The following is a 72,089-nucleotide window of genomic DNA, read 5'->3' on the forward strand; positions in this document are numbered from 1 at the left end:
TATATATCCCTGTTCCAGTTAAGAATGCCTTTTCCTGATAGATGCCTTCAAAGCCATCTCATCCAGCAGAAGGGAAATAGAAAAGTAGATTTGGGGAGGGGGTTTGCATTTTTAAATACCTAAATACAGCTTCAAAATTCCATGGCACTGAATATGGTGACCTTGCTTCCAAGATGTCTAGCTATTAATTATACAAAAAAAATATATGCAAGTACAGAAAGTACCAGATTTTGGAACTGGGTTTTAAAGTAAACAAATGGCCAGTGAAAATATAAAGTTGATGTAAGATGCAAAGACTGTTTTTGAGTTATTAGTTTTTGTGAATCTCCTGGGCTCATTGGAAGTTGGGTGGCCTATAGATCTGATGGATGGTGGATGGATGGATGGATGGATAGATGGGTGGATGGATAGGTGGGTGGATGGATAGGTGGAAGGAAGGAAGGAAGAAGGGAAGGAGGGAGGGAGGGAAGGAAGGAAGGAAGGAAAAAAGAAAGAAAGAAAGAAAGAAAGAAAGAAAGAAAGAAAGAAAGAAAGAAAGATATAGCTCATTTTGGTAATATGTACTTATAGACTAATGGTTATTAACAATTTTCAGCAATGGCCATGCAGGCTAGAGAATTCTAGTACACACATCTAGAAGTTGTCAAGGTGGAGAAACACTTTTTAAACAACGTATTAACAAACTTTTGACTTGTTGCAAAGTATTACATCTAATAATACCCATCATGGTATTTTATGGGGCGAAGTCTATTAGGTGTAAGAACCTTGTTTGCAGTTTTGCTATCTATGGTTTCCTGTATCCACAATTCCTTTAAAAAAATCATCAGATTTCAGGATATGCAGTAAAGGCTTTTATGCATTAACAGTTTTGGCCACTCTTTTGTTATGAAAACTGCCTTTTTACTGAATCTGCCAAGGATTATGCTTCATAACCTACCATGTATCTATATTAGGGATAGAGAATTTTGTAAAACAACGTTATATGCTCTCTGTTTTTTCCTGACTGCTTCAAAGCTAAGTCGACTTAACAGTTGTGTGATGCCTCTCCCTCCCTCCCTCCCTCCCTCCCCCCCTCTCTCTGAACAGAGGAGAAGGATAAACATAATGGACTAATGGTTAAAGCACCAGGCTAGAAACTGGGAGACTGTGAGTTCTAGTCCTGCTTTAGGCATGATATCTGGGTGACTTTGAGCCAGTCCCTCTCTTTCAGCCATGATGTCAGGTTTGAGTGACAAGCAGTGGTGGGATTCAAGTAATTTAACAACCGGTTCTCTGCCCTAATGATTTCTTCCAACAACAACCAGTTTGCCAAAATGCTCAGAAAGTTAACATCCGGTTCTCCCGAAGTGGTGTGAACCGGCTGAATCCCACCACTGATGACAAGCCATTCCATCAGCCCTGCTGCAACCAATGGGCTGATAACACAGTTGATCTGAAAAAAGAAGATCCTGCATTTGTGTGTAAAAATTTTAGGAAGAAAAAAAAATAGAACTATGTGGCCCAACAGATATGTGTTGCTTTGGAACTTCCCCAGGGCTGAAGGCGTGTACTTGTGGGCAGCAGTTGCAGAGAAGAACTCAGTCCAGATAGTCACGAATGAGTCAGCTAAGATGTAGTGGAAGAAAGGTGAAACTGAGCCTCAGCAATGACCTAGCCCAGGGGTGTCAAATTCAAGGCCCGCGGGCCAAATCCGGCCCGTGGGGTGCTTAGCTCTGGCCCACAGGGCTGCCCTGGAAACAGCAAAGGACCAGCCTGTGATGCCTCTGCCAGTGAAAATGGAGTTCCATGTTTGCTGGAAGAGGGTTGCAGGAGGCCGTCATGGTCAAAAATGGAGCTCGCGAGGGCCACAGGCAGCCCTCCTGAGCTCTGTTCTCGCTGACAGAGGATTGCAGGGAGTTTTGCAGCCAAAAACGGAGTTCAGAAGCCTGTTTTTGCTGGCAGAGTGCTTGGGCCGCCAGAGGCACCCCGACACAAGTGATGTCAAGCTGGCCACGCCCCCTGCCCTCCACGAGGTCAAACACAACCCTGATACGGCCTTCAATGAAATCGAGTTTGACACCCCTGATCTAGCCCTTTGTCTTCTATCCCTTGAATGACCCTGTTATGGAAAAGCAGGATATAAATCCCAAAAGTAAAATAAATAAACTGAAATATTGGACCTACAATACAAAAGGAAGATGGCCTCTCTTTAAATCGAGGTGTCTCATCTTGGCAACTTTAAGACTTATGGACTTCAACTCCCAGAATTCCCCAACCATCATGGCTGGCTGCGGAATTCTGGGAGTTGAAGTCCACAGTTACCAAGGTTGGACAACCCTGTTTAAAGGTTTCCTCCGAAGAAAGACCAGCCTATTCCAATTTTGAGCAGTTTTTATCCTTAAGTGGTCCATTGTCAATCCACTGAGGGGGTCAGTTGTGATAAACCACAGCAAGAAAAAAAAAACATACTGAAAAAGCATAAGCATATATATCAACCATTACCAGTTTCTCTGGGAATTTTAGAGGAGATAGTCCTGCAGGGTAAGGTTGTTAATCTTCCTTTATTAGTCAATACTTCTAAAGCTTTTTTTTTTCCTGTGCTCCCCTGCAATCCATCCCGTTTGTCAATGCATGAGTAATAACTAGTAGATGCCGAGGACCAGCACGTGACAGGTATATTAACCTCTTTTTTTTTTAGCATTGGCATAGGGCAAATGATTGGACCCAAGAACCGAGTATTTATCCACATGCTTTGATTGAAATACTTTACACAAAACAATAGCTTGTGGAAGTGATGGGTGAATAAGGTGCATAATGAAGTAAACCATTTGGAAATTGCTCAATGGGGAGAGAAGCAGAAATTCATATTCTACTCTTTTTCTCTGCTCCTGTTTTTATTTTTTTTAATTTGGCTTTGACTTGTGGCTTCACTCCTGAAGTAGACCATTCCAGCTGGCATGGCTGTTATTACTGAGGGTAAATAAGGGAGATGATTCCTACAGAAGTACAGGGAATCCTTGACTTCTTTTCAACCCAAAATTCCTGTTGCTGTGCGGGAAAGTTGTCAATAGTACTTAGCAATAGCAATAGCACTTAGATGCATATATTGCTTCACAGTGTTTTACAGCCCTCTCTAAGCAGATTTGCAGACTCAGCCTAGGGCCCCCAACAATCTGGGTTCTCATTTTACCCACCTCGGAAGGATGGAAGCAGTAGTGAAATCTAATTTTTTTTTACTACCAGTTCTGTGAGTGTGGCTTGGTGGGCATGGCAGGGGAAGGATACTGCAAAATCTCCATTCCCACCCCACTCTGCGGCCAGCCAGAGGTGCTATTTGCCAGTTCTCCGAACTATTGAAAATTTCCGCTACCGGTTCTCCAGAACCTGTCAGAAACTGCTGGATTTCACCGCTGGATGGAAGACTGAGTCAACCTTGAGCCGGTCAGAATCAAACTCCTGAAGTGAGCTGTGATTCAACCCTGCAGTACTGCATTCTAACCACTGCACTACCATGGCTCAAGTTTGTTTTGCCCCATTTTACAACCTTTCTTGCCACGGTTGTTAAGTGAATCACTGCAGTTGTTAAGCAACGGTTGTTAAGCGAATCTGGCTTCCCCATTGATTTTTGCATGTCAGAAAGTCACAAAAGGCGATCACGTGACTCTGCAGTCACCATAAATTTGAGTCAGTTGCATTTTTAGCATTCATAGGTTAACCTACTGTCCACAGACTACAAATTTCTTTACTGCTATAACATCAGTTCTGATCCTCCACCAGGGGTGAAATGCTACCAGTTCGTGTGAATCGGTAGTGATAAAAACTACCAGTTCAGGTGAATAGGTAGTAAAAAAATGCTTTAAAAAAGTTTTTTAAAAAGGTTCCAATGATTGCGCGGCACAGCTGTGATTGTTGGAACTTTTTAAAAACTTTTTTAAAGCATTTTTTTTACTACCGGTTCGGGGGAATAGGTACTAAAAATGCTTTAAAAAGTTTTTTAAAAATGGCCACGCCCACCCAATCACATGACCCCCACCAAGCCACGCCCACCAAGCCATGCCCACAGAACCGGGAGCAACAAATTGTACATTTCACCACTGCCCTCTACCCCACCACCAATAGTTATCTTCGTTTATCTCCTGCTTCATCTTGGTAGATAACAACAATTAACTGATACTGGCTGATCACAATATCGCTAAAGAGGGTCAGTTCTGGTTTATTTATTTATTTATTTATTTATTTATTTATTTATTTTGTCATAACAATATATGTAGGTATCATACAAAAAGATTATATAATATATAAACATATATATGGGTAAATATAAGGAGGTATAAGCATATATGTATATAGGAAGAAGAAAAGAAAAACAATAGGACAGGAACGGTAGGCACGTTTTGTGCGCTTATGCACGCCCCTTATGGTCCCCTTAGGAATGGGGTGAGGTCAATAGTAGACAGTTTTTGGTTGAAGATTTTAGGATTATGGGAAGAGACCACAGAGTCAGGTAAAGTATTCCAAGCACTGATGATTCTGTTACAGAAGTCATATTTTCTGCAATCTAGATTAAAGCGGTTGACATTAAGTTTAAATCTATTGGTTGCTCTTGTATTATTGCAATTAAAGCTGAAGTAGTCTTTAACAGGAAGGACATTACAATAGATGATTCTGTGAGTTAAACTTAGGTCTTGTCGTAGGCGACGGAGTTCCAAGTTTTCTAAGCCTAGGATTTCAAGTCTGGTGGGATAAGGTATTTTGTTGTTTTCAGAGGAATGGAGAACTCTTCTTGTAAAATATTTCTGGACATGTTCAATTGTATTGATGTCAGAGATGTGGTGAGGGTTCCAAACAGGTGAGCTGTATTCTAGAATTGGTTTAGCAAATGGTTGGAATGCTAGCAAAAAATCCTAGCTCTGTAGGCTAAACCAGAGATTCCCAACCCACTACTGGGCCATGGTCTATTTGAAACCTGGCTCCGTGAGCTGTGGGCCAGTGCAAATGCACATGTGCACACAGCTCCACTCAAGTGAGAGGTTGGCCAGCGCACACATGCATACGCACTACCCTGTCACTCACACAGCCTGGTTCCCCTCTTCATACCCCCAGCCAGGCCACCAAGCTGCATAGGTTGGGGACCGCTGAGCGAAATGGAAATAAAACAGGCATATCAGGCTTGGATAAAACAGCTGAAATAACTTACAAAGTTTAACAGGCTAACAGAGTTGGAAGGGACCTTATAGGTCATCTAGTCCAACCCCCCGCTCAAGCAGGAGACCCTACCCCATTTCTGACAAGTGGCAGTCCAATCTTTTCTTGAAAGTCTCAAGTAATGAAGCTCCCACAACTTCCAAAGGCAACGTCTGTTCCATAAGTTGATTGTTCTCACTGTCAGAAAGTTCCTCCTTATTTCTAGGCTGAATCTCTCCTTGGTCAATTTCCATCCATTATTCTTTGCCTGGCCTTCAGGTGCTTGACTCCCTCCTCTCCTCTGTGGCAGCCCCCCAAATATTGGAAGACTGCTATCATGTCTCCCCTGGTCCTTCTCTTCACTAGACTAGCCATGTCCAGTTCCTGTAACCGTTCTTCATATGTTTTAGCCTCCAGTCTCCTAATCATCCTGGTTGCTCTCCTCTGCACTTTTTCTAGAGTCTCAACATCTTTTTTATAGTGTGGTGACCAAAACTGGATGCAGTACTCTCGGTGTAGTCTTACTAAGGCTTTATAGAGTGGTATTAATACCTCACTCCATCTTGTTGTATCCCTCTGTTAATGAAATTTAGGATCACATTGACTTTTTTGGCTGCCGCTGCACACTGTTGGCTCATATTTAGCTGGTTGTCCACTAAGACTCCAAGATCCCTCTCACAGTCACTGCTATTAAGCCTGGTTTCACCCAGTTTATATGTGTACTTTTGCTTTTTCTTACCTAAGTGTAAACTTTACTTTTCTCTACATTAAGTTTCATTTTGTTAGATAGGGCCCAGTGTTCAAGTCTATCAGAATCCATCTGGGTCTTGAGCCTATCTTCTAGGGTGTTAGCTATTAAGTCTCTAAACTTAATATGTTTATATAAGCCCCCACCCCACCCCATTTCACTCTCACAGCTTCTGAAAATAAACTGGAAGTTCAAAAGGAAAGGAAGAGAACATCCCAGCGATACATCTGTGAGTGTGTGTTTGAGTGTAACTATTGGTGTTGCGTGGAAATTGCAGAGGGGGTTGATGAGGAGAGATTTTCATTACCTGAGAAATTGAATATCTTTTAATGGAAACATCATATCCACTCAGCGGGAAGATCCCAAATGTTTAAATGAGTCAATACACAGACACATCTGGCTCCATCTCTGCAGATGTCGATGACATTTGTAATCTTGAATTTTCCTTCAAATATTAATGTTGCTTAATTGGAAATTTTCAAGGAAAATGATGAAATTTGCTGAAGCTGTTACAGATCAGTCTTTCGCAGCACTGGCTTTAATCCACGTCCTTATTTTCCAAAAGGACAAGAGCTCTATATTGTCACGAGCATAATGGTTAAGCAGCCCCAACGTATAGTATATAAACTGTATATATATTACCAGTAAAATAGTACATGACCATATATTTTTAAGCAGACTTCATTCTACTCTGTTTTTCTTACAGCAAATAGTAGCCCTTGATTTACAACCACAACTGAGCCCAAAATTTCTGTTGCTAAGTGAGACAGTTGTTAAGTGAGTTTTGCCCATTTTACGACCTTTCTTGCCACAGTGCTCAAGTGAATCATGCAGTTGTTAAGTTAGTAACAGGGTTGTTAAGTGTTATGCCTCGCTCGCTCCCCCAGCCGCAGCCGGGCCCCTCTTATCTCCTGCCGGACGCTGATAGTACAGAAGAATGTCCTGGCATGCCTCCAGCCCCCAGCCCTGGCACCATGCCCGGACAAACCAAACAAACAAACCTCCCTCCGATAGCATGTGCACCTGAAGCCAGCCACGAGCTGGGATTACCAACAGCTGGAGACGAAACGATGCAATGGATAGATCCACGCTTCCAGAGAATGGAGAGGCGACGTCAGCAAAAGGAAGGGAGGGGCAGGCCTGGATAAGTGCTGAGTCATGGAGCCACACCCCATGGCCTATATAAAGGATCTGCTTTCTGGCATTCTGACAAAGTCTAATCTGGATTGCTGAAGTCACACCTTGGATTCCTGCCTGCCCTGAGGACTCTGATAGGACTTTGGCAGAGCTGCAGAGGCATGCTTGTTATGGACTTCCCCGACTCGGCCGTCAGAGGAGGAGTGGGACACGACATTAAGTGAATCTGGTTTCCCCATGGACTTTGCTTGTCAGAAGGTTACAAAAGGTGATCACATGACCCTGGGATATTGCAACCGTCATAAATATGAGTCAGTTGCCAAGTGGCTGAATTTTGATTGCGTGACCATGGAGCTGCTGCAATGGTCGTAAGTGTGAAAAACCTTAATTCCAAGTTGCTTCTCTCCTTGATTAGTTTCCATCCATTGTTTCTTGTCTTGCCTTCTGGTGCTTTGGAAAATAAATTGATCCCCTCCTCTTTATGGCAGCCTCTCAAATAATGGAAAACTGGTATCATGTCTCCCCTAGTCCTTCTTTTCTCTAGACTAGCCAAATCCAAATCCTGCAACCGTTCTTCATATGTTTTTGTCTCCAGGCTATTAATCATCTTAGTTGCACTTCTTTGCACTTTTTCCAAAATCTCAACATCTTTTTTGGTAATGTGGTGACCAAAACTGGATGCAGTATTTTAGGTGTGACCTTACTAAGGCTTTATAAAGCGGTACTAATATTTCACGTGATTTTGATTCTTTGCCTCTGGTTATACAACCAAGGATTGTATTAGCTTTGATCTCTTGCCGGTCACATCTACCTGACTCATTAGAGAGGGGAGGCAGGGAATGCTGCGGGTCCCATCCTCTAGGGAGATACACCTGGTGGGACCCAGAAGAAGGGCCTTCTCCATGGTGGCTCCCTCTCTCTGGAACATCATTCCCCAAAAATTAGAACAGCCCCCCTCTAACACTCTTCTGGAAGGCGCTGACGACCTGGTTCTGCCAGTGGGCCTGGGGAAACCAAAGTGGGATGGAGCCCGTTAAAATGGCTCGTGTGATTGGCTGTTGCTGGGGCGAGAGTTAGAGGTCAGAGGTGATTTTATTACATTATGCACCAAGACAAATTCCTTGTGTGTCCAATCACATTTGGCCAATAAAAAATTCTATTCTATTCTATTCTATTCTATTCTATTCTATTCTATTCTATTCTATTCTATTCTATTCTATTCTATTCTATTCTATTCTATTCTATATGGATTTTAGTTCCCAGAATTTTGGCAGTGGAAGTCCACATACCCTGAAGTTGCCAAGAAACACTATAGTAGTCAAACCTGGAGGCACCTCCTGAAGTGGAATATAAGGTGGAGTCCATCAACTGGGAGAATAATATCTAGTAGTCCAAAGTCATCTCAGGTAGGACGTAAACTCAGGTGCAGGGAAGCCCAATTGGTACAGCAAAATTACCTTGGCCAGAGCATTGTGGAACATGCCATTGGAGCTTCTTGTGTCATCAAGGCACACTTCCGTTCCATTATTCCTGTATTTTAAGGAGCTTTCTGTGCTGTTAAAGGGCCTTTAGCTTCTACTGCCCATGGGAGACAATATGGTAGTGTTTTGGAGTTTAACTGGTCTTGAAAACTCATATTTTGGGGCAGGAATGTCATGGAGCAGGAAGATAATGCCCATTTTGTGCCTTCTGCTACACCTGAAGCTGCAGAATGTGGTAGGAATCATTCAGAGAAAGAAGAGAAGGACTCGGGGCAAAACGATAGCAGTGTTCCAATATTTGAGGGGCTGCCTCAAAGAAGAGGGGGGTCAACCTATTCTCCAAAGCACCTGAAGGCAGGACAAGAAGCAATGGGTGGAAATTAATTCAAGAAAACTAGAACTAAGGAGAAAATTCCTGACAGAACAATTAATCAGTAGGACGGCCAGGCTCCAGAAATTGTGTGTCGTGTCCCACCCCTCCGCTGACGGCCGAGACAGGGAAATCTGAATCAGGCGTGCCTCTGCAGCTCTGCCAAAGTCCTAGCAAAGTTCTCAAGGCAGACAGGAGACCAGAAAGTGATTTCAGCAAGATAAGGTAGACTTTGCCTGACTCAGAGAATGCCAGAAAGCAGATCCTTTATATAGGCCATGGGGTGTGGCTCCATGACTCAGCACTTATCCCGGCCTGCCCCTCCCTTCCTTCTGTTGACGCCGCTTATCAATTCTCCTGAAGCGAGGGTCACTCCAGTCTGCAGCTGTTGGTAATTGACCTTCCTCAGGCTCACATGCTGTGGGGGAGGGGGAGGGGTCTAGTTGCTCCATTTGCCTGGGCATGGAGCCAGAGCTGGGGGCTGGAGGTACTTCTTCCTCCTCAGCCTATCTGGGCATGGAGCCAGGGCTGGGGCCGGGAGGCATACTAGGACATTCCTCAGCGTTTGGAAGCAGATAAGAAGGCCCCGGCTGCGGTGAAAGCGGACGAGGCACAATATTGTGGGTGTTCCATCATGGAAGGTTTTTAAGAAGAGATTGGACAGCCATTTGTTTGAAATAGTGTAAGTTTTCTTCTTGAGCAGTGGATTGGTCTAGAAGACCTCCAAGGTCCCTTCCAACTCTGCCATTCTGTTATAACTAAATATTTTGTGGAACGTATCATGAACAACATATAAAATATGTGGCCTTATGACAGTGCACCATTATGGCCCACTTATATATTGAAATAACAATGATGAGAATTAGTTATTAATTTTTAGAAATACGCAAACCAGCGGTGGTATTCAGCTGGTTTTATTTGGTTTGGGCAAACTGGAAAGCGGCAGCTGCGGGAGGCTCCACCCACCCGCCTGGACATCATCATATCCCATTTTTGACCCTCTGTGTATGTACAGAAGGTGCACGTGGCCGCAGGCTCACATTTGCAAACTGGTAGTGAAGGTTAGTTAATACCACCCCTGATGAAGACCTACTTTACTCCATCATGTATATCAGGGGTCTCCAACCTTGGCAACTTTAAGACTTGTGGACTTCAACTCCCAGAGTTCCTCAGCGAGCAAAACTGGCTGAGGAACTCTGGGAGTTGAAGTCCACAAGTCTTAAAGTTGCCAAGGTTGGAGACCCCTGATATATATCATCTGTGAACCTGCAATTTGCCTCTTCATGTCTAAGATTTTAAGATGGCTTTAGTAAGCAAAGACAAATACTCAAACTGATCATATTTCCTCAATTTCAGGTTTTCTGTAAAACTGTGTAAGCTCCCAACTGAGCATTATACTTTGCTTAGCTATAGTGAATCAATTCCATGGTGATATTAGGGATTTTTTTTTAAAAAAATCAAATATACTTTTTAATGATGCTTGGATCATTATCCAAAGAGAACGAATTGGGTCAAGTGTTAACAGCATGTGCATTAAAGAAAGACGGGGGGAGAAAAAAAAATCAAAAAGCAACCATCTGTTCCAGAAACTGTCTTGGGGGAACAACACAGCCTCAACAATGAAGAAATTCAACAAAGTTCCCAGCCTGTTTTTCATTAATTTTGATAAGGATTGCCTTTTCTCCCAATTGTATGTGAGTAGCTACAATAATTAAGTCTTAGATCGTATACATTGCAAAACTGGGGTGGGTGTTTGAAGAACTACTAGGCTATCTTTGATGGTGTGGTAGATGTAGGCATCCATTATATTTACTTTTATTTGACTGGAGTTGCAAACGTCTTCCACATTTTCACCTCCTTCTGAAAGCTGGATGTCAGATTTGATCTGAAAAGAACGGAGAGAGGAAAGTTGGTAGTAGCTTTATTTTATTTATTTATTTTGTCAATCATATATAAGATAACAGCTAAAAGTATTAACATAATTTGGATACATGAAATGAGTAAGTGAAAAGGAGTATTAGGACAGGGACAGTAGGCATGCAGGTGCGCTTATGCCCTTACAGACCTCTTAGGAATGGGGTGAGGTCAACAATAGTCAGTTTAAGCTTAAAGTTTTGGGCGTTTGGGGAAGAAACTACAAAGTCAAGTAGTGCATTCCAGGCACTGACCACTCTGTTACTGAAGTCCTATTTTCTGCAGTCGAGTTTGGAGCGGTTTAGCTTGACTTTGTATCTATTGTTTGCTCATGTATTGTTGTGGTTGAAGCTGAAGTAGTTATTGACAGGTAGGACATTGTGGTAAATAATTTTATGTACTATGCTTAGGTCAGACCGAAGTTGGCGTAGTTCTAAGTTGTCTAAGCCCAAAATTTGGAGTCTGGTAGCCTAAGGTATTTTATTGCGGGTAGAGGAGTGGAGGACTCTTTTCTTAAAATATCTTTGGAGCTTGACTCTAGTAGCCTTCTTGAGTTTCTTCACAGTTAGGATAGTTTTTTCCCCAGCAGACCCTAAAAATCAGAGTAACACTAATCAGCTTCAGCATAATTTTGCAAGATGTCACCATTATGTAGTGTCTTCTGAACAGACCAATCACAGCGAGAGCACAGCTTCTAATGGTGTGATCAACGGGACTTCAAAATAGAAGAGGGCATTTGCTTTGCTTGCCAAACATAATAATATCCTCATTCCATCAACTTCAAGGTGCATGCAGTGGTTGATGCATATTTAGGATAAGATGGTCTAAATGGAAGAAGAAACCGTCAAAGAAACAATTAGTTGGGCAAGAAACTTTGGATATCATATTTATTTGGATCAATGGGATAGATTGTAGGAGAGAAACTACAAGCTAACGATGTCAGCTGCTTATAAAGAAAATCTTTACAAACTGTTTTACAGATGGCATTTGCCATCAGTGAGATTGGCCAGGATGTTTTCAAATAGGTCCCCAAATTGTTGAAGATGTGGTCACAAACAAGGGACGTTCTACCAGATGTGGTGGACCTGCCCTAAGATTATGAAATTTTGAAAGAAGATAAAAAAAAATGGCTGGATGAAATAACAGGGCAGAAGATAGAAAGAAAACCGAAACTATTTCTATTGGGCATTCTGGAAGGGAAAATGGGGAAAAAAATATACAATATATCATATTACACATATTGACGACAAATAGAATTGTGATAACACAGAATTGGAAACATCCGGATATCCCACCTGACCAAATTATAATAATATATATATATATATATATATATTTTCTGAGGTTTTCGTGGGTGTTTGTATGTAGGTCTTTGGTTATTTGGGTTTTCTCCCGCATAAAATTGGAAGTGTCTTGGCGACGTTTCGACGAAGTCTCATTCATCATCTTCATGCTTCAGCTTCGTGCTTCATGCTTCAGCTTCGTGCTTCGTGCTTCAGCTTCAGCTGAAGCCTGAAGATGATGAATGAGACTTCGTCGAAATGTTGCCAAGACACTTCCAATTTTATGCGGGAGAAAACCCGAATAACCAAAGACCTACATATGTGTGTGTGTGTGTGTGTGTGTGTGTGTGTGTATGAATGTGCAGAAATGGACAGATTATCTATGGAATGAAGGAGAGGGAAGATACCGAGTACTATCAAATATGGAATAGATGGTATTCCTGGTTGGAGAGTAAACATAAAACATAAGGGAGATTTCTGTTATGAGATTGAATTCTGAATAGAGGTTAAGATAATTTAAACAAGGATGTTAATTTAAGATAGAGATACTTAGAAATAGAATCTGTATATAGAGGTTAAATAGGATAGAGATACCAATGTAGAAAAAGCTGTTATGAGTATTGTAATTTCGATGCATTTGTCTTTGTGTGTTTTATATTTTTTTGCTTTTGTGTATTGTGTATTTTTTTTGTATTGTGTATTTTAACTTTTGGAAATTTAATAAATATTATTTTTTTTAAAAAAGGATAAGATGGTCTACTTATTTGAAATCTTCATTTATTTATTTATTTATTTAAAAAACCTCCCCATATAATTTTGCGAGTCAAAAATACGCTTGCAAAGTTGCTAGACCCGATGCCCTATTGTGAATGTTGGTTCTTTGCCAGCTGTCATGATATGTCACTTGGATCAAGCGACAAGATGTCTTAGTTATAATCTCCTATCGGGTAGTCCACAAACCGAGAAAACAAATTCTCTAGTTACGAGACAGGTACAGTCTGAAAATTCTGGTGAAAGCTCGAGTTCAATTTGCAGTTGGTAAATATGCTAATGATTTCTTTTAACTGCAATAGGTCTTTGTGAAAGTACCATGAGACTTTTTAAATCCGCTGCTTGCTTTTGATCAATTGCTTAATTATTTTAGCTTGACAATAAAATTAAACAGTTAAGGGCTAGTCTTGTGGCAACAGGAAATTCAATTTCCCATGTTGCTTTTTCAGAAGCAAATCACAAATGCAGCTTCCTGAATAATGTTTTTTCCTCCTCTTCTAACTTTTGGAATATCTCCTAAGCAGATAATCAATTGAGCAATTCTGGCGTGTGGTGGTACCAATCAGATCATGGAGCTTCAAGTAAAAGCAGGGAACCTTGCGCTGGTATCATAAGGATGACTTAAAAACAGTATATGTAAAATATTTTTGTATGCTAAAAGAACTCTACGACTCCTAACGTAATGCTGATTATTATTATTTTTCAGCTATAGAGAGATGATCCATGTGTGAATGCTATCACAACTGTGTAGCAAGACTCATTGATACAGTCAGATCTGAGATGTTCCAATATGTGCGTGAACATATTAGAAAATACTTAATAATAATAATAACAACAGAGTTGGAAGGGACCTTGCAGGCCTTCTAGTCCAACCCCCTGCCCAGGCAGGAAACCCTACACCATCTCAGACAGATGGTTATCCAACATTTTCTTAAAAATTTCCAGTGTTGGAGCATTCACAACTTCTGCAGGCAAGTCGTTCCACTTATTAATTGTTCTGTCAGGAAATTTCTCCTTAGTTCTAAGTTGCTTCTTTCCTTGATCAGTTTCCACCCATTGCTTCTTGTCCTACCCTCAGGTGTTTGGAGAACAGCCCAACTCCCTCTTCTTTGTCGCAACCCCTGAGATATTGGAACACTGCTATCATGTCTACCCTAGTCCTTCTTTTCATTAAACTAGACATACCCAGTTCCTGCAACCGTTCTTCATATGTTTTAGTCTCCAGTCCCCTAATCATTTTTGTTGCTGTTCTCTGCACTCTTTGTAGAGTCTCAGTATCTTTTTTACATCGTGGTGACCAAAACTGAATGCAGTATTCCAAGTGTGGCCTTACCAAGGCATTATAAACACTTCAAGTGATCTTGATTATATCCCTCTGTTTATGCAGCCCAGAATTGTGTTGACTTTTTTGGCAGCTGCTGCACACTGCTGGCTCATATCTAAATGGTTGCCCACTAGGACTCCAAGATCCCTCTCACAGGTACTACTATTGAGCAAGGCACCACATATACGGTACCTGTGCATTCATGGTAACTTCCTCTGGAGTGCACTTTAAAAGATAGTGGATGGATGGATAGATGGATGGATGGATGGATAGCAAAAGCAGGAAGAAATGCCAATTCAGCCTGGCTGCTCCAGGTAGAAGAATAGCAATAACATTAGCAATAGCACCTAGACTTAAAGAGATTCTCAGTCATCCAGGTCATGGTTGTCCCAAAGATGCTCTTTCAGGAGGCAACTGGACTTTCTTGTGTTTTTTTTTCCTTTTGAAGTCATTTCGCTTCTCATCTAAGAAGCTTCTTCAGCTCTGACAGGATAGTTGGGAATGGAAGGGTTTATATTCTTTGCAGACAGCTGCTCATCTGCATCCTTTTAGTGGGTCATTGAAGCACTTGGAGGTTTTTCTGTGTCCTCAGAACACCTTTTGAATGGTGTGGGAGTAGGAATGGATTTCCAGAGGAAAAATTGCAGCCTACAGGAACCAAGAGCACTACTCAGGCGACCCTGAAGACACAAATAAATCACCAAGTGCTTCAACGACCTTTTTTTTTTGGCTAAGTGAGCCATTTGCTAAGTGAATTTTGCCCCATTTTATGACTTTTCTTGCCACTGTTGTTAAATGAATCACTGATGTTATGAAATTAGTAACCCAGTTGTTAAATGCATCTGGTTTTCCCTTCGACATTGTTTTCTCAGAAGGTTGCCAAAGGGGATCACACGACGCCGGCACGCTGAAATAGTCATTAATGTGAGTCATTTGCCAAGCATCTGAATTTTGATCACGTGATCATGGGGATGCTGCAGCGGTCGTAAGTGTGAAAAAATCATCATAGGTCACTTTTTTCAGTGCTTTTGTGACCGTAACCCTAAATGAACTGCTATAAGTCGGCAACTATTTGTAGTGGTAACTTACTATCACATCAATGTGGGCTGAGATAGTCTTCTAACACAGGGGTCTCCAACCTTGGCAACTTAAAGACATGTGGACTTCAACTCCCAGAATTCTGGGAATTGAAGTCCACAAGTCTTCAAGTTGCCAAGGTTGGAGACCCCTATTCTAACACCTCAAAGAATAAGCCTGGAGATAGGGAAAAAAAAGAAGAAGTACAGCTTTGTCCATTACTTGGAATCAGTGGTGAAATCCATTTTTTTTTACTACCGATTCTGTGGGCGTGGCTTGGTGGGCATGGCAGGGGAAAGATACTGAAAAATCCCCATTCCCACCCCAGTCCTGAGGGAAGGATATTGCAAAATCCCCATTCCCACCCGACTCCTGAAGAATGGATATTACAAAATCCCCATTCCTACCCCACTCCAGGGGAAGGATAGTGCAAAATCCCCATTCCCACCCCATTCTGGGACCAGCCAGAGGTGGTATTTGCCAGTTGTCTGAACTACTCAAAATTTCCGCTACCGGTTCTCCAGAACCTGTCAGAACCTGCTGGATTTCACCCCTGCTTGGAATGTACTGGAAGAAGAGCTTTACTAAGGAAGAAGATCTAATCATCTAGCTCACGTTTTATGTTTAAGGAGAAAGGTTGCTTTATTGGATTTTACAGGTTTATTAAAAATATGATGAGGGCTCCCTTATGTCCCGAGAGTACATAAAAGAATGGATGAATCTCTCAGGGTCAATTTCATTCAGCACCTCATTCTTCCAATGTTAAATTTGTTCCATCTAATTTTTTTATTAGGTTGGTATATATATATATGTGTGTGTGTGTGTGTGTGTGTGTGTGCGTGTGTGTTTGTGTGTATGTATATGTATGTGTATGTGTATGTATGTATGTATGTATGTGTGTGTGTGTGTGTATATATATATATATATATATATATATATATATATATATATATATATATATATATATATGTAGGTCTTTGGTTATTCGGGTTTTCTCCCGCGTAAAATTAGAAGTGTCTTGGCGATGTTTTGCCGAAGTCTCATTCGTCATCTTCAGGCTTCAGCTTCGTGCTTCTGGGAGCAATGTGGGATTGCAGCTGTTTCTTCCTTTTTAACTGCTAGTGGGGGTTTGAACTGATTGGGTGGGAGCTTGGCTGTGCTCTGATTGGCTGGGGGTGTGTCCTGTGTTGGTGGGGGCTTGGTTGTGCTCAGATTAGTCTGATTTGCAGGGGGATTTGAGCTGGTGAGCTGCATTGCTGTTGTTTGGCTTCATGTTTGTGGTCGTGCTACATCTTCATAGTGGGTGTCTGTCTGCTGTATGTATGGATTGGAGGGGTTTGAAATGGCTAATGTTGCAGCTGCGGTCTGGCTTCTGGTCCTTGGTCATGCTTCCTGATCAGTGTGGGTTTGGGTCTGCTTTCTGGGTGGATGTGTGGTGGTGACATCCTGTGTGGACCTCGTGAGTGTGGGTCTGGTGTCATTCCTCGTGTTAGGGACTCATTTGTCAATAAGGGCGGGTTTCCAAATGGCTGGTATCTATTTCTATATCATTTCTATCTCAATGGCTTCTCTGATTATTCTGTTGTTAAAGTGTTCGGTTTTGGCGATAGTTCTGGTCTTTTTAAAGTCAATATCGTGTCCTGTGGCTTTAATCTGAGGCAACCAAAACTGAATGCAATATTCCAAGTGTGGCCTTACCAAGGCATTATAAAGTGGTATTAACACTTCATGTGATCTTGATTCTATCCCTCTGTTTGTACAGAGTTGGCTTTTTTGGCAGCTGCTGCACACTGCTGGCTCATATCTAAATGGTTGTCCACTAGGACTCCAAGATCCCTCTCACAGGTACTACTACTGAGCAAGCTACCACATATTACCACATATACCACATATACCACATATTACCACATATACCCCATACCACATATTACGCAGCTTCTTTTCTAAAAACTCTACACTACTAACTAGAGCATACAAAACATTTGCCAGACCTATTCTTGAATACAGCTCATCTGTATGGAACCCATACCACATCTCTGACATAAATACAATAGAACGAGTCCAGAAATATTTTACTAGAAGAGTTCTTCACTCCTCCGAAAACAACAAAATACCTTATACCAACAGACTTGAAATCCTGGGATTAGAAAACTTACAACTCCGTCGACTTCGACATGACCTGTGTTTAACACACAAAATCATCTATTGCAATATCCTTCCTATAAAAGACTACTTCAGCTTCAATCGCAATATTACAAGAGCAAAAAATAGATTCAAGCTAAATGTCAACCACTTCAAACTTGATTGCAGAAAATATGACTTCTGTAACAGAGTTGTTAATTCTTGGAACTCATTACCTGACTCCATAGTCTCTACTCAAAATCCCAAAATCTTCAACCAAAAACTGTCTACCATTGACCTCACCCCATTCCTAAGAGGACTATAAGGGGCGTGCATAAGAGCACAAAACTGCCTACCGTTCCTGTCCTATTGTTCCCTTCATTATATCAAATTAATATAGTTGATGCATATTTTTTTACTTATATATATATATATTTTCTTCAAGATATGTTGTTTTATCTATGACAATTGTTTGTGTATACTGTTGTGACAAAAAGAAATAAAAATAAATAAATAAATAAAAATATACGGTACCTGTGCATTTTGGGTTTTTTGCCTGAATGTAGAACCTTACTTTTTTCACTGTTGAATTTCATTTTGTTAGTTAGTGCCCAATGTTCAAGTCTGTCAAGATCCTTCTGTATTTTGAGCCTATCTTCTGGAGTGTTGGCTATTCCTGCCAGCTTGGTGTCATCTGCAAATTTGATGAGTTCCCCTTCTATCCCCTCGTCCAAGTCATTGATGAAGATGTTGAAGAGTACTGGGCCTAAAACAGAGTCTTGGGGTACTCCACTGCATACTTCACTTCATGTGGATGTAGTTCCATTGTGGACTACACGTTGAGTGTAGTTGGTCAGCCAGTTACGAATCCATCTGGTGGTGGTGCTGTCTAACCCACATTTTTCTACTTTATCTAGTAGTAGGTTATGGTTTACTTTATCAAATGCTTTACTGAAGTCCAAGTAAATTATATCGACAGCATTCCTCTGGTCCACTAATTTTGTCATTTTGTCAAAGAATGCAATGAGATTAGTGTGGCATGATCTGTTTTTGACAAACCCATGTTGGCGTTATTACTTTGTTTGCTTCTAGGTGTTCAATGATTCGTTGCTTGATTATCTTTTCCATTTTTATTTTATTTATTTATTTTGTCAATCATATATAAGATAACAGGTAAAAGTATAAACATAATTTGGATACATGAAAAGAGTAAGTAAAAAAGGATTAGGACAGGGATGGTAGGGTGCACTTATGCATGCATAATATCATGACTTGAAGTTGAAGAGGTTTCCTGATTTTAGATAGGTAGGTAGAATAGAATAGAATAGAATAGAATAGAATAGAATAGAATAGAATAGAATAGAATAGAATAGAATAGAATAGAATATATTTTTTTATTGGCCAAGTGTGATTGGACACACAAGGAATTTGTCTTGGTGCATATGGTGTAAAAGAAAAGATACGTTCATCAAGAATCATAAGGTACAACACTTAATGATAGTCATAGGGTACAAATAAGCAATCAGGAAACAATATCAATAAAAATCGTAAGGTTACAAGCAACAAAGTAACAGTCATACAGTCATAAGTGGAAGGAGATGGGTGGTGGGAACGATGAGAAGATTAATAGTAGCGCAGCCTTAGTGAATAGTTTGACAGTGTTGAAGGAATTATTTGTTTAGCAGAGTGACGGCGTTTGGGAAGAAAACTATTCTTGTGTCTAGTTGTTCTGGTGTGCAGTGCTACTGTATATAGCGTCATTTTGAGGGTAGGAGTTGAAGCAGTTTATGTCCAGGATGTGAGGTGTCTGTAAATATTTTCACAGCCCTCTTTTTGACTTGTGCAGTATACAGATCCTCAATGGAAGGCAGTTGATAGCCATTGTTTTTTCTGCAGTTCTAATTATCCTCTGAAGTCTGTGTCTGTCTTGTTGGGTTGCAGAACCAAACCAGACAGTTACAGAGGTGCAGATGACAGACTCAATAATTCCTCTGTAGAACTGCATCAGCAGCTCCTTGGGCAGTTTGAGCTTTCAGATAGATAGATAGATAGATAGATAGATAGATAGATAGATAGATAGATAGATAGATAGATAGATAGATAGATAGATAGATAGATAGATAGATATAAACAGACAAACAGACAGACAGACACAGATATAGGAGAGAGAGAGAAAGACAGAGAGGGAGGGGAGGGAGGGAGGGAGGGAGGGAGATTTTAAAGCTTCTATGCTTTGAACGTACAGTAGTTGGCTTGATTAAATGTCTTTTCTGGAAAATTCCTGGTGACCTTGTGTACTTTGTGAATCAGATCTACTGCACTGGATTTATTCACTCAAATCCTTCCTATTCTCCCACCCTTTTGCTAACATTATAGCTGCTTTTACAGACATAATGAAATCAATGCCATGTATTTTGAGTCTCTTAGCTCTTACCAGTCTTGTTCTATGCAAATTAAGCTCTTCCATGACTTGATTCTGATCAGATCCAAAGTGAAGTTTATTCTTTAAAAAGCAAGCAAGCAAGAGCTATGACTCCCACACGAGAAATGCAAATAATATTATTAGCGGGCAAGTGTATAATTCTAGGAGGTAATCAACAAATAGAGAAGGCAGCTGAAACATTTTGTACAAGAGAATTTCTGCCCTATCACAACTCCTGTGTTTGTGAAATGCAGGAGCATCTGGCTCGGTGTCTTAATTAGGAAAAAAGAAAGCATGAAAATTAAGGGAATGTGCCAATTATCAGAAACAAAAAGAATAACGGGCGAGAATAAATAGATATTTGGATATCGCACATCAGATTGGCCTCGTTAAAGTTTCCTCTAGATAACTACAGGTATTCCTCAACGTACAACCATTCATTTAGTGACCATTCAAAGCTACAATGGCACTGAAAAAAGTGATTTATGACTGCTTTTTTTTTACACTTAAGACCATTGCAGTATCTCCATTTTCAGGTGATATAAACTCGATTGCTTGGCAACTGGCGTGTATTTATGATGGTTGCAGGAATCATGTGATCACCTCGTTGTGACCCAGGCCCAAGTAGGTAATAATAAACTTAGTCTGTGGAAAAACAAACTTTAGTCGTTCAATACAAAGTAAAACAAATGCCTCCCAACACAAATTCCTCAGTTATCTCACAAACCTTAGTCCAATTAGGCAACCTGCCAAAGGCCCTTCCTGGCAAATGTCCAGAAGCCACAAAAAAAAGAGACGTACACGAAGCAGAAGATGTAGCAGAAGATGCAGCCCAAACACTGCTTCTGGTCTGTTTTAAGCCCTATGGGAGGAGCCAATCATCTCTTGGCCCTACTCCCGAGTTGTCCTTTTTGCTTCAGCTGCTCTTGCCTTCTGGCAGCTCTTCTCATGTGTGCATTAGGAACAGGCTCCTCCTGTTCCTCTGCCTCACTACTATCAGTCTCTGGAGGCTCTGGAGTCCACACCTCACTCCCCGATGGCCCTGGCCCCACCTCAGCTTCATCACTGTCCAACTCCCTTGCCAGCCCCATAGGTGGACCACAACACACTTTTTTTGATCTTCTGACAAGCAAAGTCAGTGGGGAAGCCAGATTCACTTAGCAACCAGGTTGCTAACATCAACTGCTGTGATTCACTTAACAACAGATAGCAAGAAAGGTCCTAAAATGGGGCAAAACTGACTTAACCACTGTCTGGCTTAGCAACCGAAAGTTTGAACTCAATTGTGGTTGAAGGTGAGGACTACCTATCAGTGTTTCCTAGTAACCACCAATGGGAACCTAGACAGGAAACTTGATTATGCCCCATTTTCTAACTGTAGCTGTGGCTACTATATTTGGGCAAATATCCTGCATGACTATTGACAGTCTATTTTGCTGCTATCTAAGGGTGATCTGAACAAATGGTTATCCAATCTCTTCTTAAATACTTCCAGCATCTCTGTATAATAAGGTATTTTGTTGTGATCAGAGGAGTGGAGAACTCTTCTTGTAAAATATTTCTGGACACGCTTTGATGAGTTCCCCATCTATCCCCTCATCCCAATCATTTGGACCAAGAATTTGGATTTGTTCACATCCGATACAATAATTCTAATTTACTGATCTAGAAGAACATCTGCTTTATCAATGCCTAGCAATTCATAGTCTTTTTGTAGCATGCTTCACACTTTGGGAGAAGGCCAACCACGAATAATGGAAGTGTGTTGATTGACACTGAGGGTGGGAACCCTAGGCTAATTTCCTGATGATATAATGATCTTAACCACCAGCAGACCTTCAGAATCATGATTCTGCCTTTCCTCTTCCTTGGCTTGTTATTTTCTGTTACACATTATCCAACACTCTCTTTTCTCCTTAGCTCGTCATGTTTTTCATGATATAAAACATTTGCTAGACCAATTCTCGAATACAGCTCGCCTGTCTAGAACCCACACCTCATTTCGGACATTAATACAATTGAGCACATCCAGAAATATTTCACAAGAAGAGTTCTCCACTCCTCTGATCACAACAAAATACCTTATGCCACCAGACTTGAAATCCTGGGCTTAGAAAATTTAGAAATCCGCCGCCTTCGACATGACCTGAGTTTAACTCATTAAATCTTCTGCTACAATGACCTTCCTGTCGAAGACTACTTTAGCTTCAATCACAACAATACACGAGCACACAATAGATTTAAGCTTAATGTGAACTGCTCCAATCTTGATTGCAGAAAATATGACTTCAGTAACAGAGTTGTTAATGCCTGGAATGCACTACCTGACTTTGTGGTCTCTTCCCAAAATCCTCAAAGTTTTAACCAAAGACTATCTACTATTGACCTTACCCCATTCCTAAGAGGTCTGTAAGGGGCGTGCATAAGAGCACCAGCGTGCCTACCGTTCCTGTCCTAATGTTCCCTTTGATTGTATCCAATTTGTATGGTTATTTCATGCTTATACTTATATATATAGTTTTGTTTGACAAATAAATAAATAAAAATATGCTCCATAAGAAGATCTCCCTTTGGTATCTCTCCTAGGGATCAGATGGAAACCTAGAAACCAGAGAACGTATGGCTTGCCAGAGACTGAACTTCCAAAGTTGGTGGGTTCCATTCCAAAAATCTATTTTTTTTAAAATCTAACTTAAAATGTAAATTGCACCAAAACAAAAACAACTACTGCAGCGCAATGGCTCTTCCAGCAATGATCTATTCAATGACTGTGAAGTGTGTAATCTAAGGAAATCAGATGCAGAAAAGCTTTGAGTCATGCAGGATGCAATGAAGAGATGAATGCTAAAGATCTCACTCTGAGGTTAAATCAGAAATGGAAAAAATAAAAAAAGATGATGGACTAACTTTAAAGATATCATAAAAGTAGCATTAAAATGGAAATATAGATAGATAAAGCACATGGTACATTTGCCTGACAATTAGTGGGCAGACCAGAAGGCTGGAAGTTTGAGACCCCATGTGATGGGCTGAGTTCCCATCCTTACCCCAGCTCCTGCAACCCCAGCGGTTTGAAACTTGCATGTCAATGCAAGTAGATAAATAGGTACCACTTTAGTGGGAAGGTAACTGTTCCATCCATCTCGGCATAGAATCATGCCTGCCACATGACCAGGAAAGTGTCTTTGGACGATACTGGCTCTCTTGGCTAAGAAACAGAGATGAGCACTGCCATATTTTTTTTTCTGAGATCCTATCTTTTCAGTTTTCATGTTACTTAATATATTTTAATATATTTTGTTTCTTTTTAGTTAATTTTTAGTTACAATAATTATACTAGGTTTATTTTTAGTTGTTTGTTTGTTCCTCACCTTTATTATTTTTACAAATAACTCAAGACGGTGAACATACCCATTACATCTTCCTCCTTCTATTTTCCTGACAACAACAATCCTGTGAGATGAGTTGGGCTGAGAGAGAGTGACTGACCCAAGGTCCCCCAGGTAGCTTTTTTGACCAAGCAGGACTTGAACTCACAATCTCCTCCTTTCTAGTCTGGTGCCTCAACCCCTAGACTCTCTTACAGGTTACAGTAGATTTATTAGATTTTCTTTTTTTAAAAAAAAATATTAAAAAAAATTAAAAAACAAAAAGAAACTTTTGACAATTTTTTCTTTTCAACAAGTTCAATAGCTTACAATGATATAAAAACAAGGATAGAAAATCATTAGAAGTAAGATTAACAAATAAATAAAAAGTTGAAACTAAGAGCAAGGACAGTATGGGGATATTGTTGTGTCACTTTGAACAGGAAGACTTTCAAATCTATTGGTGATCTGATTTTTTTTTTCTGCTCATATTTTTTGCACACTTTTTATCAAGTGGACCTGGCCATTTGTACCAATGCCAAATCAAACAGTCTCTTACTTCCTCAAATCCAGATGGATTGGATCTACCAACATTGGACCAGTTTGATTCCTCATAGCAAACACCCAATTTGAATGAAATCAAACACTCCACTCACACAGTAACGCAAGAGCTTAAAAGGTTTTATTTTCCCTCTGTTTCATTTGCCCAAAATCCAGGGATTTTCTTTAGAAAGTGGCACTTCTTCAAACAAAAGTTGGATGGGTGACTTAGGAGGGGGGGAAAAAAATCACACTATTGCTTGAAGTTATAATTGTGAGGAGATATAAGATGGTGGCTTTCAGATGAAGACTGCATTGCAGGGAAGAGCCATCTGTGCTGTGGCGGCTCTGTTTGTATTTTAATGTTTCAACATATCGCAAAGATAATTAAGAATAACTATAATTAAAAATGATTACAACAAATTACACTTCCCTCAACAGTAACGCATACCTAAAACATATAACTTTTAAAAAAAGGGTTGCTATAAACCGTGAAAGATGAAAACACAGAAATAGTTAGTGAAGGTCCAAACACACACACACACACACACACAGTTACACACACACTAAAATGGAAGCCAGGAAATCTAAAATTTGTGCCAACAAAAATGAAATTATGTAACTGATACAAGGGAGACAAAGCGTGCAGGTTCTGGGTATCTTCCTGCTAAATAAGTTCTTTGCAGTAATACTAATACGATGACCAAAAACAAACAAGCAACAAATTAGTATTTTTTTCCTATTAATCCTCACCACGTTTGGTAAAAGACAATTGGCTTTCAAAAATACCTGTGAACGGTGAGGAGTGAAATAAGGTGTGGTTTTCTGGCTCATATTGGTGTCAGGAAGGGCATCCGGCCAGTAAATGCTCAGCTCCATCCTGTTGCCCTGACTCTACCCCAAATTAAGGGAATGCTGGATTTAAAAATGGAGGGGTTCCCCCCCTCTTTTTTTTTAAATTTAGTGAGATGGCTGAAAGGTGCACATCTTCATTGTATCATTTTTGTTGCTGTGGTCCACAGCTTTCTTGGTTGATGTGAGAACGTCCCTCATGGGGTTAATTTCCATTAACCCCATGAGGAAACTTCTTACATTAAGAGATGTGGCCATCCAGACTGACTTTGGAATCATTTAGGAGACTGGAGGCTAAAACATATGAAGAACGGTTGCAGGAATTGGGTATGTCTAGTTTAATGAAAAGAACGATTAGGAGTGACATGATAGCAGCATTCCAATATCTTCTTCTCACAAAGAAGAGGGAGTCAAACTATTCTCCAAAGCATCTGAGGGTAGAACAAGAAGCAATGGATGGAAACTAATCAAGGAGAGAAGCAACTAAGGAGAAATTTCCTGACAGTTAGAACAATTAATCAGTGGAACAACTTGCCTCCAGAAGTTGTAAATGTTCCAACACTGGAAGTTTTTAAGAAGAGATTGGATAACCGTTTGTCTGAAGTGGTGTAGGGTTTCCTGCCTAAGCAGGGGGTTGGACTAGAAGACCTCCAAGGTCCCTTCCAACTCTGTTATTCTATTCTATTCTATTCTATTCTATTCTATTCTATTCTATTCTATTCTATTCTATTCTATTCTATTCTATTCTATTCTATGAAAGAGGAGTACCAAAGACAACTATGCTAGCAATGGCGCTCTCTGCCACTTCCAAAAGGAAGAAAGCACGACCATATAAAGATAAATTGAAAAGGAATTCTCAACCTCTCCTTTTGCAAAGGAAGAAAAAAAAACAACAACCAGAAAAATTGTGAGGTAAATTTCAGTAGGATATTTATAATATATACAGGTAGCCCTCGACGTACGACAACAACTTTGCCCCATTGTACAATCTTTCTGGCCACAGTTGTTAAGTGAATCGCTGCAGTTGTTACATTAGTAACACAATTGTCAAGTGAATTCTCAATTCCCCAATGAGCTTGGGCTCATTGGTCAGCAGGTCACAAAAGGTAATCAGGAGACATTGCAACCTTCGAAAATACCTGCAAGTTGCCAAATGTCTGGATTCTGATCATGTGACCATGGGGATGCTGCAACGGTTGTGCGAAAAGCGGTCCCAGGTCACTTTTTTGAGTGCCGTTCTAACTTTGAACAGTCACTAAATAAAAGCTGTAAGTCAAGTGCTATCTGTCACCTCATTCTACTAGCCATTAAAATCTTGTTCATGAATTCCATGGAAGTTTTGACAGAAGCACTATGTACCTGGGTTGCAAAAAATTCAGGTGACCCCTAGATGTCAACAACAAAGCATATAACATTGCAATGTTGTGATCTAGTAATCATCAGTAGAGTTAAAAGTTTGGTGTTTTCTCTTTCTGTTGATCACCCAGATTTCTGCACCCCATATTGGGTTGCTCTACAGCAGGGCAGTGGTGGGTTTCAGAAAATTTTACTACTGGTTCTGTGGGTGTGGCTTGGTGGGCATGGATAGTGTACTGTAAAATACTGTAAAATCTCCATTCCCAACCCACTCCAAGGGAAGGATACTGTAAAATCTCCATTCCCTCCCCAATCCAGGGGAAGGTTACTGCAAAATCCACATTTCCTCCCAATCAGCTGGCACTTGGGTGGCAGAGAATAGATGGGGGTGGGGCCAGTCAGAATTTTTATTACCGGTTCTTCAAACTACTCAAAATTTCCGCTACCAGTTCTACAGAACTGGTCTGAACCTGCTGAAACCCACCTCTGCAGCAAGGGTGTCAAACTCAAGGCCCGCGGGCCACATCTGGCCCACAGGGTGCTTAGATCTAGCCCACAGGGCTGCCCTGGAAACAGTGAAGGACTGGGCCACGATGCTTCTGCCAGCGAAAATGGAGCCCGGGAGGGCCACACACAGCACTTCCTGGCTCCGTTTTTAGCTGCAACGACCTCCTGCAGCTCTCTGTCAGCAAAAATGGAGCCCGGCGGGCTGAGTGCATTCCCCCCCCCAAGCTTTGTTTTCATTGGCAGAGGGCTGCAGGATGCCATCATGGCCAAAAACGGAGCTAGGGAGTCCATTTTTACTGGCAGAGTGCTTGGTCAGCCACAGGTGCCCCAACATGAGTGACGTCAAACTGGCCATGCCCCCTGGCCACGCCCCTCCCCCCCGAGGTCAAACACATCCCTGATGCGGCCCTCAGTGAAATTGACACCCAAGCTCTACAGCCATAAATGGAAATTTAGCTATAAATTTGGCTATAAACCATGCCAAGGAGTGATTTTCCATATTTAAAGGCTGAATTGCGGTCTCCCTCAGCCACTTAAGTATTATATCAATTTGGAACTTATATAACTTCCACCCCCTTTGTCTGTTCTATGCTGGAGAAAATCTTGCTTTGCCTGTTTTTAGTGCGCAATATTTGTTTTCCAACAATTAATCCCTTGATCTTTAAGATATACAAAGCAAAACCTCTGAGAAAGGGGAATTTGTATTATAACTGCAGACTTTGGTCACATGGTGGTCACTCAATCTTGCAAGCTGACGGGAAGTGCAAAACTGTTCCATGAATAAAACATTGCAATAAATATGGGAAGAATCAAAATCAATTTCCCAGTTAATATTTATTCACTGTTCCCAAGTAGTAAACTATTTGTCCAGCTTATGATATTTGGTGCATTTTATGTTTTTCTTCCATTGCTGCATTGATCAAAACGATCCTGCGCTCTAAAGGGGTAAGTTCTTTCACTAGAAAACTTCCTTGTTTTTACATCTTTTCTTGGCACTGAAAACGATGAACGTGAAGCTAGAGTGAAACTGTATCTTCCAGATGTTTTCTTCTGATTCAAATAAGATAGAATCAAGAAGACCTGTGAGTTGCTCAGGCATTTTCCAATAGGCCGTGAAACTAGACAGAAGATGGATTCATACATTAATCCCATTCTCACATTCTCACGCCCAGCTCTTTACTCTCTTGGCTAATACCTACAGTCTGGTGGTATGACTAATGACTAAGCAGGGCAGTCATTAAGTAAGGACTACCAACCCCCTTGTTTAAAGACTGCCCTGTTTAGTTAGTGACTGTTCAAAGTTAGATGGTACCGCAAGAATAACTTTGTGATTGGTTCTCGCTACTTACTACAATCCCAGCATTCCTGGGTCGTGTGATTAAGATTTTAGCTTTTTGCAAGTGGCAGCTGTATACCTGATTGCTATTTGTGGACTTCACAGCAGGCTTCGGACAAGCAGAGTCGAAGTGGCAGAAGGCTGTATTTAATGGACTTCCGAAGTGATTTAACATAGTTCTTCTTAGTTTTTTTTTTAATCTTATGAAAAAGGAAGGATATTCACCTGAGGTTTGATTGAATACATACAACCTAAGCAAGGCTGAACCACAAGGCGTATCTAGATATATAGAACAGTCAGCGTTTTTCCAGGACCTGCTTAAAAATTATATATCAGACATCATGAATGTGACAGGAGAAGTGACAGGAGTTTTTCACCTTCCAGGTTTCCTATTTTTACATTCTATTATTGTATGTATTTATCTGTCAATTAGCACATTTAAAGATTAGCAGCTTCATTCGCTCTACCTACATTTGGCTAAGATTTGTTTCATCTTGGTTAGGCGTTTTTGGTATGTATACTTGTGTGCGTCTTAGCACATGGGAAACAAGCTCATGTGGTTAGTTTATGTTTTGGTGCATTACATGAATTCAGCAAATCGGTTAATTCAGTAATCAGTTTAAGTGTGTTGTCTGCCCATAACAATTCTACTGTATTTCAAGTCTTCAGATTCTTGAGCAACTGCTCTAGCCTGTACGTACAATACAATATATATTTTCTAGGCGGGTGAGAAATTCATTCATCGTGTTAATTGAGAGATGTGGGCTATTGTCTTGTTTTTGTTTCTGGGTATGAGGAAGTTAAGGGTATGCAAAGTCCAAGGACCTGATCTTTTCCTTCTGAGTTTTAAAAGAAGTCCTTCCCTCTTGACAAAACTTCCCTGTGTACAAGAGCACAAGAGGGCAGCATTACATTAAAATAAATTGTTGTACAATATGCACATCTATATTGCTAAATAATCCAAAAGCTTCGCTTTTCTAGAAAGCAGGATTTTAAAGTTTTTCCACCAGATGCAGCTTGATCCGTTTATTGGAACCACTGACTTAAGAAGAAGAAGGGGGGGGGAAAAAATCTAAAAGAGACATTTGAAACAGAAGCGGAGGAGCTATTATGAGATGCAGCCAGTGATGGTATTCAGACGGTTCTATCCGATTTGGGCGAACTGGTAGCGGCAGCTGAGAGACTTTCTGCCCACCCATCTGGACGTCATCACATCCTGTTTTTGATGCTCTGTGCAGGCACGGAGGTGGTGGATGCGGTCACATTTGCAAACAGGTAGCAAAGGTAAGTGAATTACTACCCCTGGACACAGCCAATTGCAATGTTCTGCAGAAGTGTTCCAGATGTTAACCAGACTAAATAAGGGCAGAAATCCCTCATTCCTCCAACATTCTTTAGGTCCAGGAGATATTTTTGAAAACAATTCCTCCTTCATCACATTGAACAGGTATGGATGTGGGGGGGGGGAGAATAAAAGGAGGCAAAATGATTGGCCTGACACTAATCTCCAGGTTCAGAATTAAAAGGATATACTGTGCTGACTTATGTGGAACCTTTCTAACTCTAACCTTAACCCTAAGGGGCTCTGGTGGCTCGTGTGGTTTGGATGCTGAGTCAGAAGACCATTGACAGGTCAACAGCTTGGCAGTTCTAAACCCGAGAGCAAGCTGTGTGATGGAATGAGCTCCCATTCATTTGTCCCAGCTCCTACTCACTTAGCAGTTGGAATGCATGCAAATGCAAGTATATCAATAGGTACCATTTCAGTGGGAAAATGCTGGGGACGTGAAAAGAGCCCCCTGGGTGTCTCCTGGGCAACGGTGATGTCACCTGCTAATCCTTTCAACCTGGAAGCGCCTTGATAGGTGCTTCTGACACAAATATAATAGTACCTAGCCCTAACCTTTCTCAAGATTTTCCTAGCCCAGTGTTTTTCAGATGTGGCAGTTTAAAGGTGTATGGAGTAGAAACTAGACTTTCTCAACTAACATACTGGATGGGGAATTCTGGGAGCTGAAGGCCATGCATATACAAGTTACGAAGATTGAAAAGCACTATCCCAACAAAAGGCTGCTACAGAGTTTCTCTTAATGCAAGGTGGTCCTTGACTTCAACCCTGTGTTTAGTGACCAATCAAAGTTACAGCACTGAAAAAGTGACCTATGACCATTCCTCACACTAATGATCATTGTAGCATCCCTATCATCATGTGATCAAAATTCTGGCACTTGGCAACCAACATGTATTTATGTATTTGCAGCACCCTGGGGTCAATGTGGTTGCCATTGGCGATCTTCCCAGCCAGCAACCAACAAGCAAAGTCAATGGGGGAAGCTGGATTCACTTAATGACAGCACGATTCACTTAACTTAAGGTCCTCTGGTGGCTCAACAGACTAAGACAGTCTGTTATTAACACAGCTGCTTGCAATTACTGCAAGTTCAAGTCCCACCAGGCCCAAGGTTGACTCAGCCTTCCATCCTTTATAAGGTAGGTAAACTGAGGACCCAGATTGTTGGGGGCAATAAAAGTTGACTTTGTATATAATATACAAATGGATGAAGACTATTGCTTAACACAGTGTAAGCCGCCCTGAGTCTTCGAAGAAGGGCGGGATATAAATACAAAATAAAAAAAACAAAAAACAAAAAAACAACTAGTGATTTGCTTAACTTCTGCGAGTAAAAAAGGTAGTAAAATTGGGCACAATTCACTTAACAATTATGTATTGCAGATTGACAGGGGCAGCTCACTAAAATAAAAAACAGAGTCCAGGTATATGCGTTGATAAGCCAATGTGCGTATTCAGCTGAATAAAAATGGGTCCCTCCTAAGAAAGAAGGAACCCTGAACGCAGAGTGAGGCAGAAATTTATACATTTCTCTGCTTTCACTTAGTTACTTAAGAAGAAGCTGGCACACAATAGATAATAGAAATAGAAATATAGGAATTATAAAAACAGTTAAGCATGCCTTCTGTGGTTCTGGTCACATGCCTAAACCACTAGTGGTTTCCTTAAGAACTTTCCATGACCTCAAAAGACTGCTGCAGTCTGAACTTTAGCCTCTCCATCTTAACGTATGAGCAATCATCAAATTCATCAGATTCCTGATCAACAACTACCTTGCTTAACAATGGAAATTAGTTAGTTAGTTAATTAGTTTACTTTATTGTCACCGCACCTCTTATAATGAAATTAATTGCCATGTTCAGTGTACATTATAACTATCAAAATAGAATATAAGCACACATCCTTCACATTCTATACGATTGAATTGAAAACCCCTGATATTGCAAATTCTGGTTCCAATTGTGATTGTGAGTTGAGGACTACCTGAACAGTCTGTGAACAAGCTTAGTTAGGTTGCTGTGGTAGCATAGTTTTATAATTTGGACTTAGACTAATATACCACTTCACAGTGCTTTGCAGCCCTCTCTAAGTCAACATATTTCCCCCAACTATCTGGTTCCTGATTTACCGACCTTGGAAGGATGGAAGGCTGAATCAAGCTTGAGCCTGGTGATATTCGAACTGCCAAATTGCAGGCAGATGGCAGTCAGCAGAAGTAGCCTGCAGTACTGTATTCTAACCACTGCGCCATGAGCCTCTTGCTGGAATACTATAACTGAGATACTGTAATAACCCACCTTAATAATTTATCAAAGACTTTCAAGATCTACAATTCCACATAAAAACCATTTTTGGCTTTATAACCACAACATATCCTAACAACAGGACATTTACCTACTGCCCAAATCATCTAAAATTGTCTTGTCCTGAAATAGCCAGATGGAAGGGTGATAGCTCCTTCCATTTATGAAAGCTGCCCCAGGCTATAAAGGAAAAAAAAAGTACTTTGATTTATATCTGGTCAGCTCGCAAATCAAAGAAAGATTGAAAAACGGACAATTTCAAAATAAAGTAAAATAAGTATTGGGGCGCTGCAGAAATTGTGCATGCTCCAACACTGGAAGTTTTTAAGATGATGTTGGGTAGCCATTTGTCTGAAGTGGTGTAGGGTTTCCTGCCTGGGCAGGGGGTTGGACTAGAAGACCTCCAAGGTCCCTTCCAACTCTGTTATTATTATTATTATTATTATTATTAATAGTAAATGTTTTACTATTAGTAAATCCAGTATTCTCCTGGATTCTTTTACCCCAGCTTCTGTTTTTAATCTAGATTGTTAAACTGATGACACTGATATTTTGCCTTTTCTATTTTTTAAAATTATCAAAATGTAGATTTCATTTACAACACACTTTTCTTTTAGAAATCCAAGACAGCATGAATAAGTACCCCATGCCACATCTATCAAACTTGGGTAAAAGTTAACAATTTCTTCCAAGGAACAGCAACAAAATTAAAAGAGTACAATGCAAAATAACCCCGTTCCCTTTGACATTATCTCCAGAAAAGGATAAATAGTAATAATACTGTAAAAGGGGGAGAAACCACTAAATATATTGTAGTAATTAAAATAATTTGAATATATCAAACAAACAGACCCTAATTAAGAGGGAAAAATCTACATCATCATCATCATCATCATCATATCAGTGAACTATGTAGAGTTAATTTACTCATTAAGGTTATAATTACATCTAGACCATATATGTGACAAGATCATATGTAATCTTGCTATATTTAGAACACAGAGACTTTTCAAAAATAGACAGCAAACTCTTATCCTAGATTCCTTCCTTCCAATCAGAAGAATAAGTTTCCAATTATAGCAAGTTCTCAGGTTAAGACTTACGTAGTATACAGGTAGCCCTCATCTTACAACCACAACTGAGCCCATATTTTGTTGTTGTTAAGTGAGACATTTGTTAAGTGAGTTTTGCCCCATTTTACAACCTTTCTTGCCAAAGTTGTTAAGTGAATCACTGCAGTGGATAAGTTAGTAACCTGGCTGTTAAGTGAATCATGCTTCCCCATTGACTTTGCTTGTCAGAACGTCGCAAAAGGCGATTACATGACCTTGGGACACAGCAACGGTCATAAATACGAACCATCTGAATTTGGATCACAAGATCATGGGGATGTTGCAAAAGTCATAACTGTTGTAACTTTGAATGGTCAGTAAATGAACTGTTGTAAGTAGAGGGCTACCTGCATATGGTAATACTGTGCCAGTTACATACAAATTTAATTTAAGGACATGGAGCTCATTCGTAAATTAGAGATTACCAATACACAAAATTGTCTTCTTTGTGGTATCCTTGGTGCTCTCTGAGATAGATTGTTTTCTTGCAGAGGGTTCATTACCCAACTAGGCAACATCATCAGTGTATCATCCTCATTGTCTTCCTTGCTGTATCCCAGGGCCCATAGAGCCATTGTGTTTCCCGTCATGACAAACTCTGTTTTGGGAATATCACACTGAGATCAGAGGTGGATTTCATATATTGTTACCACTGGGTCGCCCAGCACCGGAAATATGAGCGTGATGCATGCGTGCGGTGTCACAAAGCACAACAATTCACGTGCATGTGCTATCCACACATATGCACAGCATCAAAAACACAGCCATATAGGATGGGATTGGGCCCGGGTGGATGGGCGGGGGCGGCCACCTGCAGGTCGTTACTACCGGTTCGTGTGAACCGGGCTGAACCAGCTGAATACCACCTCTCCTATCTATCTATCTCCACAACCCCCATCTAACACACACCAACAACAGCCAAGCCTCCTACAACTGACCCCATTTCATTGGGTTCACAACTCCTAGTGGTCACAGAAAAGGAAGTGCAGGACCTATTTCACAGACAAAAGCCAGGAAAAGCTCCAGGCCCAGACAAGATAACTCCTTCTTGCATAAAAGTCTGTGCTGACCAATTGGCCCCCATCTTCACCCATATTTTCAATAAATCACTAGAGATGTGCTATGTTCCTTCTTGCTTCAAGACATCATCCCAGTGCCGAAGAAGCCCACCATCAAGGAACTGAATGACTACAGACCAGTTTCTTTAACATCTGTAGTCATGAAAACCTTTGAAAGGCTAGTGCTTTCCTACTTGAAAACCATCACGAATCTGTTGTTAGACCCCTTGCAATTTGCATACCGAGCAAATAGATCAACAGATGATGCTGTTAACATGGCTCTGCACTACATCCTACAACATCTTGAGTCTCCAAAGACCTATGCAAGGGTCCTTTTTGTAGACTTTAGTTCAGCATTCAATACCATCATTCCAGACATTCTTCTAACTAAGCTAAACCAGCTACAGGTACCGGAACAGACTTGTAAGTGGGTCACAAGCTTCCTAACAAACAGGAAGCAGCAGGTGAAGCTAAGCAAGATCACATCAAATACCTGTACAATTAGCACAGCCCCCCCCCCCAAGGCTGTGTGCTCTCCCCACTTCTCTTCTCTCTGTATACCAATGACTGCATCTCCAACGATCCATCTGTTAAGCTACTGAAGTTCGCAGATGACACAACAGTGATTGGTCTCATTCGAGACAATGACGAATCCGCATATAGACGAGAGGTCGAACGACTAGCCTTGTGGTGCAACCAAAACAATCTGGAACTGAACACACTCAAAACCGTAGAAATGGTGGTAGACTTTAGGAAAAACCCTTCCATACTTCCACCTCTCACAATACTTGACAACACAGTATCAACAGTAGAAACCTTCAAATTTCTAGGTTCTATCATATCGCAAGATCTCAAATGGACAGCTAACATCAAAAACATCATTAAAAAAGGACAACAAAGAATGTTCTTTCTGCGCCAACTCAGTAAGCTCAAACTGCCCAAGGAGCTGCTGATCCAGTTCTACAGAGGAATTATTGAGTCTGTCATTTGCACCTCTATAACTGTCTGGTTCGGTTCTGCAACCCAACAAGAAAAACACAGACTTCAGAGGATAATTAGAACTGCAGAAAAAATAATTGCTACCAACCTGCCTTCCATTGAGGACCTGTATACTGCACGAATCAAGAAGAGGGCCGTGAAAATATTTACAGATCCCTCACATCCTGGACATAAACTGTTTCAACCCCTACCCTCAAAACGACGCTATAGAGCACTGCACATCAGAACAACTAGACACAAGAACAGTTTTTTCCCGAAGGCCATCACTCTGCTAAACAAATAATTCCATCAACACTGTCAGACTATTTACTGAATCTGCACTACTATTAATCGTTTCATAGTTCCCATCACCAATCTCTTTCCACTTATGACTGTATGACTATAACTTGTTGCTGGCAATCCTTATGATTTATATTGAGATATTGACCATCAATTGTGTTGTAAATGTCGTACCTTGATGAACGTATCTTTTCTTTTATGTATACTGAGAGCATATGCACCAAGACAAATTCCTTGTGTGTCCAATCACACTTGGCCAATAAATTCTATTCTAATTCTAATAGGACCAGATCATGGGAATGAAAGAACTTTCAAAATCCTTAAATTGCCAGCATGAGTTAAAAATCTAACGTTGGTATCTTTGCAAACATTCTTTGAGGGGTCCGATAAACACAAAATAATCTCCTCATGGGAAATGGATGGTCTAGAAACATGAAATATAAATCAATCAATAAGATAAAATATTTTGAAGGATTTATTTTATTTTAAATCATAGAAAGTGAATTTCCTTCTTTAATGCCTGGAGCCATTGATTCTCCAAATTCGGTATTTTAATTCTTCATTCCGGGGTCCTTGTAGACGTAACTAATACTGACTTTCACATTTTATTATCTTAAAAAAATTGAACTGTTGGTTTGCGTTTAAGTGCTACGTCTCTCAAAAAAGCTAGGATTTCAGGTGCCTTGGAGGCTGCTAAAGTTTAGTTCATACATGCTTTAGTTGCATGTATTGCCAAGCATATATTGGAAGTGAGTCAAAACTCAAAGCACAGTCTCGCAAAATCTTTGACAATAATCCTTAAAAGTCAACCTAAGATTTAAAGTATTAATCTTTTGTTTAGATCCACAAAACATCTTCCCTGCAGTGTTCAGACGTCAGCTATTCCACAATGCCAATTTTATTTGTGATTCAGAAGTAAATCATAGCGGCATTTAGCTCTTAATAGCTGAATTTTTCTAGCAGTTTTCCCAAAAAGAATTGAAGATCCTAATTTAAAGTGGAAAGATCCTAATCTTTCCACTTTCCTAATCTTCCATAAGTGGAAAGATCCTAATCTTTCCACTTATGACTGTATGACTGTAACTTTGTTGCTGGTAATCCTTATGATTTATATTGATATATTGACCATCATTTATGTTGTAAATGTTGTACCTTGATGAAGGTATCTTTTCTCTTATGTACACTGATAGTGTATGCACCAAGACAAATTCCTTGTGGGTCCAATCACACTTGGCCAATAAAAAAATCTATTCTATTCTATTCTTTTAATATACCTGGACCCTAAAACTTGCCAAGATTTCAAAAATATTACCCATTGGCCCTCCAAGTAGGGCCAAAGAAGAAAGTAATTGTAAAAAGTCTTATTCTTTTGTCTCCCATAAAGTCAAATACGAGCTAGCCTAGATGGATACGTGTTTCTGTGCGCATATAGGGATTATTAGTAAGTATATTTATTCAAAGAATATGTGTAGTTAATTTGCATCCTTCAAGAAAGAGTTATTACATTTTTCTGCTTATACTTTGTTTTTATTTAGATTGCCATCAATCTGACCAAGCTGAAATTTCAGCACAATTTTCAGCTCATTATTGTTGTTTGTACTGTTAAATGAAAACTATACCATTTCTAAGGAGGAGGAGGAGGAGGAAGAGGAAGAGAAGATAAATCTTTGCCGTCAAGGCTGCCAGCATCAGGGTGTAACTCTGCACCATTAATTTCTTCCAGAGTGACATTCTGATGTAAACTGAGCAGATGGAATTGCAGGATTGTTCTAGCAAATTTATCATAAAAAATGCATCCGACACCTGTGTAATTTGCCTAATCATTTTCCTAATAAGCTCCCACCATTAATTATGCACGATTTCCACAATGCAATCAAGATAAAAGTAAATCTGATGACTTAATACCCTTCAAAATAATTGGTTCATCCAACACAGGGCTGCTTCTCCTTTCCATGGCTGTGCCAATTAATTGGGAGGAGGAACGGAGGGGTGGGGGTAGGGGAGTTTGCACCCTGGAGGAGTCAGCAGAATGGCTGCTGATCTCATGGTGGGAGTAGCCCTGCGGTGTTTTTTGGGCGAGAGTCAAGGATATTAGCTCATGAAAGAGAAGAATTGTGTGGCTGTCTCCCGGTCCAATCTCCTTTATTTCTAGCTTTATCCTTCCAATTCTGCATTTCATCCACCCATTTCTCCTTTTTTTTTTTCCCACTCCGCCCAATGGCAAACAGATGTGATTAGTGTTTTTCAGCCATCATAAAAACTGACTGCGGGACTCCATTGGCCTAATGAGAATCAACTTTTCTGAGGTTGCCGTCTTGCAGTGCAACCCACCTGTCACATCATTAGATGCCGTTTCTGCCTACAATCCACTTTGCTAAATGAGATTTATAGGCCCCTGTGAGAGAGCCATCCAGCAGCTCTTTCTGGCTTCAATTAGCTCAAGATTAATTGTCTGCAGAAGGAGGAGGAGGAGGAGGAGGAGGAGGAAGAAGAAGAAGAAGAGGAGGAGGAGGAGGAGGAGGAGGAGGAGGAGGAGGAGGAGGAGGAGGAGGAGGAGGAGGAGGAGGAGGAGAAGGAGAAGGAGAAGGAGAAGGAGAAGGAGAAGGAGAAGAAGAAGAAGAAGAAGAAGAAGAAGAAGAAGAAGAAGAAGAAGAAGAAGAAGAAGAAGCCTACCGTTCCTGTCCTATTGTTCTTCTTTTCTTCTTCCTATATATGTTTATATGTGTATATACTATATAATCTTTTTGTATGATGTTGTGACAAAATAAATAAATAAATAAATAAATAAAGAAGAAGAAGAAGAAGAAGAAGAAGAAGAAGAAGAAGAAGAAGAAGAAGAAGAAGAAGAAGAAGAAGAAGGGAGGAGAGATGGGTGGTATTAGGAGAAAAAAATAGAAGTATGATTCAGGTATTCCATACATAAGCCTAAGGCATTGTGGAAGAAAACGTGATAATTTAAAGGTGCTGCAAATTTCCTACACCTCATCTGGATGAGCCAAATTAACTAGCACTAAAAGCTGTCAAATTAAAGGTTGACTTCTGGATATTAGCACCTTAAATGTCACTGAATTTTCCCTCTCCTGATCTGCTGCTACCCTCCCTTTCCTGCTCTCTCCTCTCTCTCCATTGGTCTTTTTTCATATTTTAAAACCTTTACCTTCTTCTCACCTCCTATGGCTCCACATTTGGCAAACCCACAACCAGCACACCTGCACATCCACACAAGCTGCTGCTCTCACTAACTGCTTGCACGTGCCTAGACCGGAGCTATTCGGTGTGAATATCTGTTGTAACCATGGCTACGGAACAACTGGTAGTTACAAAATTTCCTCCATATTTAATGCCAAGCTAATTATGTTTGACTATGTCATAATGGATAGTTAGAGGCCTAGGAAGGTAAAAACATTACCTGGAAAGAAATGGATAAAAATACCAACAAAATGCTACATACCTCTTACCGAATTAAGGCCACTCTTTATCCAGGAGCCCCGATGGCACAATGGTTAAAGTGTAGTGTTGCATTTTATTGGATCTTGATGGGTCTCAAAGTTGACTCAACCTTTCATCCAGTACTGGGTTCCTTTTACCTTTGCTACCAGTTCGGAACCGGGACCGCACATGCATGCACGCTTGGTTTGCTCGTGTGCGGTGCTTCTGTGCATGTACAGAACCTTCTGCATATGCACAGGGCATACATGATCACATCCAGGCGGGTGGGCAGAGTCTCCTGCTGCCACCACTACCAGTTCTCCCCAACCGGGGTGAATCGGTAGAAATCCACCACTGCTTCCATCCTTCCAAGGTCGGTAAAATGAGGACCCAGATTGTTGGGGTCAATAGGCTGACTGTAAACCGCTTAGAGAGAGCTGTAAAGTGCTATGATGTGGTTGTTGTTGTTAGTTGTGAAGTCATGTCTGACCCATCGTGACCCCATGGACAATGTTCCTCCAGGCCTTTCTGTCCTCTACCATCCTCTGGAGTCCATTTAAGCTCATGCCTACTGCTTCAATGACTCCATCCAGCCACCTTATTCTCTGCCGTCCCCTTCTTCTTTTGCCCTCAATCTTTCCCAGCATTAGGCTCTTCTCCAGTGAGTCCTTCCTTCTCCTTAGATGGCCAAAGTATTTGAGTTTCATCTTCAGGATCTGGCCTTCTAAAGAGCAATCAGGGTTGATCTCCTCTAGGACTGATGTAATGTCTGCTGGGTGTTTCTGATATGTTTTTTATGTATATTCAGACAAATCATTGGTAGGAGATAACCAGGCTGAGCCCGAGGGTGGGGTCAAACACATCATCAGTCATGAGTTGCTGTGTGCTCACAAGAGATTGAAGTGTAGCCCACCTTGAATTCCTTTGATTCTTATCTACTGCCAATTTGCTTTGAGCATTAGTAAGTCAGATTCTTGTAGAGACCTCAAACTTGCAATAAATATACTCATTTGAACTGCCCGAATCTCCTGATTTTCCCGTGCTTGACATCATCTGCAAGCAATAGCAATAACACTTATACATCACTTCACAGTGCTTTACAACCCTCTCTAAGCAGTTTATAGAATCAGCCTATTGCCCGCCAACAACCCGGATGCTCATTTTACCAACCTCGGAAGGATAGAAGACTGAGTCAGCCTTGAGCTGGTGAGACTCGAAGTGTCAAACTGCTGGCAGTTGGCAGTCAGCAGAGTTACTGCATTCTAACCACTGCGCCACCACAGTTGCAAGCAAGCGATCAGGCTCAGAGAGCATCAAGAACCCAATGTTTCCATTTCATTTGGCCAAAATCAGTTCCTATTTTTTTTTTGTTGCTTGAGAGTTTTATTTATTTATTTATTTATTTATTTATTTATTTATTTATTTATTTATTTATTTATTTATTTATTTATTCACACAGAATATACAGTATAAGCATAAGCATGAAATAACTATACAATATATAAGCATATATATAAGTATGAGTATGTAATAACTATATTAATTGGATATAACGAAAGGAAACAATAGGACAGGAACGGTAGGCATGCTTGTGCTCTTATGCACGCCCCTTACAGACCTCTTAGGAATGGGGTGAGGTCAATAGCAGAAAGTTTTTGGTTGAAGCTTTGGGGATTTTGGGAAGAGACCACAGAGTCAGGTAGTGTATTCCAAGTTCCCTCTTCTTTTGGTGCACATAGGTCAGGGGTAAAATTCACTTACCTTCCCTACTGGTTTGCAAATGAGCACATGCCGCCCGCATGCTAGCTTTGCTTGTATGCACCATTGTCCGTGCATGCGCAAAGCCTTCTGCACATGTGCAGAGGCCTTAAAAAAAGTAAAAAAGTGATGTCATGACGTCCGTGTGGGTAGGCGGAGCCTCTGGCAGCCGCTGCTACTGGTTCATCCGAGCCTGACATAAGGTTTAATATTTCTGTGACTTCTTCATTTCTTCCTCTTCCTCCTTTCCTTTTGATCATGCTTATGGTATTTTAAGCTGCAAATGGTTTTTACTACTTTGGCAAGAAGACAATTTACTTAACAGGACCAGCTCTATGATTAGACAAACTGAGATTTTTTTTTTACAAAAATTATGGCATTCATGGGACATGCCTATCCCTATGTGAACTCAAAGAAATATTTTCCTTAATTTCCTTATAGGTTTTCCAGGGCCCAGACATTAAGAAACAGGGAAACAATTGAAACGTATGAAGACTAATAAAAAAAAAACTTTTACATTTTTGGCCTTCATCGTCAACTTTATATAAACATTCTAAGAACTTTACATGGGAGGTGTATAGCCCCGTGTTCACAAAAAAAAAAAAATGTCCTGCAATTATAATTGCCTACAAACTAGATTGAATGAATGACCAAGGGGTGTGTACAGTTGTGGAACTATTACAATTTTTGGCAGATTTCCAGTACAGGAAAATTATAGTTAAAAATGAGTAAAGTTAGCATTTACAAGTTCGCCCAGACCTACTGGAGTATAGATCAAAAGCAATGTCTACCGAGGGCTAATGTATTTAAAATGATTGAAAGTAACCTTAAAAAACAAGCCCTAGAGCTTGGGTGGCTAATAAATTTAAATAAATAAAAAATGAGGGCTATTAGATGGGCTGTAAATAAAACACCATTTATGGTGGACATGTCCAACAGCGAAAAAATTCTGGGTTAAAATTAAAAAGTGGCTGGAAGAAATAACTAATCAACATATAGACTGGAGACCAGAGACCTTCCTGCTGTGAATATTCAACATGAAATACAGTAAAGAAATAAGGTAAAGGTAAAGGTTCTCCTCGCAGTTACGTGATAGTTGTTGCCAACCCTAGGGGGGATTGCTCATCTCCGTTTCAAAGCCGAAGAGCCAGCGCTGTCCGAAGACGTCTCCATGGTCATGTGGCCAGCATGACTTAATGCCAAAGGCGCACGGAACACTGTTCCCTTCCCACCAAAGGTGGTCCCTATTTTTTCTACTTGCATTTTTACGTGCTTTCGAAACTGCTAAGTTGGCAGAAGCTGGGACAAGTAACGGGAGCTCACCCCATTACACAGCAGCACTAGGGATTCAAACTGCCGAACTGCGGACCTTTTGATCGACAAGCTCAGCTGTCTTAGCCTCTGAGCCATCACGTCCCTTTTAGTAAAGAAATAGGATATCTAATTCTACATATAATAACAGCTGCCAGAATAGCATGCGCACAGAAGTGGAAAAACGAGAATATACCAATGGAGGAGGAAGTGATAGAGAAATCTTGGACTGTGCTGAGATGGATAAATTAATGAAGGAGTTAAAAGAAAAAGAAGATTCGGAAGATTATATAGTATGGAACAAATTGTATAATTGGCTAAAGACTAGAAATAGTAAATGATGAAAAAGGTGAAAAGTTTATACATACATGTATATAAAATGGCAATGTATGAAAGAAAATGAATAGTTAGAAGGATAGATAGGATAGCAGATACAAGAAACAAGGGAGAATGGGACAAAAAAGAAAAGTATAATTAAATAAAACGAGAGGGGGAATAAGCATGTAAATATGAGAAGAATAAGGAAACGAAGCTGATGTAAAGAAGAAATATACGTTTTATGTTAATTTTAAAAAAAGAAAAGATATCAGTTTAGAAACCAGGAGACAGTAAATTCTAGTCCTGCCTTAGGCATGGAAGCTGGCTGGATGACTCTGAGCCAGTCACCCTCTCTTAGTCCATGATGTGAGGCTTAGGTAGTTAATCAATTGAATTCCTCTCATAGACCAACACTCAGTGATCCCAAAAAAGCGGACCCTGCACTTCTGGGAAAATTTTGTTTTATATTTTATTTATTTATTTATTTATTTATTTATTTATTTATTTATTTATTTATTTATTTATTTATTTATTTATTTATTTATTTATTTATTTATTTATTTTATTTATTTGTCAAGTACGTATTAGATAATATATAAAAGCATGAATTGAATACATAAAATGAATACAATTAAAGGGAACATTAGGACAGCGACAGTAGGCAAGCTGGTGCTCTTATGCACGCCCCTTACAGACCTCTTAGGAATGGGGTGAGGTCAACAGTAGCCAGACTAAGGTTAAAATTTTTGGGGATTTTGGGATGAAACCACAGAGTCAGGTAGTGCATTCCAGGCATTGACCGCTCTGTTGCTGAAGTCGTATTTTCTGCAGTTGAGTTTGGTGAGATTTACCTTAAGTTTGTAAACCGCACCAAACTCGATTGCAGAATGCAAAATGCTAGAAAGAAAAAGAAGATGAAAGGAAAACTTCAAGAATGAAATAGTATGAATTTATTATCAGCAGTGGATTGAATCTCAATCTTACCTAGGTTACTGGATAGCATGAGCCAGCAAGTTAGAACAAAGCACTCTCAAATTCATTGTTTAACCACCTTGGGTTCTGAAACCCTTCTGAATTCATCTTAGAAGATACACATAACTTAATTGAAACAGTGCAGAGAACAGCACCAAAGTTGATTAGGGGACTGCAGGCTGAAATATATAGTATAAACAACAGTTGCTGGAATTGGGTATGTCTAATCTGATGAAAAGAAGGACTAGGGGGTGACATGATAGCAGTGTTCTGATATCTCAGGGGTTGACGCAAAGAAGAGGGAGTCAATCTATTCTCCACAGCACCTGAGGGTAGGACAAGAAGCAATGGATGGAAACTATTCAAGGAGAGAAGCAGAACTAAGGAGAAATTTCCTGACAATTAGAACAATTAATCAGTGGAACAACTTGCCTCCAGAAGTTGTGGGTGCTCCATCACTGAAGCATTTGACAACCATTTGTCTGAAATGGTATAGGGTTTCCTGCCTGAGTAGGGAGTTGGACTAGAAAAATAACTGTTATTCTGTTCTGTTCTGTTCTGTTCTGTTCTAATTCTCAGCCCATAGAAACATCCGAATTCAAGATTTCAGGGAAAGACTGGATTGTATTAAGATGTTCAAGCCATAGTCCTAGTGTAGCTGTATGTCTACTCTCATGAATTTCTAAGGATCGTTGTATACTGAATCTGCAACACTGCACACGCCTCAAAACTTTAAGCTTTGGTGAGATGGATTGTGTGTAGGAGAAACAAACAGGAAAAGCCCAAGAAAGTTGGGTGTTCCTTTAAAAAAGGGAGAGGGGGAGACATAAGAAAAATAATCACAAACAATTTCAACAAGGAAAATAGCAGAATACCTAAGTACCTACCTTGGTACTTAGAGTTAACTGGTTCCAGAAGGTGCGATGACTACAAAAAAGGACAAGTCCCAAACAAAACATGTCACTTACCATTTGTTTTCAGCTGGGAGGAACTTTCTGTCTGTCCTTTTCCTATGTCAGCGAGCTTCTCAGTATGGCTGACTTCCTGTCCGCCATCTGCAACTGTCCCCCTCCTTTTGCAATGACCTTCCCAGTATTACCGACTTCCACTCTGCTCTCTGTGGCCATCCCCCTCATTTTGCAGTGACCTTCCCAGCATGACCAACTTCCTGTCTGCCCTCTGTGGCCTCCCCCTCAATTTGCAGTGACCTTCCCAGCATGGCTAATTTTCTATCCCTTCTTCACAGCTGCTCCCCTCTTCCTATTGCAGTGCATTGGGTACTAAGCAGATGTCAAGCACTGGGACAACATTTTCATGTCAAAATATGTCAAGTACCAAATTCAACAAGTTTTGAAACAGTTGAGTACCAAGGTACTGTTGTATGTCAACGCAAGTTCAAGAAAGAAGAGGAGGAAGTTTAAAGAAGACTCTCAGATAGAAAACATTTGAGGCATATAAAGAGAAAAGTTGCTAAAAAAAGAAGAAGTACATATAGGAACACTGAAACTTTGGAAATGGTGTCTGAGAAGCTGATGGGTGAATTGAGGCTAACAAAGCATTTTAAGAGGATCAACAATAACAACAACAATAAAAGCTTCCTTGAATATGTTCGGGACATAAAGAAGTGAAAAGAAGAAAACTAGACAGTTCTTTAGTAGGAGAAGATGGCCCGAACATAGAATTGATGTGCAACTCTTTAAAGCAGCTGTGTTTTTTTAAAATCGCCTTGTGCTTTCAATTTGATCCAAAATCTGCTGCACAGCTAAAGAGGAACAGTATGGCTTCTCTTCTGTTAAGATGGCATAAGAATAACAGATGATCCAGAAAAGGCCAAATTGCTCAATTCCCATTCTGCCTTCAGTAAAAATATGGGAATACATGGGTGTGTCAGCCCTGGAGGCCATCTTTTTCTTTGGATCTTCAGGGATGCCACACTTAGAGCTGTGGGAAACTGTGGGAGGGATAGCATGGAATGGTGGAGATATCTAGCCATAATATCATTCCTTTCTCTGAAAGTCAAGGACTTTTGGCCTGCACCTGGAGTGGCATGACTGGGAGGCATCTCCAGTTGGGACGGTGCATTGATTGGACCATGTGATGGACTTGTGGGTGCAGGGGAAGGGATTTGGACTTTCTTTTGGGTGGGGAAGACCTTGAAGCTTTCAAATTTGGGTTTTCCCAGATGTGCCAATATGACATCTCTAATAAAAGGGACGCGGTGGCTCAGTGGCTAAGATGATGAACTTGTTGATCAGAAGGTCAGCAGTTCAGCCGTTCGAATCCCTAGCGCCGTGTAACAGAGTGAGCTCCCGTTACTTGTCCCAGCTTCTGCCAACCTAGCAGTTCGAAAGCACGTCAAAAATGCAAGTACAAAAATAGGGATCACCTTTGGTGGGAAGGTAACAGAGTTCTGCACCTTCAGTGTTTAGTCATGCCAGCCACAGACATCTTCGAACAGCACTGACTCTTCGGCTTAGAAATGGAGATGAGCACCGCCCCTAGAGCCAGAAACAACTAGCATGCATGCACAGGGGAACCTTTACCTAATAAAATGGAACTTTGAGGAACTTCTAGCCTTGGAGTCTTTTTTCGTTGGGGGTGTTACTTGAAACTTTGACAGGGTGGTTTTGTCAAAAACACATTATTTGATGAACCTAATTTTGAGTTTTTGATTGGATTGCTTCATTAATGGACTGTGGGAATGCCATATACGTGAATCCTGACTTCTGCACAGTATTTAAAGAATTATCCCATGGCATTCTGATTAGAAAGCTAGTTAAGTATGGCATGTTGATTAGGAGAAATCACAGCTGGCTTGAAGAATGTACTTAAGTCAAGCTCATCACTGGTTCCTTTCAAACTGGAGGGCCTAGTCCTTGGCTTACCACTCTTCAGTGTTTTCATTAATGAGTTGGATGAAAAGGTGGAAGGAATGTTAACGAATTTGCAGATGGCACAAAATTGGGTGGGATCGTTAATAATTCTGGAGAGAATAACAAACTATCTTGATAGGTAGGTGAAACTGACTGAAAATAACCGAATAAAATTTATCAGAGACAGATGTGAAGACAAAGGAAAATCCAAAGGAATAGAACAGGCAGTACAGGCAGTCCTTGACTGAAAACCGTTCATTTAGTAAAAAAACATTCTATTATTATTATCACCATCCAGTCCGAAGAGTGGTGAGGTAGCAATTTATAATATAGCTTCATTTCTTTGTGTGTTGGCTTCTTAGAAATAGAATTAAACAGTATTTTTTGCGGTTAAGAATGTGGTTCTCCAGTAGCTGAAAAGTTTAGAAAAGGATCTAAGCCAATGGTGGGATTTAGCCGGTTCAGACCAGTTTGAGCGAACCGGGAGTTAAATTGCTGGCTGGCCCTACTCCTCCCCGCCCCTTCCAGGAGTCCCCACGTGCCCCATTTTGGCTCCCAGGTAAGTGCAGGGAGGCCTCCTAGGCCCAAAATGGGGCACAGGGGTGTGTGGTGCAGCCCCCCCCAGCCCATTTTCACTTTCAGGAGGCTGCAGGGAGCCTACTAGGCCCAAGATGGGGTGCAGCGGGGCAGCTCGTCTCCCCCTGTGGCCCATTTTTGCTTCCAGGGGGGTGCAGGAGGCCTCTCACATTCCCTGGCCACGCCCACCATGGACACACCCACCCAGCAGTTCATTAGGGCAGAGAACCAGTTGTTAAATTATTTGCATGCCACCACTGATCTAAGCTGTAATTTTACTGACTGCTAATAGAGGTCTTCTTTTTAAATGGGGTATTCAAGGTCTTTGCGTGGCTTCAGAGTTTATTCAGAGAGGCAGGGAAATGTCAAAGAATTAATGTTTGTTTGCACACAGTGAGTCACGCTCTTACTGTTGCATGTTGACCAAGGTGACAGTGGAGAAACGCACTTGAAGACGTAGGAGGGGAGTCTTTCTGACCTCTGGATCCAAACAAAATGCAAAAGTTTTTTGTTTTGTCTCACAATTTAGGCAGCAATCATGCATGAGCTAGGAACCAGGACTCAACTGCCTTGTCAAAGGTTCCTTTATCTTGAACCAGGAGATAAATCCAAAATATACGTCAGGTCCTTTTGTACAATTGCCACAAGAGCAGATTGGGATGTATGGTTGGGTCTTTGAGAACATCTAGTTTCCCATGATGCTCAACTACAGTGGCTCTGATGGGAAAGGGAGTAGATACTATGCTGACTTAGAAGCCTCCTTGCATGAACACCTTGAATTAACCATCCGATTGCAACAATTACTGTGACCAAAGTGGCAAATTATTAATAGCAGAGGGAATAGAGTTATTTTAATGATATGCAATTTAGGCTGAATCTCAATTAAAGCATCCCCCAACGGATTTCAACTAATTTAAGACTAACTTTAATTATTCAAATCCAGTTTCTCACTGGGCCCTTACTGTTTGTTTATTTATTTATTTACCCAATTGATATGGCCACCCATCTCAAACAAATGACTTTAGGAGCCTAACACTAATTGTTTGTGTGTGTGTATGTATGTGTATGTATATATATATATATATGCATGTAAAAACAATAAACAATAATTAATAATAATGATAACTTCTCCTTGACAAATGTCAATGGCAAGAGACAACTGCTTCAATCTGCACATATCCTGTAGTATGCTGGTACATTATGATATCCTAGGTTCTTGAAAAGAACTCAATGCGTATGAAGGCCAATACCAGCTAAAGAACTTCCAGCTGTGCCTTCATGTTGCGGTGAACAAAGAACAATAAGTAAATTAATAAATTAAATCTTGGACACCACTTAGAATATCTGTGCGCTAACAAAAATGCCCCACTGCCAGTTACAAAAGGTCAGGCTGCTTGAATCTGCATATGAACTACATCGATACAATCTCCTAGGTTCTTGGGAAGAATTTGATGCATATGAAAGCCAACACCAGCTAAAGAAGTGGTAGCTGTGATTTCACATTGTTTTGTACATAATAATAATTATTATTAAAAAGAAATAAACTGACTTCTTAAAATAAAATACCCTGTACAAATACAGTGCAAATGGAAATATATTTCTTTATGTATGATTTGGCTCCATTGAGTGGGGCCTTACCGAGGGGTTTACTCCCCATCAGCAGTGCCATGCTATGCGGTCTAAACAGGCAATATGGTACCCAAGCTCTGCCTCTTTGTATGTACAGTACCTGCAATGTCACTACACAATGCCAATCTCTCCAACTGGGCTGTTTTGATCTCCTGCAGTCCATCAACTATTGTGGTTCTTTGGCTTTCCCTGGTCTAAATTTCTTCCCCAACTTGGGTGATGGATTCAGAGGTGGGCATGGCAGGGGAAGAATACTGCAATATCCTCATTCCCACCCCACTCTGGGGCCAACCAAAGGTGGTATTTGCCAGTTCTCCGAACTATTCCTGTGTACATCTGAAGCATTTATCAGCATTGTATCCTTTGTATACAAAATTCCCCACTCTTTTTAGACGAAAAAAGATTATCTATGAGGGAAGCTTGAGGGAATGGGATATGTTTGGTATTAAGAAAGGACACCTGAAGGAGGACATGCCAAAGACAAATTCCTTGTGTGTCCAATCACACTTGGCCTTTCAAAGCTTGTTCCAAAGCTTGAACACCACCTGTTCCGTCCAGTGGTGGAATTCAATTTTTTTTTTAACTACCAGTTCTGTGGGTGTGGCTTGGTGGGCATGGTATGACTTAGTGGGCGTGGCTTGGTGAGTGTGGCAGGGGAAGGATACTGCAAAATCCCCATTCCCTCCTCACTCCTGGGGAAGGATATTGCAAAATCTCCATTCCCACCCCACTCTGGGGCCAGCCAGAGGTGGTATTTGCCAGTTCTCCAAACTACTCAAATTTTCCACTAGTGGTTCTCCAGTACCTGTCAGAACCTGCTGAATAGCACCCCTGGTCTGTCCCAAGATTCAGGGCATGGAATCATAGTTTAAATATGGAAAGCCAGATTCCAACTGAACATTTGAAAATCTTTCGGACTAATTTGATAATGAAACTAATTTGCTACAATGATAATAGCTCCTCTTCATTGGATATGTTCAAGCACAGGTGTAACAACTGTGTGGAACAGGGGTCTCCAACCTTGGCCACTTTAAGACTTGTGGACTTCAACTCCCAGAATTCCTCAGCCAGCTTTGCTGGCTGAGGTATTCTGGGAGTTGAAGTCCACAAGTCTTAAAGTGGCCAAGGTTGGAGACCCCTGGTGTGGAAATATTGTACTCTGATTTCTTGCACTGAGCTTATTATTGAGTATTGATGTTTTTGAAGTTTGGCATTGAAGAAGACTTCTGAGTATACCATGGGCATCCAAGAAAGCAAACCAATGGATCATTGAAGAAATCAATGCAGAGTTCTTCCTGAGACACAAGAGCTGAAGGACCAGGTTAAGGACAGATCCTCTTTGAGAAAACCTTTCCATGTGGTGGGCTAAGAGTTGAAACAATGACTTGATGACATGTAATCATCATCAAGCTCTAAGAAACTGTAATAAAACTTGAACCAGGCAGAGAGATTCTTCTTATTTTATTTCACCAGTTTTTATTCAGTTTCATGAGAAAGGTATTTCCTTTCTACGTTTCTGTTAAGAGAGGAAAGTTAATTTTTTATATATTCAGTGTATTGTTTTTGGACTGGTGTAGAGCAGAGATGGGTTTCAGCAGGTTCTGACCAGTTCTGGAGAACTGGTAGCGGAAATTTTGAGTAGTTCGGAGAACCAGTAGTAAAAATTCTAACTGGCCGCACCCCCATCTATTCTTTGCCTCCCAAGTCCCAGTTGATCAGGAGGAAATGGGGATTTTGAAGTATCCTTCCCCTGGATTGGGGAGGGAATCGAGATTTTACAGTATCCTTCCTCTGCCACACCCACCAAGCCACACCCACCAAGCCATGCCTCGCCCACCAAGCCACACTCACAGAACCGGTAGTAAAAAAATTTGATACCCACCACTGGTGTAGAGCTGATGAATGTAGAGATGAATGTTCTCTTTTTTATTGTATCACCATCTCTCCAGCAGCCACCCTGATTTTCCATGCTTAGTTGAACTCCAAGACATGACATCAGGAAACATACCGTCTTCCATATATTTTCTGTAAAGCTTGCATATGAGAAGCTGCTGGGGAAAAAAAGAAACCTCTTACCGAGAAATAATCAGCCCACAGTTTGATTGAGAATTTTGAAGGATTATTTATGAGAAGCTTTAAATTGTGCGTTGTCCCAAGTATTTTAGCTTCCTCAGAACAATAAGAGGATTCCATTAAGTCTTCAAAAAGTTTGCACCTTTTCAGTCTCAGCTTTTTAATCTGGAAAGAGAATTTTCAAAAGACATTTTTTTTTCCTGAATTCACCAGGAAAACTGCTAATTACCAAATCGTTTCTCAATGAAGTTGAGAAGTTTTTACTTTTTCCTATGTTGGGTTTGTGCATGACTGGGACCTGTTTGGGATCTAAGAATCCGTTCATATGTTCATATACCTTATAACTCTATCACCCTGTCGTTCTTCTTAAGTCTGACAGCAAGCAACATAATTTTTATTCTTTATTTCACATCTCTCTCTTTCTCTCCAAGGTCTTTTCCTTTGGACCAATAAAATGTCTTTTCTGAAATCAAGAAAATAGGCAGGGGAGAGAAAATGCTGCCTTCTTCATTATGATTAGAATGCTTAAATTAATTGCAGCTGGTTGGAATCTAATACTCATCTGCAGAGTATCAGATGAGAATTTAATACTCATCTTTTTTTTGTAAGCTGGATCGTAAGAAAAATATAAATTATGCTTTAATTCTCTGATATGGAGACCCACAACTCCTTCAGTCAGAAGAGTTTTAGAGGCTCTTCTTCCGCCTACTCTGTACAGCTTTGTCACTGAACGGCTTGATTATATAATTAGATTCTGCCTTTATTATTTTAATGAACTTACTCCAGCCCTCGCTTAATTCTGAGGCGTGACTAGAAGAAGACACATCTATGTAAAACATGGATGATTGTGATCATGCAGGCTGCCTGCAGATCAAATGGGGGAGCTTTATTGATTAAGTCTCCCTGCAGTAGAATTAAACAAAAGAAAAGGTTGTGTGCATTTTTTAAACCTTGCTCTCTATTTGAAAGGTATAGATCCTGGCTATTTGCTGAGGTAAGGGAATGTCTACATATCACGTTCTTGACATAAAGCTTGACAGGAGGAGAGAGACACCTTTGAAGATTTACCTTCCTAGCTGGGGGAAAGCAATAGCTCTCTGTTTTCAGAAGGAGAACCGTACCATCCTTAAGGAAAATCCCTAAAGAGTTTTATGCACAGTCTAGGAGACATTGACCATGTTGCTTTTGATGATGCTTACAGGTGTTGGGCTAAGTGGCTCAGTGGCTAAGATGCTGAGCTTGTCGATCGAAAGGTCAGCAGTTCAGCAGTTCAAATCCCTCATGCCATGTAACCAAGTGAGCTCCCATTACTTGTCCCAGCTTCTGCCAACCTAGCAGTTCGAAAGCACGTAAAAAATGTAAGTAGAAAAATAGGGACCACTTTTGGTGGGAAGGGAACAGCATTCTGTGCGCCTTTAGCATTTAGTCATGCCGTCTACATGACCACCAAGACGTCTTTGGACAGTGCTGGCTCTTCGACTTCGAAACAGAGATGAGCACCGCCCCCTAGAGTCGGGAATGACTATCACATATGTGCGAGGGGAACCTTTACCTTAACCTTCACCTTTACCTTTACCTTACAGGTGTTGGGGACTAACTCTAACTCCCAGAAACCCAGTGAATTCAGATTACATCTATGAGAAACCTGGATAATGTAAGGTCAGAGAAGTCTTCACTTCTTAAGAGTGCTAATGGGAGTTTGAAAATCTATACATATTATGTGGCATCAGGAATTGGTTTTGACAATGTTAGCCTATGTTCATTTCATTTAACCTATTGATTGATTGGTTTATTAAACGTGTAGCACTTAGACTTATATACCACTCCATCTTGCTTTACAGCACCCTCTGGGAAAGTTTACAATGTCGGCACATTACCCACAACAAACAGGAATCTTCATTTTACCGACCTCAGAAGGATGGAAGGATGAGTCAATCTTGAGCTGGCCAGGATTGAACTCCAGGCTGTGGGCAGTTTTCCTGAAATACTGCATTCTAACCATTGTATTCATATTTATTTGCTTTTATGTTCGTCAAACATGTACAAGGTAGTAGATATAAATATAAACATGGATATGAATAAAAGAGATGAATACAAATATATGGGGGCAGTAGGACAGGGATGGTAGGCACGCCGGTGCGCTTATGCAGATGCTGCCCGTCTTGCATAAAAACAAGATAAAACATTAAAATAATAAATATCAACATTCAAATCGACTTAAAAATTAGCAAGGATGGCAGGGAAGGGAGCAAGGAGCTTATAGGAGAGGAGGTGGGGGTGTTATTTCAATATATTCACTATCTCCAGTACAACACATCAGGGTCCCAGGCCAATTGGCAGAATCAGGTTTTCAGGCCAAAAAGATGAGTATGGATCTCACCTCAAGAAGCACAATATTCCAGAGCAGCAGTCACCAACAGGTGGTCCGTGGACCACTGGTGGTCCATGAGAAAAGTTTGGTGGTCCGCAGAAAAATTATTTGCATTTTTTATATTGCACTAAATCAGGGATCCTCAAACTATGGCCCCCGGGCCGGATACATGCAATGAATGTTTGTATTGCTGCAGAAAGTCTCCCCCTTCGGGATCATTTTGTGCGGTCGGAATGGGGTAGAAATTCCAACTTGGGGTCTGCTTCAGCCTCCTGGTGTGGGGCTTTGGGCAAAGGCTGGAGGGAAGTGCCAAAGAGCCAGAGGATCTTGTTCCAGTGGGACTGCATCATAGCCTGGAACTGGCTGACCATCTCATCCCACTGAGCCTCCAGGCGCCAGTACCTGGCCTTGCACTCCCGCAGATCTTCTCTCTGCTTGGAAAGCCTATGTTCATAGTCTTCAGTGAGGTACTTCTGCTGACCTTCCTTCTTGGTCAGATCTGATTTGAACTGAGCTGTTTTGCCAACTCTTTCTCATGGTCGCTGCTTAGCTCCAATAACTGCTTCCTGTTGGGGCCCTAAGGAGCCCAGGCAGGCAGGCGAGGAGTGGCTGGGAGGGGAGGGGCAAGTAGAGGCTGGCGAGTCACCCCTCATTGTGAGTGACATTGAGTTGACCACGCCCACTCAGTCACATGACCACCTAGCCACACCCATCCAGCCGGTCATTAGGCTGATCATATTAGTGATCTGCGGGATTTAAAATTATAAATGTAGTGGTCCCTGAGGTCCGAAAGGTTGGTGATCCCTGTTCCAGAGGGTGGGAACCACAACAGAAGAGTCTCTTCTCCTGAACTTTGCCACCTGAAATTCCTTTGCTGACAGGGTCCACAGGATGCCCGCAGCAATGACCACAAAAGAGTGATTTAGGATTGCTAATTCCCAGTCAAACTTATCAACTGCGTACAATTTACCATGGACCTTGATGAACGATAAGAACAACCCTTGGAAAGGATACTGCCAAACTATCCCTTCCAATGTCTCCATCTGGCATGACCAGTTACGAGGAATATTGTAGAAGACCCCAGTTTCCATATCCCCATCGCAGAAAATGGGCAAAATTTAAAAGTAACAGCTATATACACACTCACAGAGAATAAATGATTAAGAAACTCTTTGCCACAGTTTTATACTTCTAATAGTTAAGATTTTCACTTGTCAATTTGTTGACAATTTGGAGGCATTAGCTCTTGTATACACAGATTTCATTAACCTAAGTAGCTCTTCTTATTCTCTTCTATTAGCTTCTCTGACATATTTGCAGAAAGCTATCATAGTCTTATAATAAATACCATTGATTTGCAAAGGGCTGACATTACTTTGCAACAGTAATCATTAAAGAAAATAAATGCCTGAAGGATCAAGCTTAATATATTGGGTTTTTCTTTTTGCTAGATCAATGCGAATCAACAAATACATAATATTTTGTTCAATGGATGTTAAGGGCATTTATGAAATGGCATTGCAATGGAATGGATTGTTTTGTCAGCTGAGCAAAAATAAAAACCAAAAGGCTAGACTTTTACAACTGGTGTAGATAGGAAAGAAAGAAAGAAAGAAAGAAAGAAAGAAAGAAAGAAAGAAAGAAAGAAAGAAAGAAAGAAAAGGCCACTCCCTATCGCAGTTGAAGAAAATCTTGTGTCTGGAGTATATAACAGTTTGTCTCCTTTGGTAGAGACAAATGTCAGCATTTGTCAATAAATCTTCTAAATTCTGGCTCTGCATTTGCGAAAAATGATGAACATGATTTCAAGTACAGATAAATTACATTGACTATATATGCTTTACGCCAGTGGTAAAATGTAAAATTTGTTACTACCGGTTCTGTGGGCATGGCTTGGTGGTGGGGGATAATGAGACTGGGTGGGCGTGGCCAACTGTTTTTGTTTTTGTTTTACTTTTAAAAGCATTTTTTTCTACAACCTGTTCCACCCATTGCTTCTTGTCCTACCCTCAGGCATGTATATGTTTGTCTGTCCCTTGAGTCATTCTTGACTCTTAACATCTGTATGCCCAAGTTCCTACAGGTTTCTTGGCAAGCTTTAAGAAATGGTTTGCCATTGTCTTCTTTCTAGGGCTGAGAGAGAGTGACTGGCCCAAGGTTGGTTTTGTGCCTGAGGTGGCAGTAGAACGCGGACTCCCAGTTGCTAGCCTGATTCCTTCACTACTACCATGTCTCCCCAAAAATAAGACCCGTTCTTATTTTCTTTTGAAAATAAGCACTAGGGCTTATTTTGGGGGAGGTCTTTTTTTTTAAGTGCAGGAGGCAGCAAACACAAACAGCAAACATAGGGAATTGTGTTCTCTTCACTGATGATGTTAAACTATTTAGCACTACCAGCAATACGGCTACCCTTCAAAAAGACCTTGACTTTGCGTTGGAATGGTCAAAAATCTGGCAACTCCAAATCTCAACCACCAAATGCTCAGTCTTACACATTGGAAAAAAGAATCTACGGCAGCAGCTTCACCACTAGACCAACGAGCTCTCTAAGAATCAGAACACTAAATACAAGCTCGATGGACATTACCTTGTAGATGACCCCCACCTCATTAAAGACCTTGGAGTTTTCATATCAAATGATCTAAGTGCCAAAGCCCACTGCAACTACATCGCAAAAAAGGCTTTAAGAGTTGTAAACTTAATCTTGCCAGAATCTTGTAAACTTAATTCTTTTCCAGAAACATTACACTACTAACCAGAGGATATAAAACATTTGCTAGACCAATTCTTGAATACAGCTTGCCTGTCTGGAACCCACACCTCATTTCGGACATTAATACAATTGAGCGTGTCCAGAAATATTTTACAAGAAGAGTTCTCCACTCCTCTGATCACAACAAAATACCTTATGCCACCAGACTTGAAATCCTGGGTTTAGAAAATTTAGAACTACGCTGCCTCCGACATGACCTGAGTTTAACTCATAGAATCATCTGTTACAATGTCCTTCCTGTCGAAGACTACTTCAGCTTCAACTGCAACAATACACGAGCACACAATAGATTTAAGCTTAATGTGAACCCCTCCAATCTTGATTGCAGAAAATATGACTTCAGTAACAGAGTTGTTAATGCCTGAAATGCACTACCTGACTCTGTGGTCTCTTCCCAAAATCCCCAAAGCTTTAACCAAAAACTATCTACGATTGACCTTACCCCATTCCTAAGAGGTCTGTAAGGGGCATGCATAAGAGCACCAGCGTGCCTACCATTCCTGTCCCAATGTCTCCTTTGATTGTATTCAATTTGTATAGTTATTTTATACTAATGCTTATATATATGCTAATATATTGTATAGTTATTTCATGCTTACGCTCATATATACTGTTGTGACTTCCTGTTTGGCACCGTAGGTGATGGCGGTGATCTTTACGATCACCAACCTCTGGATTATGTGGAATCGCTAGGACAGCTTAAATCTACCGTCCAGCGGTTCAAAAAACCCTCTCTTCGGGAGAAGAAGAGGAGGTGAGCTGCAGGGTAGAGGTAGAACTTCCCTAAAGCCCCTGAGAAAAAAAGGGGTTTGAAGGGTTAAGTTCCCTCCAGCAACCCGAAGTGCTCCAGATCCGAGGATTTTTCTGCTTTGGCGGAACCAATCACCATGACCAAACGCCGAGATTTATTTTGGACAATAAAGGATTATACCGGACAGAATGAAAGTGGGAGAACTTTATGCAGTAGCCAAGCCAATTCCCCGTTACTTTGTAACAAGCTTGAAAATAGCAAGAAAATGGAGGCGAATTGTTAACAAGCTAACGAGTGGAAAGCGAAAGTGATACTTTTATTGCTTGCTGTCTGCCGATGGTAAATTGCATGTTATTTGCTACTTTAACTCTTTGCTGCCTGCTGATAGAATCTAGGGGAGATTTTTAAATATTGCTTTAAAAGACTGTGTTTCGCAGAGGTTAAAAAGATTTAAAGTGAATATTAAGTTGGAAATAAATAAATAAATAAATAATTTTATAGAAGATGGCAGCCAAACAATTAAAGTCTACTGTAACAAAGGGCTCTGGAATTTCATCAGCTGGTGCCTCTCCAGCTCATACAGCAGAGACTAGAACATTGAATTTAGAGGCGTTACAAGAGAACTTAAAGGACTTTATACAAGAAAAAATTAAAGTAATAACTGATGAGATGTCTGAAATGAAAGAGCAGATATTAGAAATTCAAGTGGTAAATAAAGAAGTTAAAGAAGGATTTGTAATTGCAGTACAAAGTTTGGCAACAAATGTGATTTTATTAGAAGTGGAAGTTGAAGAAATCAAGCAACTTAACTCAAAATTAGAAAATAAAATGGATGAATTTTAAAGTAAAATGGAAAAAACAGATGATGAAATAGTTTTGATACAATATAGAAATATGGAATTTGCTTTAAGAATCCGTGGCTTGAAAGAGAATAAAGAAGAGAATTTAAGGGAATTTTTTTCTGAAGTATTTGCTGAGATATTAGCAGTCCATCCAGCAGATGTGGCTTATCAAATTGATAAAATATATCGTGTGAATTCTTGGATAGCAAGGCAAAAAAAGTTGCCAAGGGATGTCGTTATTTATTTTACAAATAGAACAGTGAGAAATCAGATTCTGCAAGCCTCATATAAGGGGGAGAAGATACAGGTTGCTGGTCAAGATATTTTAATATTAAAGGAAATTCCACCAAAAATGTTAAGGGCTAGGAAGGAATTTGCCTTCCTGGTGAATGAACTTAAAAAACATCAGATTGAATATAGATGGGATATTCCAACTGGTATAATAGTATATTATGCAGGGAAAGTACATCGTCTCAATACAGTTGGAAAAGCAAGAGAATTTTATGTTGAGGCATTAAAAGTTGGAAGTCTTCCCCCATTGGAAGCTAGAAGAAGGGAGGCTGAAGTGAAGGAAAGAGAAGTGAAGCAGGTACAAGAACAGATTGTGATGGAAGAAGATTTATTACAAGTGTTGGAAATACCTATGACGGGTTCAGATTCAAAGGAAGAAAGGCTGACAAGAGCTGCTGCTAAACGCAAAGAACAAGAGATGAAGGCACAGCAACAACCGGCAACTACTACAACGGAAACAGTGGGAGGAGCAAGGCCTAAAGCAAAATGTGATCTGCGGCTGGTGTTCCAAAAGTTTCCTTTGGCCGATAATGGCAATTAAACTATTATCTTGGAATGTTACTGGTTTGAATTCACCACAGAAGAGAAGGAAAGTATTTCATTATTTGAAACAATTTAAAAATGACATTACCTGTTTACAAGAAACACATATTAGATCTTTAGACCAGAAATATTTGATAAACTCAAAACTGGGAGTACATTTTGTTGCCTCCTCTTTGGAAAAAAAAAACGTTTTAGTTATATATATAAAGAAGGATATATCAGCAAAATTAATTGAGGTGGATAAGCAAGGAAGATACATTGCTATTGAACTTTTGTTGGAGGGAAAGAAGACATTATTAATAGGAGTTTATGCTCCGAATCAACAACAAGAAAACTTTCAAGTTTTTACATAAAAGAATAGTATTTTGGGATTATAAATCATATATATTAATGGGTGATTGGAATGGTGTGTTGGATACTCAAAAAGACAAAAAAAGTTTAAGGAAGATTTCAAGCCGGGCGAAATTACCAAAGGTTTTTTTTGAAATGATGGAGGACTTGGAATTAAGAGATATTTGGAGAGAACATAATACAGAAGAGAGGGATTTTACCTTCTTTTCTGACAGGCATCAATCATTTTCGAGGATTGATTTTATTTTGATTTCTAATGATTTGTATTCTAGAGTGAAGAAGACTAAGATTTGTTCAAGAACTCTATCTGATCATTGAATTGAGTTTGGATTGAATTTGATCGGGAAAAGGAGGCTAGGAGATCATGGAGGTTGAATGAGAATTTGTTTAAATATGAACAAAATGTAAATGAATGTAAAAAGCAAATGAAAGAATTTTTTATTATGAATATGAAAAAAGAGACATCTATAGAGATGATTTGGGATGCTAGCAAGGCTTATATGAGAGGAAATCTTATACAAATGAATATTAAATACAAAAATAAATTGCAGAAAAAGAAAAAGGAATTGGAAGAGGAAATTAAAAAGAAAGAACAGTTATTGATAAATAGCCCAAGAAATAGTAAAATAAAAGAATCAATAAATATATTAAGAGGTCAGTTTAACATGTTGATGGCAGATCAAGTAGCAATTAATTTACAATATGTAAAACATAATACGTTTAATAATGCCAATAAGCCAGGAAGATGGCTTGCCTATTTAATAAGGAAAAAACAGAAATCATGAACGATTGATAAAATAGAATATGGGGGTAAGGAAGTTTATCAAAAGAACTTGATTAAAAAAGCATTTTAGAGTATTATAATAAGTTATATACTAGGGATATGATTGATGATACAGAGATAGAAAGATATTTACAACAACAAAATATTTGTGAGCTTACAGAAAATCAAAGAGAAGAACTGAATCAATTAATTGCCTCTCGCCTCTCCTGTTCAACATCTATATGAAGCTGCTGGGTGAGGTCATCAGTGGTTTATTATTATCTGTTATTTTTTAACCAACAAATGTGAGTGCTGTCCCGGTGTCTGGAAGCCATACGGGTCTGGATGGGGAGAAACAGACTCAAGCTCAATCCCTCCAAGACGGAGTGGCTGTGGATGCCGGCACCCCGGTACAGCCAGCTGCATCCGCAGCTGACTGTCGGGGGCGAGTTATTGGCCCCAATGGAAAGGGTGCGCAACTTGGGCGTCCTCCTGGATGGGCGGCTGTCGTTCGACGATCATTTGGCGGCCGTCTCCAGGAGGGCTTTTTACCAAGTACGCTTGGTTCGCCAGTTGCGCCCTTCTTTGACCGGGATGCCCTATGCACGGTCACTCACGCTCTTGTCACTTCCCGTTTGGATTATTGCAATGCTCTCTACATGGGGCTGCCCTTGAAGTGCACCCAGAGGCTGCAGCTAGTCCAGAACGCAGCTGCGCGGGTAATAGTGGGTGTTAAGTTCGGGTATTGACGAGGCAGGAGACCAGGTTAGTGACAACAGCTCTTTAATATAGTGTGACCCAGCAAAACTCTGGAGAAAAACCTCTCCTTATATACACTTCAGCCTGAGGCTGCAACCAATCAGGAACGAGATGTTTCCCGCCTAAAACTCCCGCCAAAACTTACAGTAATACATTACACTCCTTCCCTCCCAGAAGGCACTTTGCCAATATTTGCATATTACTTCTCTACGTAGTCCTGCAGGTACGTGGGGCGTCTCCTGACTCTCCCGGACCTGCGCAGTTCACTTTCTGGAGTTGAGTCGAGCTTGCCGGAGGGACTTTTCGTTCCTCTGAGCTCCTCCTCCCGGCCATCCGGCCCTGGATTATTCGCCGCTCGGACCTGCTGTCCTCAGAGGGCCTGAGGGTGTCGCTGGACCTCGCCTGGCTCAGATAAGTCTCTGTTTGGTTCTATGCTTTCTGTTTGTTCTCGGCTCCAGTCAGCTGTGGGGTTAATTAAATCATAGTCAGGGCTGTCTATTTAATTCTGCCTTATCGCTCAATCTGTTTCTTAGCTGATCTATGTGCCTCCAAATGCCATCGTCTATTTCCACTAGATACGATTTGGGGCCCGTTTGTCTATGACTATCCCCTCTTCCAGTTTGGGCCGTCGCTATAATTATGGGCCCACACTGAGTCTCCTATGTTTAATTAGTCTATCTGGTTTTGTTTTGAACCCGTCCTGCACGTAGTTCGGTGTAGCCGGTCTAGCGGGCACCTTAGCTTCCGCCCATTAATAGCTCGGCTGGGCTGCGGCGGTGGCCACACAGGGGTCCTGTTGACGGTTAGAATGCGCCGATTTGTGCCTGCCAGTCTGGGGCTGCTTGATATTCTTGTGAAGCGTTCAGCAAGGCCGTTCGACGCAGGGTGGAACGGGCGCTGAGAGGGCATGTCGGATGCCCTCTTCAGCCAGGTACCCTTCAAATAATGCTGCAGTGAACTGTGGGCGTTATCGGACACGAGGTGTCCGTAGCCCGTGCGTGGCGAATAGGTGTTTTAGTGCTGAAATGACGGCTCCCGCGGTTGTGGATTTCATTAGGATGATCTCCAGCCATTTGGAGAATGCATCCACCACAATTAGAAATGTTTGGCCGTGGAAAGGGCCGGCAAAATCAATGTGTATGCGGGACCAAGGGCCTTGGGGTTTCTCCCACTCCAACACTGGGGCCGTAGGTGGTAGTGGTCTGGATTCCTGACATACCTGGCATCGGCCAACCCTGTCACCGATTTCCTTGTCCATTAGGGGCCACCAGACATAGCTCCTGGCTAGCCCTTCATCCTTACAATTCCTGGGTGACCCTCATGCAGTAGTTCCAGGACTTTTTCCTCAGCTTCTCTGGAACTACCACCCTATCCCCCAGAGCAGGCACCCCTTGCACAGACAATTTCTTTTCTTTACAAATTCTCTAAAGCGTCGCGCAGCGGGCCATCCCCTTTGAACCCACCCGATTACAGTTCTTAAGACAACGTCCCGGTAGGAGGCCCGAGCCACTTCCTGCGATGTGACTGGCCCAGAGTCCCAAGAGTCAATTAGTAGAACGGGGGTGCCCGGAGTAGGGTCTCGATTTCCCGGTAATGGGCATCTGCTCAGTGCGTCCGCATGCCCCAGCTCTTTTCCCGGTCGATGCTGTAGTTTGTAAGAGTAGGCGGCCAAAAGATAGTCCATCTGGTCAGCCGGGTGATAGTGCCACTGGCGTTGGGCGGTCGCCAGCCAGTAAGCCCAATAGTGGTCTGTGGTCAGTGATAATGTCAAAGTCTCTCCAAAACGTATTCGTGGAATTTTTTCACCCTGACACTATTAGAGCCTCCCTATCTAGCTGGCTGTAATTTCTCTCAGCCGGGACATCGTCGTGAATAGAACACTATAGGGACTTCTGTGCCGTTTGGGAGTCTGTGGCTAAGTACAGCTCCTACTCCATAGGGGACGATCACAAACCAATACTAACGGCAGCCTGTTGTTGTATTGTATTAACAGGCTATCGCTTGATAGCAAACTTTTACTGCCTCAAATGCCCTATTCTCTGACTTCCCCACGACCAAACTGTGTTTTTCCAAGCAATTTATGCAACGGTTCAGCAACGGTTGCCTTGTCTTTTAAAAACACGGCGTAAAGTTTACCAGACCCAGGAAAGCCTGGAGTTCTGTCTTGTTTTGGGTGCTGGGGCTCTCTTTATCGCCTTGACTTTGCTCTCAGTGGGTGAATCCTTTTTGTCTATTCTATAACCCAGAAATTCAACAGATTCGACCCCTATCTGACACTTGCTTGCTTTAACTTTTAATCCTGCCGTCCTAAAATGGCCAAAACTTTCCTTAATCGCTTCCCCAGTTCTCTTAAATCTTCCCTGATACCAACATCATCGAAATAGGGCACGACTCCGGTAACCCTTGTAGGAGTCGCCCATCAAATTTTGAATAGCGGGCCACACTCACCCCAAACTGTAACCGGTGCACTTAAAGGCGATGCGTTACAATGGTCTGGGCTTCAGCTGTGCTAGCATCTACGGGTAGCTGTTGGTAAGCTTGTGCCAAGTCTAATTTGGCGAAAACTTGTCCGTCTAGTGAGTGCAATAAGTGTTGCACTACTGGAACTGGGTAGGCGCTCTTTGCAATGCTTTGTTCAAGGTAGCCTTGTAATCAGCGCAAATTCTTATGGACCCGTCTGGTTTCATAGGGTGACGATTGGCGTCTCCCATTTGGCATGGTCAACTGGCACTAGTATCCCTGGCTGACTAATTTATCTAGCTCTTTGTCGATTTTAGGTTTGAGTGCAAAGGAACCCTCCTTGCCTTTAACCTAATGGGAGCTATTTGGGGTCTAAACTGAAGGATATAGGGGTCCCTTATACTTGCCTAAACGGTCCTCGAATCGTCTGCGAATTCCTCCATTAGGCGTTTGCAGGTTGCATCCGCTCCGTGGACGCCAGTCACCCCATTCCCAACGCCTGAACCAGTCTAGCCCCAGCAAACTTGGCAAGGTTCCCTCGACTAACGTGATGGGCAGGGTCTTTTCGTATGTTCTGACCTCGGGTTGTCCTCGAACAGGGATGCGGTTGCCCTGGTAATCCTGCACCGGAGCCGTTGTTTCTGTAGCTTGCGCTTATGATGTGCGGCAAGGCTTTCACAAAAGTGTCCCAGGACATGATTGTGATGGCGGATCCTGTGTCTACTTCCAGCCGCACGGTACGCCTTCAATTGTTGGGTTAGTGAAGATCTTTCTTGATGCGGGTAGCTGCGTGGTCTATGGTAACAGTCATTCGGTTTGACTTGCTCTTTCTTTCCTGGCCAATCGCTGGTCGCCTTGCCGATCTCGCCTGATTGGCTGGTTTGAAATTCGAGAATGTGGGGTTTGCATCTCTGACTCAGAGCCGCTCTGATTGGCGATTTGAATTTTCAAGGGAAGGTTGGGGTGCTCGGCAGACTTGGGCCAGGTGCCCTTCCTTCACACCGCCGCAAATGGCGCCCCTGAACTTACATCTTTGGCGCTGATGTCGCCCGCAGCTTCCGCATTCCTCCGGTCTTCCTTGTCGATTTTCGGTGTAGTGGACTTCTTCCTCCTCTTGCTGGTTGACTCACGATAGGTTTCTTCGTGGTGGACTGTGCTCGCTTTGCGCCCGCCATCGGCGTGAGTCGCTTTGCAAGGTGTCTGCTGCATGGTTGGACATCTCATGGGCTCTGGCTTCGCCCAGAGCGTTTGCCAATGTCAGGTTGCTCTTGGCTAGCAACCGTCTCCTCAACGGATGTCTCTGACCCCCGTATAAGTTGTTCCAGCAGCTCTTCGTCCAGATCGCGGTACTGCAATGCTTGGAGGCTTGTCTCAGGGCTGCCATGTAGTCGCTGATAGACTCGCCTTCTTGTTGCCTGCGCTCCCAAACTCGCATCACGAACGTATTTGGACGGGCCGGTGCGAGTGATTCTTCAGGAGGGTCTGAAGGGTCTGCCACGACACGGAGTGTAGCGGTGTTGGCTCCGCTAGGCTTCTGCGACGGCGATGACTGCGACCCACAGTGGCTTATGAAGTAAGCCCGCTTGCGGTTGTCGGAGACTCCTGTAACTCGCTTGCCTCCAGGAAACTTTCAAACGGGTCATATATATTCCCCATGTTTCCTGGGCAGGGTCAAACGGAGTGGGTGGCGTGTAGCCGGTCATCGCTGCATTCGCTATCACCTTGCTGGGTTTGATTCTCGTAGTGAGTTCAGCTCTGTTCTGGTGCTCTGCCTCAAGATCCCACCTTCGTCGCCAATGTTACGTTCGGGTATTGACGAGGCAGGAGACCAGGTTAGTGACAACAGCTCTTTAATATAGTGTGACCCAGCAAAACTCTGGAGAAAAACCTCTCCTTATATACACTTCAGCCTGAGGCTGCAACCAATCAGGAACGAGATGTTTCCCGCCTAAAACTCCCGCCAAAACTTACAGTAATACATTACAGTGGGAGCAACTCGTTGCTCTCATGTAACACCAATCCTGCGCAGCTTGCACTGGCTTCCTGTGGTCTTTTGGGTGCGTTTTAAGATTTTGGTTACCACCTTTAAAGCGCTCCATGGCTTAGGGCCCAGGTATTTACGGGACCGCCTGCTGTTACCTCATGCCTCCCACCGACCCGTACGCTCACATAGAGAGGGTCTTCTCAGGGTGCCGTCCGCCAAACAATGTCGGCTGGCGGAAAAGAATTTCTGTGGGAGCTCCATGGAGAGATTGGATTAAGTATGATCTTCGGACCTTTCACCGTGAGCTGAAAACACACTTATTTATTCAAGCGGGACTGGCTTAATAGTTTTATTAAATTTTAATTGGGGTTTTAGTATTTTGGGGTTTTGAATTTTAAATTTTAAATTTTTTAAGGTTGGCCATTTTTCTAATATGCTCTGTTTTTAGTTTGGTGTTTTAATTGTATATTTATCATGCTTTTTATCTTCTGGCTGTACACCGCCCTGAGTCCTTCGGGAGAAGGGCGGTATAAAAATTTAATAAAATAAAATAAATAAATAAATAAATAATTACTTCAGAGGAAATTTTGTTAGCAATTAAGCAACTTAAAATCGGTAAAGCACCAGGTACAGATGGTTTAACACCTGTTTATTATAAAAAATTACAAAATGAGATGGTTGAACCACTTAAAGAGTTATTTAATAAAATTCAAATGGGAGGGGATGTTCCCCCTTCTTGGAGGACAGCCTTTATTTTGTTAATACCGAAGGAAGATCGAGATGGTATTAAAGCAGAGAATTATAGGCCTATATCACTTTTAAATACTGATTACAAGATATTTGCCAAGATACTTGCTAATAGATTAATGCCAGTGATGAATCAAATAATTCATAATGATCAGTCAGGATTTATTAAGGGTAGGCAGATGAGATATAATGTGAGGCAAATTGTAAATTTACTTGAATATTTGGAACGAAACAACAAAGTCTCAGCAGCATTCTTTTTTTTGGATGCTGAAAAAGCCTTTGACAGATTGGATTGGCAGTTTTTGTTTAAAGAAATAGAAAAAATGCAATTTGGGGATTATTTTATCCATGCAATTAAAGCAATATATCAGAAGCAAACAGCACAAATAATAGTAAATGGTGGGTTAACAGAAACTTTTAAAATTGGGAAAGGGACGAGACAGGGATGTCCCCTGTCCCCATTACTTTTTATTTTAACTTTAGAAATTCTTCTGAATAAAATACGTGGTTCCAATTGAATAAAGGGAATTAGAGTTAAACATCAAGATTATAGATTAAGAGCTTTTGCAGATGACTTGGTTATTACTGTATCCCAACCAATATACTCAGCTACTGGTTTAAAAGATATAATTGGTCAGTATGGTAAAGTATCTGGATTTAAGGTGAATCAGCAAAAGACAAAGATGAAAACTAAAAATATGAATATACAACAAAAAGAAGAGTTAGAAAGAACTACAGGTTTTGAAATCGTTAAAAAGGTTAAATATTTAGGAATATATATTACAGCTTCAAATGTCAAATTATACAAAAATAATTATGAGGTATTGTGGCAGAAGGTATGGAAAGAAATGGAGAATTGGAAGAAGTTACAACTATTCTTGCTGGGAAGAATAGCGGCTATAAAAATGAATGTTTTGCCCAGGTTTCTATTTTTGTTTCAAATGATACTGGTACTTAAGAATGATATCAAATTACAGGAATGGCAAAAGGAGGTTAATAACTTTGTATGGATGGGCAAAAAACCAAGAATAAAATTAAAAATAATGCAGGACACAAGGGAAAGGGGGGGGGTCTTAAAATGCCTAATTTAAAATTGTATTATGAAGCAGTTGTCTTATCATTAATTACTGATTGGATTAATTTAACTGAGGAAAGAGTTTTGAATATAGAAGGTTATGGTTTGTTATATGGGTGGCATGCCTATTTATTATATGATAAGAAAGTAGATAAAATATTTAAAAATAATATAATTAGAAATGCATTATTGAGGGTCTGGAGGAAATATCAATATAAATTAGATGGAAAGATTCCAATATGGGCAATCCCGAGACACATGATAGAAAATATAAATATATATCAAAAGATGGAGGTAGTTACCTATAAAGAACTTCTTTGTATGGAAAAGGGGGAATTACAATTAAAATCCAGAGAAAAGATGGGGGAAGAAGGGAAAAATTATACATGGTTCCAATATGGACAATTACAAGCTAGATGGAAATTAGATCAAAAAATAGGTGTTAACAAACTGAGGATAATTTCTTAATACAAATGAGAGATCAAGGTCAACAGCATATTAAGAGGTTGTATAATGTATTAGTAGAAATAGACTCAGAGACTGAATTGGTTAAGGATTGTATGATTAAGTGGGCACAAATTTTCAGCAACCAATAATGTTGGAAACTTGGGAAAGAATTTGGGTGAGGAATGTTAAATTTACACAAGTGCAAAATATGAGAGAAAATTTTTATAAGATATTTTATAGATGGCATTTAGACCCCAAAAAGTTGTCATGTATGTATCCTAATGTACAGGCTAAATGTTGGAGATGCGATTGTGAAGATGCCACTTATTACCATATATGGTGGACTTGTAAAAAAGTTAAAGCATTTTGGATTAAAGTATGGTGGATCATGCAGAATATTTTGAAAAAGAAGATTAAGTTTACTCCACAGTTCTTTCTACTAGGAATAATTATGGATTGTACAGCTATAGAGACTAAATTGATTTTGAACTTAATAACAGCCGCAAGACTTTTGATTGCTCAATATTGGAAGAAAGAAGAATTACCTACAATTGAAGAATGGACACTCAAAGTATCAAATTTGGCAGAAATGGCAAAAATTTCTGCTTACTTGAAAGACTATACACAGGAAAAATATATTTTAGAATGGAAAATGTGGATTGATTATATTCAAAATAAGTATCAGATAAAAAAATATCGAATAGCATATGAGTAAATTTAGGAAATATTTTGTATTAGATTTATTTCTGAAGGAGAGGGGAATTGAGAGTGTGATTATGTGTGGAGTGACTAGAGATTATAATTTAGGAATTATTTTGGATTATGATTGTTAGTTTTGATACCCTGCATTTTGTTCTGGGAAGTCGGGGTGGGGGTGGGGGGTAAGGGGGAGGGGAATTGGGGGGTTGAGGGTAGAGGATGGAGTGATGGTTAATGTACAGGGATTATTGAAGATGTATAAATATAATTAATGTAGGGTCGGGTCTGCCCAGTTACCATTTTAGAACGGTGGGGAGGGAGAAAAGAGGAGAGAGTAGGAGATAGGAAAGAGGAGAAGAGGAAGGAAGAGGGGTAGAAGAGGGAGGAGGAAGGTGTAGGGTGGAGGGAGGAGAGGATGTAGATAAGAGAAGGAGAGGAAGGTCTGGAAAGTAGAAGAAGGTAGAAGAGGGAAGAGTGTTAAAAAGGGGCAAGTGGTGACTGGGCAAGCCCGACTAATTGTATATAACTGTACATTGGATGAGCTGTTTGATATGATTGTAAAAATAAAACTTTTTTATGAAAAAAAAAAGAGCACCAGCGTGCCTACAGTTCCTGTCCCAATGTCCCCTTTGATTGTATTCAATTTGTATAGTTATTTTATACTTATGCTTATATATATGCTAATATATTGTATAGTTATTTCATGCTTACGCTCATATATACTGTTGTGACATATAAATAAATAAATAAATAAATAAATAAATAAATATAAACACGGGGCCCGATGGGAGTGGCAGTGCAACTACCACTGTCCCACTGTCTGCTTGCCTGCAGCTGCAATGGGCCAAACTCTCGGCATGCCACAGACTCCACTGCCCTTCTTAACCATGGCACCTTGTGGGGGCTCTTCACCCTCCTGGCAGGATGGGTGGAGGCTGGAGAGCTTGGCTTCGACTGAGGCTGCGGGCAAACAGACAATGGGGCAGAGGGGGTGGGGCCAGTGGTAGCTGCCCAAACACTTTTCGCCCAGAAGGAGACGAAGCTTTGCCTGCTTGCAAAGAAGACACTTTGAAACAGAGCTAATCGCTGCATTTCAAATCATCCCCTTTGCAAGCACACAAAGCTTTGAGTCTCCATCATTTCTCCATCCGGGTCAAAAGTGTTTGGTCACCTATGAGGTGCTTGGGACCAGAGCAATTTGCCAGATTTCATGCCTAAAATGGAACTAGAACTCACAGTCTTCTGATTTTCTAGGCCAGCAGCTTCACCACTAGACCGGCGAGCTCTCTATGCTATGATTTGTGGTATACGAAAAAAACAACTGACCGAGTGTTTCTTTTGGAAGCGTTGCAAGATTCAGTTTTTACTTTTAGAATGTGGAGGGCTCTTTTCTTCAATGTTCTTAAGCCTCTTAGGCAGTGGTGAAATCTGAACTGGTTTACTACCGGTTCACTGGCTGCAGGCAGCTCAGCTATGATCGTCGGAGCCCTTTTTTAAACTTTTAAAAGCATTTTTTTACAACCTGTTCGGATGAATAGGTTGTAAAAAATGCTTTTAAAAGTTAAAAAAAGGCTCTGACGATCGCGCGGCTCAGCTGTGATTGTCAGAGTCTTGTTTTACCTTTTAAAAGCATTTTTTAAAAGAAGTGGCAAGCGGGCGACCGGGTGATTGGGTGGGCATGGGCGGGGAGGGGGAGGGATTTTTGCTACCAGTTCTCTGAATCACCCGCTGCCATCGCTACCGGATCCGAACCAGGAGCACAAAAAAGTAAAAAAGTGGAAAGAGGGGCAAATAACTAAGGCAGAATATCAGCAAATAGCCCGAGCCTGTAAAGATGAAGTGAGGAAAGCTAAGGCTCACAATGAACAAAGGCTAGTGACAAAAGTAAAAAATAACAAAAAAAAGCTTCTTCCAACATGTTAAAAACAAGAAAAAAGTCAAGGAAACAATTGGCCCATTGCTGGGAGAAAGTGGCAAGAAGATGACAAGCAACAGGGAGAAAGCAGATCTACTTAGCTCATATTTTGCATCTGTCTTTACACAAAAGGAAAAAACAATCCAACCTATCAAAAACAGCACTACAAAAAACAGATTAGAAACACAAGTTAAAATAGGGAAGAAAATGGTAAGTGAACACCTGTCTACCCTAGACGAGTTCAAATCACCAGGACCGGATGGATTACACCCTAAGGTTCTGAAGGAACTGGCAGACGTGATCTCAGAACCACTGAACTATATCTTTCAAAGATCCTGGAGCACAGGGGAGCTGCCAGAGGACTGGAAAAGAGCTGATGTAGTTCCCATCTTCAAAAAAGGAAAAAAAACAGATCCAGGAAACTACAGACCTATCAGTCTGACCTCAATACCGGGGAAGATTCTGGAAAAGCTAATCAAGCAACGAATCACCGAACACCTAGAAGCAAACAAAGTAATAACCAAAAGCCAACATGGGTTTGTCAAAAACAGATCATGCCAGACTAATCTTGTCGCATTCTTTGACAAAACGACAAAATTAGTAGACCAGAGGAATGCTGTCGATACAATTTACTTGGACTTCAATAAAGCATTTGATAAAGTAGACCATAACCTACTACTAGATAAAGTAGAAAAATGTGGGTTAGACAGCACCACCACCAGATGGATTCGTAACTGACTGACCAACCGCACTCAATGTGTAGTCCTCAACGGAACTACATCCACATGGAGGGAAGTATGCAGTGGATTACCCCAAGGCTCTGTTTTAGGCCCAGTACTCTTCAACATCTTCATCAATGACTTGGACGAGAGGATAGATGGGGAACCCATCAAATTTGCAGATGATACCATGCTGGCAGGAATAGCCAACACTCTAGAAGATAGGCTCAAGTTACAGAAAGATCTTGACAGACTTGAACATTGGGCGCTATCTAACAAAATGAAATTCAACAGTGAAAAAAGTAAGGTTCTACATTTAGGCCAAAAAAACAAAATGCACCGGTACCGTATATGTGGTACCTTGCTCAATAGTAGTACCTGTGAGAGGGATTTTGGAGTCCTAGTGGATAACCATTTAGATATGAGCCAGCAGTGTGCAGCAGCTGCGAAAAAAGCCAACACAGTTCTGGGCTGCATAAGCAGAGGGATAGAATCAAGATCACGTGAAGTGTTAGTACCACTTTATAATGCCTTGGTAAGGCCACACTTGGAATATTGCATCCAGTTTTGGTCACCACGATGTAAAAAAGATGTTGAGACTCTAGAAAGAGTGCAGAGAAGAGCAACAAAGATGATTAGGGGACTGGAGGCTAAAACATATGAAGAACGGTTGCAGGAACTGGGTATGTCTAGTTTAATAAAAAAAAGGACTAGGGGAGACATGATAGCTGTGTTCCAATATCTCAGGGGTTGCCACAAAGAAGAGGGAATCGGGCTGTTCTCCAAAGCACCTGAGGGTAGGACAAGAAGCAATGGGTGGAAACTGATCAAAGAAAGAAGCAACTTAGAACTAAGGAGAAATTTCCTGACAGTTAGAACAATTAATAAGTGGAACGACTTGCCGGCAGAAGTTGTGAATGCTCCAACACTGGAAATTTTTAAGAAAATGTTGGATAACCATCTGACTGAGATGGTGTAGGGTTTCCTGCCTGGGCAGGGGGTTGGACTGGAAGGCCTCCAAGGTCCCTTCCAACTCTGTTGTTATGTTATGTTATGTTATTTCATCCCTGCTTTTAGGAATTATAATAATAATAATAACAGAGTTGGAAGGGAACTTGGAGGCCTTCCAACCCCCTGCCCAGGCAGGAAACCCTACACCACTTCAGACAAATAGTTATCCAACATTTTCTTAAATTTTTTCAGTGTTGGAGCATTCACAATTTCTGCCGGCAAGTTGTTCCACTTATTGATTGTTCTAACTGTCAGGAAATTTCTCCTTAGTTCTAAGTTGCTTCTCTCCTTGATTAGTTTCCACCCATTGCTTCTTGTTCTACCCTCAGGTGCTTTGGAGAATAGTTTGACTCCCTCTTCTTTGTGGCAACCCCTGAGATATTGGAACACTGCTATCACGTCTCCCCTAGTCCTTCTTTTCATTAAACTAGACATACCCAGTTCCTGCAACCGTTCTTCATATGTTTTAGCCTCCAGTCTCCTAATCATCTTTGTTGCTCTTCTCTGCACTCTTTCTAGAGTCTCAGCATCTTTTTTACATTGTGGTGACCAAAACTGAATGCAATATTCCAAGTGTGGCCTTACCAAGGCATTCTAAACTGGTATTAACACTTCATGTGATCGTTATTCTATCCCTCAGTTTATACAAATTATTATATAGTTTCTGTGTATTTCTCAATGCTACAGACTTTTTTGGGGGGGTAATTTTGAATTTTAAAAAGGGTCTGGGAAAATAGGCACAGAAAGAGACTCAGGTTACAATTTATTTACTCCTTAGGCAAAATGAAAAACGAGGAGGAGAAACCTGGAGGTTATTTTGTGCTTCACAGACCAATCGCGTTTAACACACCTGTTTAAGATCGCTTCTCTTATTGCTGTAGACTTTAAAAAAACAAAAAGGGAAGGTATCTGAGGCAATTTAAATGATTTTTGCAATATGGAAATTAGGGGACAATATTAGGAGCAGCATGATCGATTTTATTTTGAAGGGGAAAGGGAAAGATGTGGAAGGGGGAAAGAAATATCCTGCAAATTAATCTGCGTGAACATAGAGCCAGATGCTAACTTGATCATGAAAAAAGAAGGCATTTAAAGCTACATTTTATAAAAGGATCCCAGGAAAAAAAAATCAATAGAAAGCTTTAGTGGGCAGAATGTCTGTAACAAGTAGAAAGGTTAGTTGAGAAGTTAATCGTTCTATCAGGAATAAAGCAGAGTTAAAGTGTGGAAGAAAATGCTACCACAAGTGGTTCATTAACCTTTCTGAGCTTTGGTTTATCTTCTGAGTAAAGATTACAAGGAACTTGAATCAGCTTTGACTAGTTCTTGTTAGCAGCTACTTTCACAAACCAATTGTTTTTCCAATGGATAGAACAAAAACAGCCAGGAAGTGAGTTCAGAATCTGTTATATATTATTTACAAGCTGTTAAGAACCTTGTAAATGGCTGGGTTTGACACAAACTTTTAGGGAGCTTGGAAGTAAATGTCACGAATAAAACTTTCCTTTGGTAAATGTCATTAAAAAAAAAAAAGAACCAACCCCACACACATACAATAGCATGTAGCAGTTGCCGTGTGTCCATGTGTGGGAGAAATCTATGGGTACCAGAAGAGAAAGAAGTGGCAGATGAATGAGAGGAGGAAGACAAAGGGAGGCAGGGAGACAAAGCAAGAGGCTGTGTTCATAACATTAAGTTCTTAGCCAGGTCAGCTAAGGACTTAGCAGGTATAATTCTGCTATTACGAGAACGTTACTTACAGCTTCAAGAATAAAGG

The sequence above is a fragment of the Ahaetulla prasina genome, chromosome 7 (assembly GCF_028640845.1).
Source record: "Ahaetulla prasina isolate Xishuangbanna chromosome 7, ASM2864084v1, whole genome shotgun sequence".
Classification (NCBI taxonomy): Eukaryota; Metazoa; Chordata; class Lepidosauria; order Squamata; family Colubridae; genus Ahaetulla; species Ahaetulla prasina.